Genomic DNA, 72,089 nt, shown 5'->3' with positions numbered 1-72,089 from the left:
CTACAAGCGACTGCTGTAGTGCCATTGTGCTGGTAGGTAAGTTAAATTGGTCGGCCGGCTTCTGTGTAGTCTACCGAAAGGTGAACGGGGTATCGAAGTTAGATGCGTATCCCATGCCCCGGGTCAACGAACTCCTTGAGCGGTTAGGCACAGCTCTTTTTTTTTTACGATACTGGATGGGGAAGGGCTACCGGCAGATTCCCTTGTCACCGGAGTCCAAAGAGAAGTCGATTTTCTCCACTTCGCAGGGGTTGTACCAATTTGTGATGCTTCCGTTTGGGTTGTTCCGGGCCCCAGCCACCTTTCAGAGACTCATAGACCAGGTTCAAATGGAAATAGTGTTTTTTTTAGATCATTCTTTTTTAGGGCTCTACCCGGCTAAATTTTGTTGATCAAATGGGATGCGCGAGCAAGTGATGGGGTGCCCGCGATCGACGCCAAAACAGTATGCTTTGTTTAAAGTCTCCGTATGGAACGAAACAAGTGCGTATGGAATGAAACTGTGCGTAATGGGGACCCTCTCGTTGACTCTCTCCCCAATCCCCCCCTCTCAATGCATTAATCGCAGAAAATAATGTTAACCGGTCTACGAGTCGTGCCCCGTTCCTCGGTGCCCCCTCACCACACTGATTTTAGTTGTTTTATTCAGGGGATCCGGGCTCGGCTCTCTGTGTTGCTCTCCGCCATTGAGGGTGCACGGAGAGCCGTGTTCGATTCACACATATGAAAATATAATTATGATTCCCCTTACTTATGATTCCTTGTTGAAATGTTATCACAAACAAACGACTGCTCGATTAGAAGAATCTCAGTCGACTGACAGGTTTCCGACTGATGATTCGACCCTTGACCTTCAGACGGCAGCCTGATTGGTGCCGCTTAAGGCCCCCGCCCGTGCGTTCCGTCAATGTTTCTAATCATAATACTACCATAATGTGCTACTGCCCCCCCTATGGTTCCATGGAATGCTGCACAAAGGCAGTTAAGAGAGTTAAGATTCCAAAAGCCACATAACCTCATTATGGACCTCATCATTCCCCTGGCATTGTGAGACAAATTACAAAACCAATATTTAAAACAATTTCAAGTCTAAACTCATACCCAGGAAGTAGACGGACTGATCCACCACAGGACAGAGGAGGCCAGAATCTGAGACCAGTGGTATAATGAAAAAATACAAATTAAAAAATTGTCTAAATCAGTCAATGTCTGCTTATTTATTAATGAGTTTTTTAGTTAACAGCAAGACAGTGTCATTGCCAGGGTCCTGAGAAAACGAACAACCAAACAAAGTGGGCCTGAAGACTGAGCATCCAGCGGTGACCACGCTGTTGAAACAATGGTTGAAAATCTTCATGGACAAAGATGGAATATTATGGTGAAAGACCTCCAAGCGAGAACAGCTGCTCCCTGTGGAGCAGAGCTGCACCAGGACATTGACCATCTGGGGGTTGAAAGAACACTAAATCTTATTAAGGAGAGCTTGCACTGGCCACAAATCCAGAAGGACATTGAACACTTTGTTACCGACGTATGCGAGTGCTGAAGAAAAAGAAACCCAACAAACAGACTCGAGCGCTGATGATGCCGATCCGCACCACCTACCCCTTTGAAATGGTATCCATAGACTTACTACACTTTGACATACAAGGATGGATACAAGTACATACTAAGCCACACGCTGCCTTGGATGTCTTTGGGCATTCCGGAGAAAGGCAAAACCATCTGCTATTTTAAATAAAATAGTAGATTGTCCTACCTTAGTCCAGGATCCCACTTCTGACTGACTGCAAGTTGTTGTTGACGGGCTTTAACTTAGGCTTGAGAGTCGGACCCAACAGAATCTCTGAAGCGCTCGGCTAGCCGGAGAACAAAGTTGAGACCAAGCAATGGTTCCATCAGAGTCCAATAAATGTATCAGTTTGTCAGCACACGGTATTTATGGTGTAGTCAGGGTGGAAAGAAATGGCCGTGGTTTAATGCACGGTACACGTCTCTATTTGTGGTTTAGCAGTCTTTGGGAAAAGAGAAGTATTTGAGACGGTACGTCAGTTGACCTACTGACCAAGAAGAGGTTTCCCACGTGACTATGTAGATAACACTAACCCAAGCATGTTTGGTAGACAGTGTGAGTCATCCGTCATCTGAGGGTACATTAATAAGGTGATAACAGTATGTAAATATTTTCCTGGTGGCCTGGCCAATATCAATATCAATATCACCGACAATATCATCCAAAAGGCCCGACGCCACAAGGGGGCAAGAGGGGCTTTGCCACTCAGTTGTATTTTCCGCCCCCCCTTGAGTTTAAATTTTATGTACCCCCTATCACAGAGGTTCCCAACCACCGTGCTGTGGACCCGTGCGCAGTGGTTGGGAATCTATGGTTGCATTTCCCACTGGACCTTGGGAAGGAGGGCGAGAATCTTTTTAGAAGCGATCTTATCACGGCATATCACTGTCAAAATCCACATGCGCATGAAAGCATTAGTGCGTGGAATATCTCTTAATTGACAGGTGAAGAAAGGTACATTTGCCTCAGAGTATATTAATTTAGTTATAATTATTATTATTATTATTATTATAATGAAATAATAATTATAGCCCTGTAGTCTATAAAAAGACCCCCCCCCCCCATCATTTTTAACTGCCCCCTCAGTCACTTCCTCCTACCAGGCCTGTCATCTAATTGCAGAGCCGGAGACCAGCAGTTCTGGACGCAGACGTTCCAGACGCACCGTTGTAGTTGTATGCATGCTTGCTGTGAGGCTGCCAACATTATTAAAATAAAAGTCCACTTTTCTAGTCTTTTATTAAATACAAAGTGTGTATATTTTATTAAATGAATGAGTTTTTATCAATATAAACATTTATTAATGTAAAACAGCACACGCACGCACGTACGCAGGCGGGCAGACAGACAGACAGACAGACAGACATCATATGGGGCTTGATGTCTGTCTGACATAATAATAGATGGATAGATAGATAGATAGATAGATAGATAGATAGATAGATAGATAGATAGATAGATAGATAGATAGATAGATAGATAGATAGATAGATAGATGGACTCACTTTTTTTTGTTTGTTTTTTTAAATTTGACTGGGCAGTTGCCTTGCTTTTTGCGTCCCTGTTGGATCTTGAATTCATGAAGCAGCGCTTGTTTGACCTGCATTTTGGCACAGTCGTGTAAATCTGAGTGGAGAAACAGAGCGCTGCTTAAACCTGTTCACAATTATGCCACTGGTGTGTTTACTTGTCTATAATTCACAAGTGTGGGAAATAATGTTCGGCCTAGATGAAGTTTGCTCTCCCTCAATTAGTGGTGGGGGGTTGCATGACTCAGGACTGATATGATATATGTACCTTTGGTTTCATTTGAGGTTTATAACAGTACTTTGTACTAAGTGGTTGTTGGCTCATTAGTTTGTGATTCACAAGCACTTAAATTCCCCAGAATGCAGGAAATTAAGTATTTGTAACCAAAACTGTCCTGGTGGGGGACGCCCAAGAACCCTGCTCAAAAGGTGGCCAGACTGGGGCTATATTTCGCACTATATTTCCTGGCTTGAATGATTTGCCCAGTCCGGCCCTGCCACTGGGTGTTAAATAATCCTTTCATATCCAATTTATTTTGCCTCCATAAAACACATCTGTGATATACTATTCTGGCTATCTATATTAGTGGAAAATAATGACAATAATAATGACAATAATGACATGTCATGGGTGGATACATTTTCCTGCTCTTCAAACATATATATTAAAAAACAGCAAAGGTGCATGTTTAATATGGAATCATTAATTTCATCGGGTGTTTATTTTACAATTACAAAAAAACAACAAATGACAAATGACAAATGTTTTTCCCTCATAATTGTATCCATCTGGTTAACAGTCAACTAAGAAAAAAAATTCTAATAAAGGAAAATGATGCATAATGAATAAAAAATATGTATGTGTATATACAGTATATATATATTTTTTTTTTGTTTTTATCTCAACCACATTTCATAATTTAAAATGAAAATTAAGTTTCCAGTCTTTTTTCAAAACCCTCAAATAAAAATAAATAAATAAATAAATATATATATATATATATATATATATATATATATATATATAATTTTTTTATCATACTGTATTTTAGACAGATTTAATGTGAAATAAACATTTTTTTCCCCAGTACAAACCTCTCAAATAGCCTATTATTTCCCAGGATAAAAACCAAAGCTGATAATTGCTGACATGACTTACATTCTGTAATAGAGTATACTATGACATAATCAACACTGAATAACGTACTGCTTTTGTAACGATTAAAAAAAAAAAAAAAGTTGTTTTTTTTCATCCTCACCTGAGTTATGGAACGTTTTGCTGAGGCCAATGCTGGGAAAGTTGTTATTGGTCAGATTGAAGTCGCTGGGAATGAAAAGTCTTCCGTTCACAGCGATGGCTTCAAGAACGCAGAAACACACGAGCGCAAACCTCATGGTGGCTCTTTGCTGTCAGTAAATGGTCGAAAATAATTGTATCCTCTCCACTCCTCTCTCTCTCTCTCTCTCTCTCTCTCTCTCTCTCTCTCTCTCTCTCTCTCTCTCTCTCTCTCTCTCTCTCTCTCTCTCCCTCCCTCCCTCCCTCAGACGAGGGAGAGGTGTTCAGGAGTGGGGTCAGGTTTAAAGGGGTAAAATACAGGTTTAGCCAGGCAGAAGCTGAGAATCTACAGCAGCGGTTCTCAGCCAATGACGCTGCTTCTGTCTGGAAGGGGCTCGGACAATGGGACAGGCCTGACACCGTCCCCCCATGACATCTTCCACCAGCTCCAACCCACCAGCTCCACCTCCCCCACCGCAAGGACGACTCTTACCATTATGGAGAGGGACGTTAACAGACTCCTCAAAAGACGGAACCCCTCTCCATCCGCCCTGAAGAACTGTGCACATCAGCTTTCTCCGAAGTTCACAAACACCTCACTGACGACATGCCATGTGCCAGCCTACTCCAAGACCTTCACCATCATCCCCGACCCCAAAAAGCCAAGGACCACAGGACTTAATAGCCCTTTAGGCACCGCAGGAACATTTTGATCGTTCCAAGAACGTCGCTTTTTTTTTTTGTCCGAACCGCAGGAACTAAGAACGTTTGTAGATCTTAGTTTAAGATCTTCTTACTTTTTTAAGCTCCTACTCCAGTGCAGGGATTAAGCGGCACAAGAGGAACCTTCAGTGATGTAAGTGCACGGTGTTTGGCCCAGACGTAAGCCCAAGTTCCCTCGGCCCTGGCACACTGAGGACAGTATGCAGACCAGCCCACATACACTCAGCAGTAATAAAAAAAAAACAATAAAAATCGTAATTTTGAATGTTTTTATTTCATTTATCTTATTTTCCGATGTTGATGGAATGAAACAAAAAAATCTGTGTGCGGTGTCCCGATGCAAGCCCGTGCCTTACGAAAGTCAGAGCCAACTTTTTGAAGAGGCCTTGTAGATCTAATATGAGTGAAGATTCAGAGATTGTTTATTTCTCGCCTCAAATTTGTTCAGGGACAGATTTAGGTGGACTGACAAGGTAAAGTTCTCGGGGGACCTCCCCAGTTCCTGGTTCCCCTCAAGGGGTCCCCAGATCTGTTCGGTGCGAAAACGCCTAATTGGCTTCAGACCTGTCACCCTGACCTGTGTACTAATGAAGTCATTAGAGCGCCTTGTGACGCCCCAGCTCAAAGCCGTCACTGACCCATCCTGGACCCCCTGCAGTTCAACTACAGAGCCAACAGGTACATAGACAATGCAGTAAACTTGGCCCTCCACTTCATCCTGAAACACCTGGACTCCTTTAATACCATCATCCCGGCTCTGCTGCAGGACCAGGTCCCCCAGCAGTGTGTCTGACTCCGCCTGCAGGTGGATCGCAGACTCCCCGTCTGGCAGGAGGCAGCAGGTGAATTTGGGAAAACACGTCTCTGACGCTCAGACCATCAGCGCCGGTTCCCCTCACAGCTGTGTTCTTTCCGCTCTACTCATCCCCCTGCACTTCTACACCATCATCGTTGAGTCCATCCTCACTTCCTCCATCACCAATTGGTCCGCTGCTGCCACTGCCAAGGACAAGGGCCGACTGCAGCGGATCATTCGTTCTGCTGAGAAGCTGATCGGCTGCAACCTTCTTTCCCTCCTGGACTTATACACCTCCAGGGCCCTGAGGCGAGCAGGAAAGATTGTGGCCGTCCACTCCCACCCTGGACTTTTTGAGCCACTCCCCTCTGGCAGGAGGCTGCGGTCCATCAGGACCAAAACCTCCCACCATAAGAACAGTGGGCCTTATTCACAAGGCCCGAGACCCCCCTGACACAGACTCTTACCCCGCCCCCATAGACACGACATGTCAAATTAACGTAAAGTCCCCACATCTGTCAATGCGTTACATTAATGCATATTCCATATAATGCACATTCCTGCACAAACTGTACGGCTATTTATATTACAAACAGACATATTTTATTTGAACAGCCAAGCTTTATTTTAAAAACAGCCATATTTTACATATTCTTATATAAATAGATATTATATATATTATATAATATATATATAGTATTATATATATATTATATATAATGTATTGAGATATTTGATATTTACTTTGATCTTGTTTTCTCATTGTTCTATTTTACATCTTTTTTGCTATTGTATGCACCAAACACAAAGATAAATTCCTTGTACATGGAAACTTACTTGGCAAAAAATATGATTCTGGTTCTGACTAAACTAATTTAAGGTGAGATTCGAACCCCCCCCCCCCCGATCTATGATAGATCTTAAAAAGAAGGAATGCAATATATTATATTTTATGTGAATAGAGGTAATGATACTGGTGGTGCAGCAATCATGCTATAGGAAGACATAATGCTTTAAAGCAAACCCGCATGTGCGCTCAGGCAAGGTGGAGTTGCCCCATGCACGGAAGATGGGGGAAAAGGAACTGGCAGAGGCTGCACAGCTGTATGGAAAGCTTTGGGTTAAGGAAACAAGCGAGGGCCTGGACAAACATGAGAGGAAATCAGCCTCGGAGCAATTCAAGTTTGTATTTTACAACATTGAAGACATGTGGAAGTTTTGCGAGGAAATGACAGATAGCCAAGGGTATTTGGCGTACTGCGAACGCCAAATGGACGACAACTAATGACTCTGAATACAAGTAGTAGGGCATGACTATTGTGAATAAAGGGATGTTTTTTGCTTTGTTTTGTCTAAATATATAATAATTCAGAACACAGAGCTAAGTTATTGTATTTTAAGATAAGCCTTTTATTGACCCAATAGTGTGTGTAAATAAGATACTATTATTAGTAACATTATTGAATTGATATACATATTTGCATATGCATATTTATGATTACACATAAAAAAATATTTAAGCACCTGCTGTTGTGGGTGTGGGTCGGCCTTTGCTCCCGCTTGCGCGGCTTCTCTGCGGTGGGTGCCCCGGGTGCCAGGGGTAGTGAAGGGCCCATATATCTGGTGGCCTGCTGGCGTCGGCAGGCGTGGACGGCCAACATCCGCGTGCCCTACGCTGAGCACACACTGCTACGTGGCTGGGCCGACGTGGATGGGCCTCACGTCTGGGTGACAACTGCGTCTTGGGCCTGCACTCGGGGGTGGGTTGTATGTGTGTCCCCCCGGGGGTGCGAGGTCTCCTCGTGCTGCCTGGGACTGGGTAATGCTCCTCGGGGCCAGAGGTGGGGGTTGCTCCGCGGGCTTCCGGCTTCTCTGGGGGCACCGGGGGTCTTCTGTGGCTGCAGGGCGGGGTGCTCGGGGCTTTCCTGCGCCCGTTTGGTGTCTATGCGGCTGCGGAACTCGGGGGGGGGGGCTTCGGGCTTCCATTGCTTAGAGGTGCCACGACATAATACAAACCTTATACACCAGAACCAATTGGGCCAAAGTCAAAGTCCTGTACACTCACCAGTGGACACCTCACACACACACACAGACATACAGGCGGTCCCATCACACACACACACGCACGCACCACCAACACCTGTTTGGAACGCAGCCCAGCAACCTCATGGTTGCATTCCTCTCCTTTCCTTCCTTATTTACTGCCATAACTATGACAGGAAGAGGCCACGTGACCAATTGCTGTTCCAGTTTTCCTGGACTTAATTAACTCTGTTTTTCAATACATGTTGTCGTCCGATGTTTATGTTTTCTGTGTTTTTCTGTGTTTAATTGTCTCACCCGTGGTGATTCTCCCCCGCTTGGAGTAGTGATTAGTTGTTTGTAGACCCAAACATGGAAAATAGTTCTACAAAAGAGGGGGATTGGTGGCGGCTCTGTATAACAAAAAAAACTGTGCTCTTGTCATCCTACAGGTCGTCCACAGGACAGTTATTGCAGCAGTTCTTGGTGATTAAAGAATGAATAAAGAGTGGTTCTGCAGGTTGAGAAGTTGAACCCCACTTGAACTCTGCCCTAGATGCAATGGCATACAAATACTCTGTGTTGTATGCAAAGCATGCTGACAGCACAGGTTAAAAAATAATAACAATATATATATTTTTTTATAAACGAAGTGAAATTTATTTCAAACATATCATTATTTCCTAAATCTATTCAAAAAGGGAGGTAATTCATCATCTGCGGCCTACAAACTGTCACCGAGATAGTATTCCCCCTCGCCTACTGAAAGAAGCTTTTATCCATATCTGTATAAACAAATGGTCTGTTCCATATACATAACTCTATTCCCTTCTATTTTGTACCCCCCACTTTGTATTATTTTTTAGGCTTATTTTATTTTTATTTTTATTTATATTATTCTATTCACACTGCATTAGATTTTAGGAATAAGCTGGTTTTAGTTAGTTGCTAGGTAGAAATGAAGTTAGCTGTTATGTTCGGTTTAGTAACTATTGTGCATAATCCCCGGATGCGTTGCAAAGACATTTCACTGTATACATGTACAGTATGAACGTACATATATATGTATGTGACAAAAAAACCTCTTGAATCTTGAATCTCAAATCTTTTAACCCTGTTGGGTGAACCATTCTTGTTTTGATAAATATCTCCTGCTTCCAGGTGTGTTCCAGCTGCCTTTAAACGTGCTGTAGTGCCGCCTCTTATCAAAAAGAAAAATCTGAACCCATCTGTTCTCCCTCACTCCAGGCCAATTTTTAGGCTACCTTCTCCGTCCAAAGCTCTTGGACAAAGTATTTTTAGACAACCATGGCATTCATGAAACGTTTCCGTCTTTAAACCGCGCGATAGCAAGGAAACAGATCTCTAAGAATGTAATGATCTAATCCTAACTGCTGATTCGGGGGGCTCCGCTTGTTCTGGTGCTCTTACACCTGTCAGCTGCCTTTGACACTGTGGATCATACCATCCTTTCACTTCTCGAGCGCTCCGTAGACATCAAAGGTACTGTCCTCAAGCGCTCCCAGTCGTACCGGACAGATAGGGGTTTCTTGGTTCCCCTCGGCGGACATTCTTTCACCGCGGCCCCACCTACCTTTGGGGTACCGCAAGGCTCCATTTTGGGCCCTGCCCTCTTTTCGTTGCATATTCTGCCCTTGGGGTCCATTTTTACGAAACGCAATTTTCCCTTTTCATTGCTTTGCTGATGATGTAGAAATCGATCTGCAGAAAAAAAAACAAAAACAGAAAGCAATGATTTAGTGCAGCCTCTACTGACTTTATAAACCGACTTGATTAGTCCAGTCGTCAAATCGAGCTTTTTTCAGTCAAGACATTTTGACGAGGTTAAGGCCTATCTCTTTCTCAAAGATTTTGAGAAAGTTATTCATGCTTTCATTAGCGCGCGGCAAGACTACTGCAATTCTCTGTATTTGGGACTCTTCACCGTCTGCAATTAGTACAAAACGCAGCCGCTCGTCTTCTGACAGGAAAAATAAAGCGTGATCACATCTCTCCCCTGTCTTCCTGTCTGTTTCAGGATTGATTTCTAAGATCTTAATGCTTGTTTTTTTTAAGGCAGTGAATGGGCTGGCGCCACATTATCCAGCACAACTCCTGCATCGTTAGGTTATTGAGGTCGACAAACCAGATGCTGTTGGATATTCCAAGATCTATGAAAAAGAAAAGAGGCGACCGAGCCTTCTACGGTGGCTGCCCCTAAACTGTGGAACAGCTTCATCAATTAAAATCAGATCTGCACAGACCCGAGATGCTTTTACATCCCTATTGAAAACCCATCGCTTTTTTGTTGGCTTTTAATTCAAGTTTAATTTTACACCCTGACTTCATCCCCCGGTGTGCTGCAATTCTTTTACTATTCTTTTACCATTTAATTTTATGTCCATTGTTTTCCCTTTTTGGTCTTCTATTTGCATTTTATTTGTTTCTACATTATCTGCTTTCACCTGTGCAGCGCTTTGGCCAACCGCTGTTGTTTTAGAGGTGCTGTATAAATACACTTTGACTTGACTTGACTTGGGGTGTCACGGTCGATGTCACAAACGCGTTGTTTAAGGCCAGTGTCATGTTTCCAGGGATTGGGGGGAAAAAAAAAAAACGAAACAGTAAGCACCATGGAGTATCCATGCCCGCGGCAGCGCCCGACACCCCTCTGGTTCGGAGACCGGCTTGGGGCCCGGTGAGGAGCCTGCAGTCCCACACTCCCCCGGAACATTTTGTGATTTCATGGATTCAAAGTCGGATATGAAATGATCGAATGATACACGGATATCCCTGTCTGTCTACACACCAACATCCAGGTACGGGGCGGAAATGAGCGAGTCTCGCCCTGTGTTATGTTTACATCAGAGCCGATCGGCGCTGAAGCCGATAAAAACCTGTTGCTATTGCGGGGTCATCTGTCCCGGGAATGAATGCCAGGTGTAACCTTTCCCACTAAAGTGAAAAGCCAGATGTTAATTGGTGTTGCCGGGTTTTTGGTGCAGTGGGAGAAAGGTACAAGATACTGTACACTGTACAAGATACTGCCTTAGGAGAATGGATGGTTCACTTTTATCAGTAGACCTTTTTACCTTTTCTGCTTCCACTTGACTCCCGTTTCACTTCAGTTCTAGATGGCAGCTTGCGAGTGAAATCCGATTGGCCGTACTCGTTGCTCGCTCATTTGATTTATATTGATATTGTTGACACGGCTTGGAAAAAAAACACGAGTTCACACTGATTATCGAAGCTCTTTGAAAGACCCTTTAAAAACACAATATAACTTTTCTACACGTACATGGAATTCAACTCAGTATTCAACAGGGATTTGTTTTCTTTACTTCTTGGACGTTTCTGTTCATTTCACTGACTGAAATGATCCGATGATTGTTTTTAGAGGAACACCAATATCTTAGAACTTGCATAAAATATTACACAGGATGTGTCTGATTTGAAATCACCCCCTTGTATCGATAATTAGAGTTCGGTCTAGTCAAACAACCTCACCTGTGTGTGCCTGACTCCACCTGCAGGTGGATTACAGACTGTCTGGCAGGAGGCAGGAGGTGAATCTGGGAAAACACGTCTCTAACGCTCAGACCAACAGCGCTTGTCCCCTCAAGGCTGCGTTCTCTCCCCTCTACCCAACCCCCCTGTACACCAACAGCTGCACCTCCAGTCATCAGTCTGTCAAGCTCCTGATGTTTGCGGACGACACCACCCTCATTGGGCTCAACTCCGGCGGGGATGAGTCCGCGTCCAAGTGGGAGATTGACCATCTGCTGTCCTGGTGCAGTCAGCACAACTTGATGTTCTTGTGTTTGACGTACATGGGCCAGACGTGACCGTCAAACAGACCGGGCGGGTCTGGCACAGTGTAGTTCCTTGAGCACATCGCTGTGGAGACAGCGGAGACAATTGTAGATATCCTTCCGCTTCCTTGAGAACCACCATCACCCAGGACCTCAAGTGGGAGCTGAATATCAGCTCCCTCGCCAAAAAAACAAACAGTATTATAGAGGTATTGATACTGTTGGTGCAGCAATCATGCTATAGGAAGACATAATGCTTTAAAGCAAACCCGCATGTGCGCTCAGCCACGGTGGAGTTGCCCCATGCACGGAAGATGGGGGAAAAGGAACTTTTAGAGGCTGCACGGCTGTATGGAAAGCTTTGGGTTAAGGAAACAAGTGAGGGCCTGGACGAACATGAGAGGAACTCAGCCTTGAGGCAATTCAAGTTGGTATTTTACAACATTGAAGATGTGGAAGTTTTGCAAGGAATTGACAGAGAGCCAAGGGTATTTGGTGTACTGTGAACGCCAAATGGACGACAACAAATGACTGAATACAAATAGTAGGGCATGACTATTGTTGTGATTGCTGTGTGATTGTTTGCTAAATAAAGGGAAACAGAACGCTCGATCATTTTGTCAGTTTCCTCAAGGGCACATTTGCGGTTCCAGCAGCACAAGGACAGAAATTGCACAGACAATTAGAATCAAATGTGAAATTAATGGTGGTTAAAAATAAGAATAGAAAACAAAAATACACAAGGGAAGCAAAAAAAATATTTTTCTTTTTTTTTTTTAAAGACAAGCAATATACATAAACCTAATCCAAAAGTGCTGTAGAGCCTCAAAGTTAAATAATGGTGATGATGAATGGAAAAGTAGCAGCAAAGTATAAAATATATAGGAGCTAAATGGAACCATGTACTGTAATAGAATAACGTATACAACATAATAAATGATGAATGATGATGATGATAAATATTATACATAATAAGATGTTGAGGCTCATGACATAAATAAGAGGCTGATTATTTTAAGAAAATAAATATGGTTTCAACTAACTATTCCTGCCCTCCATGTGTGCCGACATGCTTGCATAGTTAAAATATTTATTTTCCGATGTGTCATCCAAAGATCTTTGGGGGGCGGTGGGTACGACAGTGACTGACAAAGTATCAGTCGGCGTCGCCAACCTTTTTTTCTTATTTTTTTCTATAAATGTTAAAAAGATGGGGTATTTACGGGAAAATAAACAGCCAGGAGGACAGCGGGAAAGTAAGGTAAAATATGGTAGAATCAAACAGTGAAAGCACCCCGGAGCATCCATGCCCGCAGCACATCCCGCTGCACGGTGAACGGAAGAGCCGCGGTGTGCAGGCTCTGAGTGCGGGACCGCGTGTAGTAGAGCGGTCCCGCACTCCCCCAAAACATTTCACGGTCCCCCATGTAGGGGAAAAAAAGTCAATCACTTCTGATTATTGTTTTGGACTCAAAATCTGATATGAAATGATCGCGGATAATCCTGTCTATTTATGTGCCAACGCCCGGGAGCGGGGCGAAAATTTGCATGTCCACCCAGGTGTTTCCATCACTGCCGATCGGTGCTGGAGCCGATAAAAATCTGTGACTATTGCAGGGTCATTTGTCCCAGGACTGAATGCCAGGTGTAACCTTTCCCACTAAAGTCAAAAGCCAGACGTTAGCAGGTGTTACCGGGTTTTTGGTGCAGTGGAAAAAGGGTATAAGATATAATGGCTTAGGAAAATGGATGGTTCACTTTTCTCAGTAGACCTATGTAGACAACTCTGTCCACAGACACGGCTTTAGGGAGGGAGACGGAGACTTCCTGGCAGCGAGATGCCGAACCGGCGGGGTTTTTATCCTCATCACATAATCACACCAAAAGGCTCGCTGGCGGGAACATAAATGATACATCTTGAAAAGTCCTTAGCGTGCGTTAGGGTCCGACCCGCGATCTGGTCCGCAGGCTCTGAGATCCTGCATCACGGTGACCCTCACTGTAAGACAAACAACACATAAGAAAACTCTCCCGGTCGACCCCGGCCAATCAGTGGCAGCGGGCTGATCGGCCGAATCCGAACAGCTGCAGGAGGAAGTCTGCGTTGTAGCCCGCTGACCATTGCTTAACCACACCCCATTTGTCTGCTGCGAGCTATTTACCTTTTCTGCTCGTCACCAATCAGGAAAATCTACTTGACTCCCGTTTCATTTCAGTTCTAATCCTCTGTTGAAAAGGGACTGAAAAAACAATTCCCTGTTCCTCTTGCGATTATGTTGCAGAGGGCCAATAATTTGAAGGCAGACAAGTCAAAATGAAACAAAATAGTGGGAGAACTTTAACCTTAGAATTTCCAAACAATATATCACAGGATCTTAAATCACCCCGTCATGCTGATAACTAGGGGGCCACGCTTGTCGCTACGTTTAAGGAGAGGTCCTCGGGAAGTCATCATAAATCTCCATAAACTCACCAATGTTTTATTGAATTAGGCCCACCACAGCTCCAGAAGGCTCAACCGGGAGTTCTGGCGTTCCAGAACCAGCCCCCTCCCTACTCACGTCTGGCACTGTCAACCTAACACTATCCTAAACACGCACAGCAGTGAGGATCCTTAACTACTACCACTGTCACTGCACAGACATGCCCAGGGGCTACCCTCAATCCCTAATTATCACCACCTATACCGTACAGTTCTGTCCAGTGAATAACCCGCTTAGCACTGGAAATGCATACTCAGTACCATGGTTCTGTACGGGCCTTCTTAATGGCTACCATCCATCCTCAACTACCACCGCCGAAACCATTATGGGCATCCTCAGTGGCTACCATCCATCCTCATCTACAACCACCGATACCTACAAGTCTGCCCCTGAACGCGTGGTTTTCACTGCTTTTTTCTCCTCTCAGCACCAGCTGACGTCAGCTTGTGACGGATTTCTTTCTATGGTCATCAGCTCCATCGGATCCGTTGTGCGTCTCTCCAAACAAAACCAATACAAACTGTGCGTTTTGTTGTAGATTTATTTATTTAACTTCATTTTATTTTCCAACATTTACATGAAACAAAAAAATCATTGTGTCCGAGAATCCTGCTGGCGTCGCAGTGCGACGACCTCTGAAGGTGCCCTGTGGTACCTGGCACCAAGACGTTAGCGGCAGATCACTTTTGGCGGTGGACAGGGGTCAGCACGGACACTCTCACCGGTCTGTGGCTACACAGCCCCATACGCAGCAAGCTGTGATGCACTGTGTGTTCTGACACCTTTCTATCACAGCAGCATGAACTTTTTCAGCAATATGTGCTACAGTAGCTCTTCCGTGGGATCGGACTAATCAAGCCAGACTTCCCACATGACCCTGTCATCGGTTCGCCAGTTGTCCTTCCTTGGACCACTTTTGGTAGGTAGTAACCACTGCACACCAGGAACACCCCACAAAACCTGCTGTTTTGGAGATGCTCTGTCCCAGTCGTCTAGCCATCACAATTTGGCCCTTGTAAAAGTCGCTCAGATCCTTACTCTTTCTCATTTTTCCTGCTTCCAACACATCAACTTCAAGAACTGACTGTTCACTTGCTGCCTAATATATCCCACCCCTTGACAGATGTCATTGGAACAAGATTTGCAATGTTATTCACTTAACCTGTCAGTGGTTTTAATGTTGTGGCTGATTGGTGTATGTTAACATGTAAAAAGGAGCATTAAGGTCCAATTTAAGAATTCAGTTCACAACCTACAACAGGACAACATCCCTGCGGTTGCACAGAACTGACATCTTCATCTACCCACTTATTGAGGTTTGGAGGAATTGGAAGCACATTGAGGGTTGCTCCGATGAGAAAATGAATAGGACTGGCCTTCATGCTTCATCATCCTCCTCTCTGCACCTTCCCAATTCATCAAATGCTGAAACTCCCCATGCACACCAGCACCCGCCAGCACATGTAAAATGATGTTGAGGTTTCTCTGGAGATTTCTTGCGCAAGATAAATCACTGAGGCCATCTTTATTTAACTCCAAGAGCTCGGCTGAATTAACTAGGATGAAATTTCCATCTTTGAAGTGTATGACCTTTTTCAAACAGAATGCATGTGGCGTGCCGATGTTGGAGACACAGTTCGAATGGTAATGAGAGAGAAGGCAATTTGTTGCCAACTGGTTTCACTTTTCTGAAATGTATAGAAAAAAAAAAAGTAAACTCCATCTATTGTATTTTCATTGCTGAGCAGATAAAAATACCAGTAAGAAAATCAAAAACATGGAAATAGGCATATGCTCGTTGACCCCTGTCCGACTGGAGGGGTCCAAGGTTTCAGTGATAATGAACGCATTTGGCAGGTCCTTTGTTATGCTTTATAATGCCCGAGATGTCCACACGCACGCACGCACGCACGCACGCACACACACACACACAAAATCTCAGTCAGTAGTGGCACAGCGCCACCTCCACGCCCTCTCGCGCCGTGCGTACGCAGTCAGGTTTATAACCATGGAGGACGTCCGATATTAGGACCATTTTTTCCCAAAAAGTCTTACAAACAAAGCACTTTCAAACAGTACTTTGCGATTTCAGACGGTTCACATAGAGTATTGATCTACTTTCAGAAGCACAAGAATAAAAGTTTTTTCTCAATATGGGACCTGTTAAGAGTAATCCTTCACGTTAAAGATGTTATTTCTTGTGATTTTGACTGTCATGGCGTGTGTAGATTTAAACTTTGGAGGTTTTTGTTTTCCAGAATTACTCAGAGGCTTTAACAAGGTCTGATTCTATAATATATTTGACAACGTTTTAATGGGTTATGGCCAAAATGTGTTTTCAGCCAGCTTTAATAACATAGTTGAGATGTACATTATTCCCTAAAATTATCCCAAAACACAGATGTGTGATGTGTTTCGAATGTACAGAAAGTTTTAAATATGAGCAGAAATCTTGCCGAAATACATATGAGCTATTAAAGTCCAGGGGTTTATAAATGAATTACAATTGATTAATTTATCATTGACGTGAATATGTGCACATTTAAATAGGTTACATGCACATTTACATGCATATTTAAAGAGGTTACTTCCCCAACCAAAAGAAGACAGAAGAGTAAATCATGCATGTGTGTGGAAAATATTGAATGAGAAAAGCAGATCTACAGGACAAGAAATATCTGAAAGCAACGCAGAATGCCTGAGAGCCTGACAGCATTTTATTCCGTGATATTTTGAATTGTCTCCCGTTGCCCGAATTTTGTGTTCTCCTTTACATAAATGAAAGACATTTCCAGCGTAAATTGATTCAGGAAAGGCACAAATTGGTGCATAAAAATTGAGCGGAATGCAGGAAATTAAGTGTTTGAGGACCCTCAGAACCCCCGCTTAATATGTCCCCCCCCAATGTTCAAACGAAGCGCGGGCACGCCCACGCACACCCACGCACGCCCACACGCACACACACACACACACACACACACACACACACAGAGTAAGCACATTTTATGACCTTGGCCCGACTCACACCAGAATTAAGAGGCTTTATTGCTCCTTTAGAGAATCAAGGGGTCAAAAGTGGACGAAGGCAAGAAAGACTAATAGTGCAGTGCAGACCTTTCCTTTTCCCATCCTGGCCCCCAATTAAGAACGTCAACATGCTCCTGTGGGGTGTGAATGACACCCTAAACCTCTTGACCTCTGCTCCAAATAACTTTGAGGGAAAAAAAAAAAAAAAAAAAAGTAAATAGTAAAAATAGTTAAAGGTGAGATCAGCTTTGAACCCGAAGAAATTATCTTTCTCAATTGGATATTCTTTAGATCGGAAATAAAAGTTACACTTTTTACTCTTTGCTCCTAATTTGACCACAGGGAATGTCACAGACACCGAATCCCCACTGTGGGTCGGTGCAGACACTCAGTTCTTTCGGAACTGCGGACGAACATGCGAAGGGAAATCCTTCAGGCTCTGCAGTCGTGTTTAATAAAAAACAGCACTTGTCTGTCTTTGATGTCACACGCTGATATTCAAACGGGGCCCCGTAGGCGCAGGACGAATTGGCGGGGTGGCCACAAAGCACCTTGTAAGCAAAGTGGCACGTCGCTCTGGGAATTAGCACAGCAGGGAAGATAAAGACCAGGCCACCTTCCTCCATTGCTTCATGCTCCAGTCCAAAGCTTTCATTGAACTGTTTAACTGGGAAGAAACAAAAGAAAAAAAAAACAACAGACAGTTCTCTAAAAAAATACATTTTTCATTGAATATTCCAAGCGCAAGAGAGTTCGGAATTGACGAATCGGGAAGCGTCCTGCAGCTGTAAAGCGAAGTAGACTGGATGGCGACCTTTTACAGCGTTTGCACCCTCATAAGTGTGTTGCCGCGTGTAAAAGGTGATACTAACTTTAATGGCACAGAATGTGTCCTTAAGCAACAGAGTCTGTTGTCTGTGTTTACGTGTTTTGTGTAACCTGAACGTGTTCTTTTAGAACCCTGGGAAAACATGTGTTTTCGGGGCCGCATGCAGGACGCAAGTCGAGACACGACATCGCACTTAAAATATGATCCATGAGTCTGCCACTGCGCTGTGCACACGGAGGACAAACAGATCCGAGGTGACTGGCTGTGACTCCCATAACCACGCTGGACTGGTCCCACTGCCGGCCCACGTCTCTACAGGAGGGAGAAAAGACTTGCTGTATAATCATAAAAATGTCGCCCACTCTGCACCCTTTGCCCACCTGGGCGTCCTGGGTGGGGGTCCATCACTTTGGGACCCCTTCTCAACGCTCGGGGATGCCGTCGATTCTGATGCGAATGCGAAGCCCTTGAAGACCGCCCTGCGTGTAAGGGCTGTAATCATTTTCCTTCCTCCACGTTCCTTATCTCCGACGCTTATTTACGTGCCTGTACTCCTTACATGTTTTGCAGATGCTCCTCAGTCAGCTCATCCCTTATGGTTGCGGGGGGTTTGTGACCTTTGCCCTGCCAAAGTGCACCAACCCTCCTCACCGTGACGCCAACGATGTCTGACAGCTCTTAGGACAAGACAAAGGATTCCCTTACCACCCGTCAAGTCAGTGACAGGCGGTATCTGGCGGCAGGAGCCTTCACATTCCGCCCCGAAGATGAATTGGACAGGTGAAAAATAAGCAGTCCGCCTCAACACCTGGCCGTGACCGGCGCTCCCTTTAGCGGCATAAGCCACATTGTGTTGAGATAAAAAAAAAAATAATAATAAACACTCATAGTTGGAAAAAAAGGAATAACAAATTCAATAAAATATTTCTATCTAATCACATAAGAATGGTAGCAAGTTACAGTGAAACGGTTTATTTTTATTTTGGGATATTATCCAATGGCGATTACCTATTATAGCGTGACTGCTGAGTAAACAGTGCCACTATATAGGTATTAGTTCATCCCTGATTTGAAAGACAAACATCATGGATTGACTTCAGGATTGGAGCAGATCTGTGTTTGGGTATTTGATGTGGTTATCCGAGACAGGGAATCCTCCAATAAAGCTGTAAATCTATGGAAGAGATGGCCCTAAAACAGGCATGGAAAAACCAAGCAGCTGGAGGAGAACTTCCAATTTATAAATGGACCTTTACTGCTGTATAAAAGAAAGTTGCACGAGGTATTCCCAGAAACGTTAACCCGGTATGAGAAATGCTTCCGAGGCAGATTTTCTGCCAAATATTTTCAAAATAATAACCGCCACAAAACATGTCCGAAATGAATTGATACATATCCCCGGAGAACACAGCTAAATAAATCACTTAAATATTAAAGTACACAATGCCTGCTGTGCAAACTATTTAGCTCACATAGTTGTTTTTAACTATTATATTATTTTGGTCTTTTTTTCTGTGCTTTTCCTATCAAAAAATGATATAACATTTAATACAATTATATAAAAAAATGTATACCCCATCACTGCAATCATGGATGATCATGACCACGAGCCCTGGAAACAAAATTCGCCAGGGGCTGGTCGCAGAACAGCACAGGGCAACCCACAACCACACAGCATGTATTACTTTGAAATGATATTTGTTATATTGATGTTACGTTAAATTACTGCCATTTTAGGTCTATTTCGTTCTATACATGGCATGTAGCACAGCATACACATCCTCAGGAGTCAAAACACACACCTTCATTTTAATAAAACTGCAGTGAAAAATATCCTACCCAAACCACCGCATTTCTTCTAGCCTTCTTTGTAGGGATGTTGTTGATCAGGTCGTCTAAAGTTCAACCCCCGGACGAGTTACGATCCAATGGCCGTGAGTGAGAGCATGTTCAGGCGTCTCCGCGTCATCCTCGTCCTCGGTTCAATTTTTTTTTTTTTTTTTTAAGCCCTGGGCATCTGTGCAGGGGCCCGCGCTCTCCCGCGCATTTTCCGGCAGGAAGCGCCAGATACAGCCTTAATGCGACGCATCCTGCACCGTTGGGAGACGTTGCCTTGTCATCCACAATCGAGCGTCGTTTCCGGAGGTTGCGATGGGAGGCGCGTTCGGTCCCCGTCGGGTCTAAAGGGAGGTTTCTCGGGTGAATTGGCTCATCGGCAAGAGCTCGGTGCAAATCAAGAGGGAAAGGCAGAGGGAAGCGCGTTCCCCTTGTCAGTGACGTTGCAGTCCGATGCGGTGTCTGGCATGAGCCCCGAAACCGATCACGTAGGTGCTTGTCTGCATCACGTCTTGAGGGCCAAGACAGCTGACTAACTTCTCAATAACCATTACTGGAATTTTGCTTCATCCCATCAAACAAAGCGTAATTTTTAAAGCGTCATCTCCCATTGTTTTTGGGGGTTTGAGATCGTTTCTGTACATCTGGCACACACCTGGCACGGCTAAGGCTTCCCCCCCGCAGAGTCTGCAAAAGCATCTCTTCGTGCTGACACAGAATGACGCGGAGACCTGCGAAGCTGCACTGGTGTCATGGGGTCCACGTTCACGCGTTCAAACTCTAAGAACAGCGTCCCGGAAATCAGCCATAACCGCAGTTTTAACAGTTTATCTCATTTTACGCTGAGCGTGCTGGCTTCACGTCAGATATGCTCTCTCAGGCCTCCCTTGTTTTACGGTGGTTTGTGCCCCAAAAAAAAAAAGGAAAAAAAAAAAAAAGCTTTGGTGGAGTTGGCTCGGCAGCTCCACCGAGCGTTTGATACGGACTTTAACGTTAAGTCTGTATGGATGCCTGCGTGTAGATGCAGAGCTGAATGTGTACAAGGATTGCAGTAAATCAAGTGACTTCCCCGCTTCTGCACCGCTGGCCTCTGTGCTGCTTACACCTACTCACGGAGTGGGCAGCGAGGCACACAATGCTTGTTGGGTTTCTTTCTGCTTCAAATGCGCCTGCAATCCATTGTACCGCCCGGCATGTTGCTTGCATTATCAGATGATTGGCCTCTTCAATTAGATAAGTCCAGCCCGAGGCAGTCCGCCGCAGCAACCGCACAAGTCTTCCAAACTTTGTCCTGTACGGCTTTCACTCGGCTCAAAAGCCAGGAAGCGTTCCACTGTCTTACCTTGCTCGCTAATAATTCTGAAGGGATGGATTTGGATCTACAAGGACAGAGAAATATTTCCCCTCACAAAGTTTTTCTGCAATCGCTTGCCGGTTTTTTTCTCCCATTGACTCTTCACTCTCTCTCTGCCGTTCTGACAGAAATGCGTGAAATCGCGATATCAACTCTAAAGTAACCACAATCCCCAAATAGTTGACGTTGTGCGGCAATTCCAGGAGCTCGTCATTTCCTCTGAACGGCGGTGTTTCCACGAAAAACTCGATCGCCGCTGCGACACGTCCTCGAACGTCCCTCCGACACCGCCTCGCAGCCAAAGTTTGCTTCATTAGGGCTCGATCAGCATGGCTGTGAGAATGTTGGACATCAGTGCCGTAAGGGAACGTTGATGACCCGTGATCTGGCTCGCGTGTGAAGCGCGGATTAATTGGAAAACGAAACCATCGTGCGTGAAATCCAGTTTTACTGCAGCTGTTACCGTTTTGTGTTAAAGTGATAATTCCCTAAATCTCGGCGCAGCGCTGCAGTAAAAGGAAGACACAGGACGGATGCGTGCGGTCTTCCTTCTCTGAAGCGCAATGATTGGTTCACGGCACGTTGCGTTATGTTGCTGCCGCTTGACGACGTTTGGTGAATGAGCTGAGGACACAGCGGCACCAAGGGGAGGGAGTATGTCGCTGCTCTGCGTCTGCTCGTCCTCCATGTTGGAGCCTTCAAGAGCCGCTAGTAAACAAGTACCATGTGTATGGAGAGATGCAGACTTCTCGACCAAATCGCGCTTAATTCTGAACCGAAATTTGGTTTGTTATAAACGTGAGGAACTGAACATGACACTGGTTATAATTGGAATTAAATTCAGTTACAGGTGGCGGATCTAATCATATTTTTTCATTCACTACTATGTTTTAAAGAGGTATCATGCATAGCTCATATTGCTTTAAGCTTTAATTTAACAACTGAGTATTGAATATTTTATATATTTTAAGATTTTATTTAAGCATTGGACATCTTGTATGTTGTTTTGGGCAAAAGGGTTTTACAGAATAAATGGAAAGCACAGTCATATCCGTCTCCCTTGTTTTTTCTTTTTTTGCTGATCCGAAAAATGATCCGATCCATGAATCAAAAGCGTGATTCGATCAAACGGTGAGTTTTGTGATCCGTTGCACCCCTTTCGGACACTGTGGTCTGGGCGCCTCTCCTGTTCAGAAATGCGGCGTAGATGTTTTCAGTCACAAAAACCATCCACAAATGCATTATTATTTTGTCCCAACAAGTATACAGGCCAGTTGATGGTGAATAGAACAGCCGTTCATGTGGTGCTAGTCGTCCATCGCTGCTCTTTTGATTGTCATGTTTACAATTAATCATCAACAGTTGGAGCTCCCTGTGCACATGCCTAGAACCGCCCCTGGATACCCCATTGTTACAGTGATATAGGGGGGTCTATTACTGTTTTTGCCCGGACACGTTACGGTAATACATTTTCTGATAAGCAAGGCACAGAAAAGACACCAACACATCATAGTTAAAAACCACTAAGTGGGCCAGATACAGTAGCAGGCGTGTACTTTAATATTTTAATTAATTAAACATTCTCTGTGAATACAGTGTGTGTATCAATTCATTCCGGAACATGTTTCATGGTGGTTTCATGAGAACGACCCTTAAGGTGGAATTGGAACTTGTATTATTGCTATTCTGATGTTGTTTGCTGTTGGTGCTCAATCATCGAAAATAATTCACATTTCACCAGGGTATGTTTCCTTCAAATGTTTTCTGTTAAACTTAATTTGAGATTCAAGATGTGATTTCCTTCGTCCTGACAATTTCTACCCCAATAGTTCTCAGAAAGAGGGGCACAAGGCCATACAACCCCAGAGAACAGACTAGATTCTGGAATCTGACCCATATCTGGAGCACAAGGGCCAACGTAATCCTATAAAAAAATAATAATAAAAAAATTAAAAAAATTGAAAAAAGGAAATAAATATAGAGTTAGGGTATACACAACCCCAAATGACATTTTTGTCAATGCAGGAATAAAGGTTGTCATTCGCCGACTGACACAGTGATTGTTCCTCAGTCCCATTTCAAATTTCTTAATTAAAATACAAACAACAAAAAAAAACCATAGATTTTGGAAGATTTTAGTTGTTGGTAAGAACTTTATACATTTTCTACACACACACATACACATATACATATATATATATATATATATATATATATATATATATATATATAAAAAACAACAACAAATTTTGCACCTCCTAACACACCCTTCACCCACCGCCTGCTGGAGCGGAAAACGGCCTTTAACCCCATTTCATAAGATTTGGACCAAACCATCACAATTCCCGGAAGGGTGGTGATAAGTACAGTTGAATTGAATAGGTGTACACACAGTATCTACAGAATTTCCCTTTAATATTACACAATGAAACCATTCTAGAAACATTAAACCGAGGGATTTAAACCAGTAAACACAAATAGTGCTTGGGAAGAAAAAGAAACCACACCAACTTAAAATCCATTGAACTCAAGTATAAGCACTTTTCAAATTAACTCAACTAAATGTAAGATCTTATCCTTATCGAATTTTTGAAAGTATGAGTCTTAGTAAATGGAAGCCTATTTTTTTGTTCCCCATGGCTTGACGTTTTTAAATAGTTCAATGAAATGAATTATGGCTTTTCACTGGCGGATCTGATTTTGGATGGTGAGGACTTTTTAATTATAGACATCCCACAAGTTACAAACTCGAAGGCCCTTCCAAAGACTCCGACGCAACCCGAACATGTGGAGTTGCGGTCGAAAATATCAAACACGACCGCTCAAGTACGCAAGCGCACTGCACACCAAGGGCAAAATAACCCAGAGGAACTCAAGCCCAAAACTGTGAAGGAAATTCAAAACAGAAATGAAACGTCCCAGAGTTTCTTGACTTATGTGTTTAAATTAAAAATATATATTTACAAGTACTCTCAGGTGTCTGCTTATATATTATCCAAGATGTGATCGCTGCTATAATATGTGGCAACATCTATAAATACTAGATGACATTTTTGGATCAATCCCTTTAAAGCCTGAGCGATGACAGTAACAGTATGCCATTACACAGAAGTGATGTGTTCATTTCAAGCCATATACAGCACACGTCCAATAACCTTAAACTTACAAATAAAAGCCTATCGTCTAAAAAGAGTGACTATATATATATATATATATATATATATATATATCTCTCTCTCTCTCTATCTTCCATAGACACAAACTCCCAGATCAATTGAAGAAATATCAAAAGGAAAGGTGAAAGGAGAAAGCCAAAATTCAAGGCACTCTGAATCATACTTGCAGGGACTTTATTAGATACAAAACCCGACGGATTCTGTCAATCCCAAAGTGACTCCGGTGGAGGGGGGATTAAGACTGAAAGTTGGTAAAGGCACTCAAATTTAACGAAAACACTACCCGAGTTAAAAACTAGGCTCCCCCCCCCGCTTTGTGATAAAGTGCATTTTCGCGGCCCCTATTATTAATGCCACGTTTGAAACCACTCAGTACAACTGGGAAAACCCACACCTTCAAATGAACAAATAACCACTAAACATTTACAAGATACACCTTTAAACGATTGTAGGACCTAAAATATGGCTTTTGTGTGCGGGGGGGGGGGGGGGTCGCGTATTGGTAGCCCCGCACGGCTAGTTTGGGTTTGTGGATTAACTCTGGCACAATTCTCTCTCGATGAAAATGAGAAAAGCGAAAGAAAATCTGAACAAGCCAAAAGTACATTGTGTTTAAACTCATTTAAACGCTAATCTACAGCTTTACGAAGTGGCGCCACACCACAATTCGAGGCCCGAAACCGACGCTAGTCGAATAGAAACGGTCGAAAATGAACGGCCCATAACAAATTACAAAACGTAAATATTAAGGTTCTTTAAAGATCCTTAATCCGAGCCACATTCAGCACGCAGATAAACTTTTATGGAGATCCAATTAAGCCCAGGCCTTGGCAGAGGGGTCTCGCGTGGACCGACGAACGAGGCAAAAGGTTCTGGTTATTTATGCATTCTCATCGCACTGGCACACACGATGTTTAGAGAATCAAATGTTGGACTTTCGCGAGGAACATTTATTTGGCATAAAAAGATAATAAAAAAACAAAAGGAAAACAAAAAAAACATAAAAACCCCCGGAATGAAAGAGCGGCGTGACATGTGAAAAAATGTGCGTGTGGTGGAAGCGGTGGCGGTGACGGCGGCGAGGGGGCGGCACTTTAAAAGGCTTCCGAGATCAACACCCGATGTCACGTCATCCTCGCAGGCGCGGGTTTTTTTTTTTTTTTTTTTTTCTCCTTCTTTTTTTGGTGGATTTGCAATGTCACGACGTCGCTCGAAAGCGCTTGTAGGTGGGTCGCAAAAAAACAATAAAACAAACAAAAAAAAAAAAACACATTTCAAAGCGCTGTGTGGATCCAGTGTTTACGTTGGTGCTCCCTCCTGGGAGTGTTCTCTCATTGTGGTTGATAGTGCCCCAATAATGTCGCCATGTGTCGAGCGGTCACCCAGTGATATGTGTGCGTGCGTCTGCCTTTAAGGCCGAACCCGGGTTGAGATGCCAAGGGTGCTGCTCTTTGGCTTTGTGGCCTCTGGATTGAGGGAAGTCCATCTCCCAAGCAGCAGGAAAGGGGGCGAGTGCCACGTGTTGGAGGTGAGCGACAAGTGTCCGTTGCATAATCCCGAGGGGCGTCGGCACATTTTTCGTGATCACCTTCGCCGCTCGGACCCCGGGTCTCCACCTCAAAGAACGAAGGAGGCCAGGTCGTGGAATGACGGGCTTCTATCTTTGCGAAATGGGGATTTTTTTTCTTGAAAAGGTGAGCAGAGCGGTCCGTGAGAGGGTAGAAAGGGATGGAGTTCAAGGAGCGGCGGGGGCGAGAGAAGCGACCTGGCGGAGGCGGTCGGCAGCGGATGCAGACGGGGAGCAGCGGGCGGCGCGGCGGAGACGGGGCGGCGGAAAGGGGGCAAAAGTGCACGTCGGCGCCGCCACGCCGCCGACCCGGCCTCAGAGCTCCGACTGCCGGCGGTGGAGCTGCGCCACCTGGAGGACCGGAGGAGAGCTGCTGAGCCACGGCCCGCACCAGCAGGCCGAGGAGCGCATGGGCAGCACCTCACACCTCCCGCTGGAAAGACCACAGTGGGGAGGGTGTCAGGATGGCAAAAGAGCGATTTCTCCTTTTCCCCCTCTTTTCTAAGAAACGCCCCCCTGAAAAGTTATTTGCGCAAGGGAAAAGTGAGGTGAGCTACGAAGCAGGATGGAGTCAGCCATGTTCGTTTTGATTGGCAAAGTTCTTTGAATTTGAGACGGAACCTTGACGCCTAAGTGACCCACATCGTGCTTCGTAGGACGCCCACCGGCGGCTAGGGATCTTTACGCTCATTTCCCAAAACTCTCTCCCTTTTGGGTGGAGGAAGAAGGGGGGGGATTCGACGGTCATATTTGGGGAAGCCGCACATTCGGCTTGTTTATCAATGAACGCCCGCTCAATGCGAGTCGGATTCCCCGTCGGGTCTGCTCAAAATGACAGTTTGGAACCCCGAGGGGCTTTCTCTCGCTCGGTGGAATTAAGCTGTTGATACAGGGGGGTGGAGAGGAGAGATGTGGCGGGAAATCCAGCACGGACCCTGGAGCCCTGACCTACTTTACAGGTATCACCTAATAAAGGCGAGTAACTAACAGCATCTGTGCGGAGGGTTTGCGTCACATAGGATGCAGGAAAAACACCACGGCGCAGCCAGGAACAGGAAGGGGCGTGGGGGGTGCAGGGGCGGGTGCAGTGCAGTCAACACACACTTTATAAGCTTCAAAACGTGGAGCAGACATTGTCTCTGCTTGCTCCCGGTGGACTGCCAGATCTTCATGGACGTGAATACGACGTTCAAAGAAAGACGTTGGATTCTGATTAAACGTTCATCGTGTCTCCCCCCCCCCTTATGTGGTTGAGTAGAAAAACAAATAAATCCCAACAGCTCAGACACACAGTTAATTTAGACGTACACTTTATGTGCAAGAGGGTAGAAAACAGTGGGGGGTGCACATTACTGGAGGAGCGAGGGGGGTGGGGGGAGGACATAGAACCGGCAGGGCACAAAGAGGAGCCCCGTGGCACCGATATATATTCTGTACCTCAACGTTACTGGGCTCTGATTTCAGATTGGGGCAGCGCTGCTGTGGAACAGAAGAGAGGTGAAACAAAAAAAAAAAAAAAAGGGTGGAAGAAAAATGTCAACTTAAGACGGAAGGAGGCGGCGGTACAGTGCTTCCCCTGGGACGGAATGGGCATGGCGAGGCCGCTGGGAAACCACCAGAAAAATTTTAACAAAATAGAATGACCAAATGGAGACGGAAAGTGGAACAGTTGAAGATTAAGTTATGACTATTAAAAGAAAATAATAATAATTAAAAAAAAAAAAAAAAAATATATATATATATATATATATATATATTTTATTTTTTTGTGTGTCCAGCTGACTACAACTGTCCTCCAGCACGCTTATCAGGTTACCAAAGTTACTCTCCAGTGACCACGCTGCACCAATTAAAGGTCATGTGGACCAAAGGTAATCGGCCTCATTATAATTCGGCCAAAATACGAAGGCAGACAAGTGTCATGAGCCTAAAGCGATGCTAAAAATACTATACAGCTGGTACATTTTATGAACAAGGAATAAGAATAAATGAGCTGACGTTCCACCATATGGCTTTTACCAGTTTTTTTATTTCCTTAGCTGTTGCAAAATCGCAAAAGTTATGGCAGTTTGTTTCAATAAAAATATTTGTGTGTCAATAAAAATATTCATCATCATGCCAATCAATGAAAATTATGGTATTTATATATATATATAAAAATCTCTATAAACTCTAGAAAAAATATAGATTTTTTTAATGCAAAATAAAACAATAGAAATAGCTAAAGAAAACTATCTTACCATCTTACATGGATGTTTTTGTTTTTTTTGGCCTTAAACACATTCTAGGGGAAACACTGTAATAAGTAATTCACATAAAATAATTTGTAAAAATAAATAGTGCTAATAATCATAGTAATGCATTAAATTATTAAAAATGTGAACTAAAAAGCAAGAAAAAAAAAAAAAAGACAACACAAAAACAACACAATACAACAAATTTTAAAAGCAAATTAACAAAAGGACAGAAAGAGATGACATTTATGTGTGGCATATTGCAGACAAAATTTGAAATGTGAGCTCAAGTATATTGTATTTGTGACTTGACGCTCAAACTGCCCCCGTCTTTCATTTTCCGTGATTGGATCCTTCAGACCAAATTAGATGGACATCGATGCTCGGCCATAAAGTGCAACAGACGTACGGACGTTTCTGGTGTTAAATGGCGGATACATTATGATGATTTCAAAATACTACTGTCGGTTTACCAAGCACATAATGGTTTAGGGCCAAACTATGTTTCTGATTTTCGGCCGCGTCATGAACCATCCAGACCTCTCAGGTCGTCTGGGACACATCTGCTTTCTCTCCCCAGAGTCCAAACTAAACATGGCGAGGCAGCGTTCAGTTTTCATGCACCACATAATCTGGAACAAACTCCCAGAAAACTGCAGGTCAGCTGCGACTCTCACCTTTTTGAAATCAAGGCCGAAGACTTTTCTGTTTGCCGCTGCCTTTTACTAAACCAAATATTAATCTCTCGCACTACACTGTCACTTTTACCTGATTCTTTTTCTTAACTTTATAATGTGTTTTTCCTTCCATTCTATGTATTCTACTTTTGAACTTTATGCATTCTATGCCCTTTTATAATGTGTTTCTTTGCACTTGTCTTCATGCTTTTTATCTTTTATGCAAAGCACTTTGAATCGCCTGGTTGTAGAAATGTGCTATAAAAATAAATTTGCCTTGCCTTGATACGGTCGTAATAAACAACTTTTTATTGGACGGGCGGTCTCGGGAATCCATCGATTGTATTTTTAGAAACAGCGACCACTACAAGCAGGTCTCTCAGAAGTATTCAACCGATCGCTAAGCCTTCTGACAATGACAATTTCGAGTTGCACTTAATTTCACACCAAGCCATTGAAATAAATACATTCTGAATTAAATATTTCTTTGCAACATATAGTTGTTTAGTCGAGATATATTCCTCCATGGCAGTGGAGAATAAATAAATTGCTATGCCAATTTGTCATGTGGCCAAGAGTTAGCAAAACAAAACAAAAATGGTCCAAGAACTTGGACCATTGCCTTGGATGAAAAATGTTAACAACAAGTGGGGTCTAATCATTTTCTAATGATTTTAATTCATCCAGAAGTTAGAGCAGTATTCAGTGTCAATGGTGAAAAGCTGTGCTCAGGGAAAGTGCCTGAGTCAGCATTCACTCGGAGATCGGGGGGGGGGGGGGGGGGGTCTGGTTCTGTGCCGCGGTTACAATTTTAGGGCAGTTTAAGGAGGCTTAAGCCAATCATGACTAAATTACAAAGTAATCGGAGAGTTTATTTTGCCACTTTGAGGAAGACATAGAGACACACGTCTCAATTTAGATAAAGCGTGTGAGGTTTTTAGATAAAGCGTGTGAGGTTTTTAGATAAAGCGTGTGAGGTTTTTAGATAAAGCGCGTGAGGTTTTTAGATAAAGCGTGTGAGGTTTTTAGATAAAGCGTGTGAGGTTTTTAGATAAAGCGCGTGAGGTTTTTAGATAAAGTGCGTGAGGTTTTTAGATAAAGCGTGTGAGATTTTTAGATAAAGCGCGTGAGATTTTTAGATAAAGCGTGTGAGGTTTTGAGAGAAAGCCATGAACAGACGAACCTATGTAGTAGCTACAAATTATTTCACAGTTTAATTTAGTTTTTATTTAATTAAATGTATTTTTTAATTCAAATTTTTAATTTCAGTTTTAATACAGTTTAATTTATTATCATTTACTAATTTGCGTTTGTGAAATGTGTTCAATACACTTTTCTCAATTTAGGTTCCAATTGACTCTATTCATAGGGGGCAGTGGCTCAGGAGCTAGAGCGGGTCTAGTATAATCCAGTAATCGGAAGATTGCCAGTTCGATCCCCGGCTCCACTTGGTAGCGTGCTGATGTGTACTTGAGCAAGACACTTAATCCCCTAACTGCTCCTCGGGCGCCGCTATGTGGCAGCCCACTGCTCCTAGATACGTCAGTTACTAGGATGGTAAAATGCAGAGAAATGCATTTAGTTGCCTCAGTACTTGTACTCTGTGCAATGACAATTAGTTGTATTTAATCTAATCTAATCAAATCTAATCGAATCATCTCGTAATAGACATTTGTGGCACTTTTCGCTTGCACCCTCGAAGCGATTTGCTCTACAGAAACGTACTCGATACGAGAGTGTAGGTTCATCAGTTTAATGGAGCCCCTGCAATGCCCGTGAAAATCGGATCCGCACCGGACAGCTAAAAGTAGGCGAGGCACTCACCGCTACCGCTCATGAGCCATTAATCGTTCAAGCCTCATGGAGAACTGCAGTGAAGGACAACTACTCTCCCGGCATTAGACACAACAACTAAGTGTCTGGAGTCACATGCTCATAGGACTACTGTCCAGGTCTCTTATGATGGACACAGGAAACTCTCCGGTGTGTGATTCATCCAGATCAATTATTTTGGTGGCATGCAAAGTATTAATAGTTCCAACTCAATATGAATTTTTCTTTTTTGCCTTGGAGTTAAAGTTAGTCGTCAGTAATTATTTTTGGTTCATGGTAATCGTTCACGAGTCTTGCATCACTACCCAAGTAGCAGGTAAATTATTTAATGGTAGTTTGGGTTAAGATGGGTGGCCTAATTTTAAAGGCTACATGCATAAAAACAGGGGGGCATATGGATTTATATGACTATATCTGAACTGTTATGTCTGTGTGTATATGCATTTACATGTTCCTGCATGCCTTTATAAATACTACATGCATTTATCCCAGTGTTGCAAATGTGCATGTACGAGTGTGAATATAGTACCCGTTCTGCTCTGACTTGTCCTGGTCAGCTTCGGCAGCGGACGACTCCACGTCGGCGTTGATGTCACTGCCCTGCACCGACAGGCCCAACGGGGATTCTGGGCTGGCGCCACTGGCGCTGGAAGAAAAGCGGTGCAGCGCATACGTGAAAACACAACGCGGTGTACAATTCTGTGAGAAAGCAGAAGCAGATAGCCCTGCGGAACGGACAAAACACGACTATGCAGTCTCGCTTAGACTATGCAGTCTCGCTTAGAGTCCCTGTGAAGTGAACTCAGTGATTTGTTTCCGAACACATTATATGTTAGAAAGTAATTGCTGAAAACATGTGGAAAGACTTGAACGATGTAGCGCTGAATTCTGTTGAATTAGACCGATAAACTGTTTCTCACCATTTTTGTGGTCTGGATTTTTGGGCTGGGGCTAAATCACGACTCTGTGACGGCCCCCTGGCTTTTGTTTCTATAACGCTGCAGGTACCTGGAGGGTGGAATGTTGGATCACCTTGGCCCAGTGCTCTCACACTATAAACCCCGCCCACCTGGCCGAGAGGTTCTCATCCTTCCGACGCATTGTTGTTTTGTTTTCAGCTGCCCAACACCTTTTCCTCACACTACATGTTTCACTCATGCGTACACGCACCTTCACGACTGGCTTTACCTAAAAATGTGAAGGCCATTTTGAAATCAGATTTATTGGAAAAGAAGGTCTGACTGAAATCCCATAAACTTCCCCCTGGTACGGTGTTGTCTATGCCCCTAGTGGCAACAGGTTTAACATTTGACGCAAAAACAGCTCCTCATGTCTCCAACTCCAGCAAGATAAATTGAAGTAAAAAAACGGATTTGGAAAAATAATTGGCTGCGCAAAAGATGTAACAGCAGACCGAACAGGATAAATTACAAATGGAACAATCTAGACTGGAACTGATTAAGGAAGGCAAGATTTCAGCTGTTGGTGAGCTAAGTAGGAAGTCGTCTCACTTCTATGAGCAGACAGTGCATAGTTTATGTCTTTGGAAACTTACATCTCTTGCCAAATGTTTCTGAGAGGCCTGCAGCCGTTTTTTTCGTTGTTCGAGCGTGTTGCTGATGCGCGTAACTGGCCAGATTCAGCTCGCACGCTGATGCTACAGTGCGTCATGACGGGCAGAGCACAGTAGGCCTACTCGTCGTTAACCGATGTTGATAGTCAGAAATAATTCCTCTGTGAAGTGCGCTGTGTTGAAGGCCTACGAGTTGGTTCCGGAAGCCTGCCGGCAACAGTTTAGGACCTGGAAAAAAGAGGACAAGCAGCGACATCTTGAGTTCGCACCTAATTTGACCACTCACTTCATCGATGATTTTGCAATTGAGCAATTTAAAAATTATTTTCCTGGGCGTGTTGCTACGCACATCAATGAGCAGAAAGCAACAAAGGCGCCTAGAAAAGGCTCTTGTGTCAGTCAGTGTTAAAGGTAGCTCATGGTGGGTCTGGACACTCCGGTGTGAGTATAATGGATGACCGCATTTCTTTTGGCCTCGTGTGGAGAAAGATGTCTATGCGTTTATTAAAACCTGCCATGCATGCCAGCTGATTGACAAACCTAACCAGGCACTAAAATATGTGCCACTGTGTCCCATTCCTGCAATCAGCCAACAATTTGAGCATTTGGTAACTGAGGGTGTGGTTGTTTTGCCTTGCTCAAGGTCAGGTGCAATAATTTCCTTACGGTCATTTGCCAGAGTGCCCAGTATCCTGCCGCATATCCTCCGAGCACAATAACCATAAGGTCTGTAGTACGAGCGCTTTCCCAGTTCCCACGTGGCATGGTGGCGCAGTGCATTGCACACAGCGAGAAGGTCCTGGGTTCGATTCCCGCCTGGGGCGCTGTTGGCACCGTGCTCCGGCGGGTTATCTCCCAAATAGGAGCCTTTCTGTGTGGAGTTTGCATGTTCTCCCCGTGCTCACATGGGGTTTCCTCCACCTCACGTCAGTAAGGACCCCCACCAAAAACATGCACCCATCATTGTCTGACCAGCAATGGACATTTATCACCTGGTCCCCGGGCGCGTCCACGTATGCTGCCCACTGCTCCTGGCTGTGCCCCCGGAGGAAGGACAAGCCAGGATGGGTCAAAAGCAGAGAATCCATTTCACCGGCCACCATCAGAGCATGTGCATGTGTGTGTGTGTGCAAGCATGTGTTGTGGAGTGGTGTGTTGCGTGACTAATAAAGACTGTTTCTTCTTCTTCATTTCTATATTTTGCAATGCCAAAAGTCATTCAATCCAACCAGGGTTCAAATTTCTCCTCCCACATGTTTTCACAGGTGTTGAAGCAGCTTTGTGTCCAGTACAACCAGAGCTCGGCTTATCATGCTCAGAGTCAGGGGCCGTTGGAGCGCTTCCACCAAACCTTACAGTCATCCTGCTCAGTTGGGTAAAGTCTAGGAAGAGGGTCTGCCCTGGTTGACGCTTGCAGCGAGAAAGGTGGTTCAGGAGAGCACAGGGTTTAGCCTAAATGAACTTGTGTTTGCGCACACAGTAAGCGGTCCCTTTGCTGCATTGCCTGTTGACTGGAAAGGATCACAACCTCCTAAAAATTTGATTGACTACATTAACAGTTTTAGACACAGGCTTTACACAGCTGGGGAGCTGGCTAAAGAGAAACTGGCATCAGCCCAGGACAAAATGGAACACTTGCTGAGCGCCGCATTTTTAGCCCTGGAGACAACCAACAGGTGCACGCCAGAGAAAGGCGATCAAAAACATCACAGAGGCAGCTGAGAAGGCCTCTAGATGGCTGTGGATCAAGAGGGGTGATCCGTGGGTACATGCTACTTCCACACAAGTTGGAACGTAATCAGTCTTGGCTGGGTTGCTTGGGTGAGGGTGTATGATGTTGAAAGACCGAGAAACACCCAATGACCCCAGGTTACATCACTAACAACGTGTCTAGCAAGGGTGTGCAGTTTTACTTGGGTGACGTAGTTGTTTATTCAGACACCTGGGAAACTCACCTAGGACGTATCGGGGAACTAGGAGGTGAGGCGCACAGTAGACCTTGCAGTAAACCAGGTGCCAAAGTTGAGGCCACAGAACAGTACCCAGTCCCAACAAAAACAAAAAGAGCTGATGCATTTTCACTGCCTCGCTGGCCATTATAGGAGTTTTTGCAGACACTTTTCGACAGTCATGGCACCACTCACTGATTAACTTAAGGGAAAGGCAAACGTTTTTTGATCCCTGGTCTGTCAAAGATAATTTGTAACAGGTAAAAACACTCCTCTGCACCACTCTTGTTGTGGCTGCTCTGTGCTTTGACACGCCATTTGAACTCTCTTGCCTCTTGTATTGCTTCCTAGGTGCACCGGTTGCTGGGGTGGGAGCTTGGTGCCAGGATAGGAGCACCGGAGTAGGCCATTGGTTCACCTAAGATTGTTGTGCTTTTCAGACGCAATTAGCAATGTATATGGGTTTTGGAAGTTCAGCAAATTATTGTTTTGGATAGTTATGGTATTTTGGTGCCGGGGTTCCATTCAGGACCCCGTTCTTGTGGAGGGGGCTGTGATGGTCCCCTGGCTTGTTTTTCATATTTGATGTATTTTGGTTCTATAACGGCAGGTACATGGAGGTTCCGAAGCACCTGGGCCCAGTGCTCTCCCACTATAAAATCCTGCCTTTCTGGCCGAGAGGCTCTCTTCCTCCACGCGCATTGTTGTTTTATTTTCAGCCATTTCAGAGATGGCTGTAAGCACCCTAACACTAATACATAAACACCAGGAGCATCAGTGGGGAAATAAGCTAAGCTACCAGCCCAGAGTTTGGGATAAAACTCTGTTTTAGGAATAAACACCTGGAGCAATGGAGTCTACAGGGAGACCGTGAACTCATGCCAAGTCTTGGTGCCGATCCCGTGGGTGGCTCCGAGTCCCCTCCCACCCCCAGCGGAGATTCTTGGCTCCGCTGTTGCCATCCTCCCACCCCCCCGGCAGAAACATGAATCTGCGCCTATGCGCCTGGAACAGTAAAGAACCGTCCTGTTGGTTTGATCGCACGGGGTTTGGTTGCGTTAGCAATATCTGGATGCTAGCAATCCGCGGAGCCCCGACCTGGCCTGCAGAGGAGCCAGCAGGGGGCACCAGACAGCAGGGAGTCACGCAGCCAGACAGCGGCACTTTGAGGTGAGAAACTAGACACACAGGACAGGGTTCAGCAGTACACTGAAACAGTAAGTAACTCCAATGTATACGTTTATACTGTATATTATTACACGGTTAACGATTAACAATTTTATTTTCACTTTACAGGTACTTTAAGGGATTTGAGTTTGGCACATCTCTTTGGATGGAGAAATACAGAAACTGGTATGGGTTGGACCCTCAGCTAATACAGGGTAATCGGAGAATATCCCCTTCAAAAAATAACTAGCATCCATGTCAACCATGACAGATATTTAAAGAAAAAAATTCTGCCTTTTCAGATATGTTAGATGTCTCTAAATCATCAAGTCATTATGTTTTAATGACCTCAAACTAATGGTCTACACAGTCTATACTGTTCAGTAAAAGTCATGGATCTGATCAGCAAATACTCAGAATTGGTGGTAAAAAAAATGGTATCAGTCCGTCGCTAGATTTGTTCTTATAAATGGTGTCCAACGGTATGTATGTACTGTATGTATGCGTTTGCGTGCGGTGCCTGACTTAGCGTGTCTCTCCAGCAGCAGGATGGCTTGCTCTTTCTCCTCCAGCCTTATCCTCAGGGTGGCGATCTCCTTCTGCTTCTCCAGAAGCTCTTTCTGAAGGCGGTAGTTGCTTTCCTCCAGAGTCTCGCAGAAGGCCTAAGAGAGAGAGAGCGAGAGAGAGCGAGAGAGAGAGAGAGAGGGAAGTAGGAATCGAAAGCACTAAAGATGAGGATGACCTTTCTCCCGTATATTTGCGGCTTTTACAACTTTGGTTTGGCTTGATTCACGAGAGAATCTGTGAAGCAAATATTTCAGGTTTTTTTTTTCCCCCTCCCCGTCGTCCAAATAAAGCTTTTTATTAGTTTTTCAGACACTTAGGTTGTTAGAGCTGTAAGTGGAGTGGATTTCACTAAGCCAGCAATTTGCTCGAGAAATACTCACTCGACAAACTAACACACGAGGAGCCACAAAGTATTCACACGCTCATGTGGTCGCGGGCACGTGCGCGCGCGCACACACACACACACACACACACACACACACACACACACACACACACACACACACACACACACACACACACACACACACACACACACACACACACTCACACTCACACTCACACTCACACTCACACTCTTACCCGGCTCTCCTCCAGACTGTCAAATGGACCAGGTGGATCGTCGAGACATAGGAACTCTCGCACTGGCAGGCTGTTAAACAGACAGAAAGAGCCAAGAATTAAGTTATTTCTTATGTTATTTCTTCCCCCCGGGCGGTGATTTATGGTAACTAACCGTAACTTCTAGCTTGATGACTGAGTTGGAGAAATTACAGAGGAAACCCTCTCATCTAAGCAATTGCAGGGTTCTTTCCCGCATTGTAAAACGAAATCCAAGGACTTTCAAGGTACTTTTTCAAGCGCTTTTTTCATGCAATTTTCAATGTGATCTTTATTAATTTTAATTGAATATAATAGACTTGATAATCCGTTATTCTCACACACACACACACACACACACACACACACACACACACACACACACACACACACACACACACACACACACACACACACACACACACACACACACACACACACACACACACCAGTTGGCGATGTCCTTGTGTGCGACCAGATTCTGCAAAAAGGCCTGCAGGCCCAGCTGTCGTTCCTCCAGGAAGTCGGTGTCATAGTTGTCCTTAAACCAACGCTTCGGGGGCAGCGCGAGACGGAAACCAGGGAACATCTCCTTTAACTTCAAGCGACAAAGAAATAAACACACGTCACACACATGCAACCGACAGCCAATGTAGCATTTTATTTTACCTCCATGTATGGGGGAGCGTGATGCATCCTGAACATATTTTACTTTCAGTGTCTTGCCATATTGTGGGATGTGTGTAACACAGGGGATGGAAAGTATTAGGACATTTTGTTTTGGCAATATTGATCAGTGTCGCCGCGAACCTCAAATCATTGGTGAAACGTTGGAATTTCTGTGTTTGTGTTTTGTGGACGGGCTCACATCACGCGCACGGCGTCCAAAAGCCCAGATCCAAACGCAACGAAAAAACAAAATGTTCCCCACAAGCCTCCAAACTTGCAACTGTTCTCAATAACGGCACAGCCGGAGCGGATCGAGGTCCAGCATAGCTGAGTACAAGACGATTCCACATTCTAGGTTCCATCCACGGATTGTTTCAGGGCACGCCTCAAAATGCTCATGGCCTTTGGGCTGAGGCTCCACAGGAAGCAGTTTGCTTTTCTGTGCAGGGTTAACTGGTTGAAGATGGACACCCTTGACCAAGTGGCCAATTTGGATCTCCCTCAGCAGCGCAGGGTTAGCGACACACCATCTGTATGACTGTCAAACAGCCAAGTCGGGACATAAACCTCCGATTTAAACTGCTCACGTCACTTTGCTGCTGGTCCAGCGGGAAGAGCTACTGACGGGCTGGCACTTGAATAAAATAAAATAAAATAAAATAAAATAAAGAACATTTGTTTAAAATTCACACAAAACTAAAGGCTTTTCTTGAAACTAAACCTTAAACTTAACCTATTAAGCTTTTACTTATTTTCCGTCATAAATATAATGTTTCAATGTTGGATGTTCATATTCGTGTCAAATAATGAGGTTAACTAATGACAAAAGTAATCACTGTGAGCAAAACGCTGAGGCTTCCAATCGCAACCCGCTCTGAACGGTCTGTTTCCAATGTCATTTTCTACTCTCAGCATGAGCGGACGTCAGCTCGTCACAGATCTTTATATGGTCATCTGCTCCATTCGATCCGCTGTGCATTTCTCCAAGCAAAACCAATTAAAAAAAAAAAAAAAAAAAAAAAAAAAAAAAAGGTTGTTTTTATTGTGGATGTATTTATTTTTCGATTTTCCGATGTTTACGTGAAACTTTCGAATTAGGCCTTGTAGATCTTATATGAGTGAAGATTCAGGATGCATGTTATAATGGATAGAATGCAGAATCTGAGCAAAAAACTTCAGAAACATGTTTTAGGTACCCCAGAGACCTCATGTATATTAAAGTGTAAAAAGGAGCAGTAAAAAGCAGTTTAAAATTTAAATGAAAAAACTAACTGCAATCTCATTAAAATGGACAAACAAAATGAACGTCATTTTAACTGGATTTAACGCGCTTTCTCCTGGATTCACGGAAAAAATGTCAGTGTCCAAACAGCCACAGCACTAAATTCCAACCTGAGACCGCTGAGCTCTTGCACCCGCAACTGTTTGTCCTTTTCATTCTGAACAGTCTACTGGTTGCTTGGCCGGGATTTAAGAATGTTATATTTCTCTTTTCCTAAATTGGGCTAAACAAAAACACCAAACAAAAATAAGCTTCTGAAGTATTAATGAATTGAAGTCAAAGCAGGGAAAAAACCCAAAACAAAACTAAATGACCAAGCGATCATGAAACCCCAACCCGGACATGGTTGTAGAGGGTAAAACCAGATGAAGTTGGATAAATGCAACTACAACAACCTTGTTTGAATATCTCAAGCCCCTTTCCCATATGGAATCCCAAACATTGCTGGATAAAAAATATCCAAAGGCAGTAGGTAGTCATTCCCACGTTGGCCTCCTTTACGAAAAGGTTCCGTATGGAGTCTGTTCCCACATAGATGATGGTAACTGACACATTACCCCTTTGCTCGCGCGAGGTGTCTCACATCACGCGAGACGGGGCAACAGAATCGGTTTACTTTATCAGACCTGCACTTCCCTCCCCGTCTCCCCCATAAGGCTTAGTTCCCTCCGCTGACAGAGCCCCCGTGCCCGGACGCAATAACCCCCGACCCAAAGTTGTAAAATCAGTGTGATCATTTTCAACCTGTCCTACATTCTCTGCAACCGGAGAATGAACGTTCTCCGCCCGCTCTACCTCTCTCAGTCCGCTCCTGCCCTCTCCGGCTCCGCACTGCAGTGCAGCTGCTGGGCAAGTGCAGCGACCGTGCCCGATGTCCCCGCACCATAAAATGGTGCGGGGACGATGTCCCCTAACTGTAAAAGACACATCTAGGGTCTGAGTGGCATTTTTAGGAAGAAAAATAATACAATTCAAGAGTATAAAAGATTGAGGGTCGAGAGGGGGGAAATTTATAAGGTCGAGAGGGGGGAAATTTATTGAACGACTTTTATGAAACACATCGGTTCCTTTTCCGACATGATGCCAAAACGGATCATTGCCAGCAGATTTACAGCTTTCAGTGCAAGTGGGAAAGGGGCTATATACAGTATAAATAGAACACTTCGCCTGTCGACAGTAAAGCCCATTAGTCACAATTTTGGACATAGAGAATATGTTGACATATTATTTGATATTTTGAAATACCCAAGTCAAGTATTTCTGCAAGTATTTTCTCTTAACTACAGCCCCTTTCACACATGCACAGACCTGGCAACCTTGGGAAAATATTTTGAGCACCAGCTGAGAGTAAGAGGGAGTTCCCTGTGGCGTTTGAGGTCTTGTAGCTAATGACTCCATCAGTTATTCACACCCTAGTCGTCTCGTAACAAGGATAATCACATCGTATGCGAGCTACTAGGGCCAACAATACAGTATACAAATATCTCATTAGGATATACCCTCTGAAATACATCATCTTGTAAAGTTACCCAACATGTTTACCAACTAGAGATGCACCGATTGCAATTTTCTCAGCCGATTCAGATGTTCTGAAGTCTGACCTGCTGATTCCAATTTTCGCCATTTTCCGATTTTCATTCAATTGTTAGTTCATAATAAAACATTGACTATTACATATTTTTTAAATTGTCGTCCGGACATTTTGAGTTGATATCCGTGATCAGAAAAATCAAATTTTCTTATCATTTGGTCTCTTGGGTATATCTGCTGTTTGTCAATGACACATTGCATGATCTGATCACGTTCATGTGATTGGACAGCTGCATATACGGACCACCGCTGCAAGTTTCAGTTACCACAATAGTGAGATTGCTGATTTTTACACTGTTTATTATTATTATTCATTATTCACTATGGAACCGTTATAGAACCTGAAACTGCCCCTGAGTTCCAATAAAATAATAAATACAACATGGAACGGTCCAGTTACAATACAATAGAAAATTAGACTGTCACCAAGTTTCAGTATAATGCAACCTGTAACTCTCAGTGAGTTTTAGTAGGACACAACATATAACTAACATGGAAATGTCCAGTTCAAACTTCAAATGAAAGTCTCTTTCACTTTTAAGTGCAAATATACCATTCTATTATATCTATACGGTACTTACCATTCCAAATTAAATTGCAATAATTGCAAAAGACAAAAAATAATAAATTAAACCAACTGAGTCAAATCAAACGACTCGTTTTACTGACTGACTCGTGAAGAACAGAGCAAAAGAGTCGAGCACTAAAAAAAACGCCCCAAAAAAAAACAGCAACTGGAGCCGACCCTCCGCTGTAGTGACAGTTGTAGATACACACGCAGTCTGCACAATTTCGATATATAGATGAATAATGGATCTAATCTTCTTTGTTTACCTTTAAGTACCTCCAAACAGCAGACATGTACTTTATTTCACTCTTTTTTGAGCACCAACTACGCAACTACTGTACATTACGTTACTTTGGTATCGGGTTTGAGTATCGAAGCATTCTTACGAATACTCGAGCCCAGTATCAGGCATGTAAATTTTACCGGCACATAATCGGATATACAGTATCTCTGACCCTGGTCATGGGCGCCGCTCAAGGTTTATATGTTTACATAACAATCACAATTTTTTGTGCTTGATTGTGCTTGGAATGGGAGTAGGGAACAATATTCCGGGAAATCTGTACCGGCAATTTCCCACCTCAAGACTGAGTAACATTTCCAGGAAAACGCTGGTACGGCTGTATTGTGAATGGAAGCAGTGACATTGCCGGGACAAGCGTGTAACGGGTTAAGTCCGTCGGACGCCAGATGCTTTCACCTGGACTCCCACACAGTCCCTGTGTCTGTCCAGTTCAGCTTTTAATGTTCCTTTGAAAGTATCAAATGCGCGTTTCCAATCTGAGACTATGAAAAAACATAACCTTTTTGGGGGTGTCCCCATCACCCATTGTTTCATTACATAAGAAACGGAGTAAAATAAAATAACAAAAAAAAACAACGAAACAACTTTGATCTTTACTGTACCGCTTTACAGGCTGGGAAATATGTTCTGACACCTGTTTGCTCAGCAGGAGAAAACAAATGTTTGCTTTGTGTGTGTGTGTGTGTGTGTGTGTGTGTGCGCGCGCGCGCCCCCCCTGTTTTGGATATTTGTGCCTGTCCCCGGGATAAAGGCGGCTATTCGATCGCATGCGTATGCTTGCTTTATCAAAATAATTAGAAGGCAGCCGCTGTGCCCAGACACATACCGATAAAAGCCCAAGGCTCCCCGTCATTAAATATATATTAAGTAGAGTTAAATCCCACGACCTCCGTTTTGTATGGAAGCCCATTGCTGCCAGGGACAAAATGTTTTTTTAGAAAAACAAAAAGATCTACGAGCATGTCATGATTATGACTTAAGTACAGATAAGTACTCTTACTTTTTAATACTTTAAGCACATTGAAAAGCAATATACTTTTACTGCAGTAGAAAGATCAGTGTAGTTCCTTGACTAATGAGAGCCACGTTGTGTCAAGGGTATTTGTACTTTTACCATTTAAGTAAAAAGGTCAGAGTACTTCCCCCTCCCACCGCTGCTGGTGGCTCGAACCTTTTCGCTAAAACAGTGGCTCTTTGTCTCGTGCTCATTACTTCAGTAACGCACCAGGTCACAATATAGAGTGTGCCGTAGGCTTGGGCAGAATCGTCAATCTGCGATTGATGGAGTAGATTGCAGAAGACATTGATGACGGATGATTAAAAAAAAAAAAAAAAAAAAAGTTTATCTGGCAGGAATACAAAGTGCAGTTTACCGTGTAGAGTAAGTGGAGCGGAGAGAGGGAGAAGGGAAGAGGGAGCTCTCTTACTTGTGATCGGATCTCACTTCCCCGCTCTATATGCAAATCTTGTGATTATAATAGAGCAAAATAAAATAAAATATAATAGAGAAAGATTTGATTTATTTTGTTTCCTTAGTTTCTTACTGGTATGGAAAATGAAATACGTAAACATAACTCAGAGAATTGGTGAAGAGCGATGCATGGTGCGCGAGCGATGCCTGGGTTTTTTTTAAATTTTATTTTAGATGCATTTATTTTGGTTTGTTTCCTACATGTATGAATCAAAAAATCCTAACACAACTTAATTAAGGGACTGTACCGTTCCTTCCCGTTCCGTTCCAAAAAAGAGCCATTGTGGGAAAAAACACAAACCCACCTTGTCGTTCAGCCTGGAGAAGTCAGTATACCTCCGAAAAACCACCCAGCTTTCGTCATGAGTCTTCCTGACGAGGACCTTGTAGACCTATCAATAATGGACAACACACACACACGCAGTCAAAAAAAATTATTCGTAGAATGTGAAGAAGCACATGTCAGTTTACCCAACGCTGGCCTATTGCAGAGGCGTGAAGAAGTGGGCTAACTGAATAATGACAAGCTGAAAGGCCAAAAGAAATAACGGTCTCCACTCAGAGTTATAATTCACCATTCATGTTGGGGTTACATAAACTGGAATCCAGTTGGCAATTCAGTTTCCAAATTAGGCAAGGGACATGCCTTTGACAGATATTCTCAAAAAATGAGAGGCTGTGTTGTAAAAGCCTCCCCCCAATAAAATTTTATTGAAATTTCCATTTTCATACATAATAAACATTTATACATTCCCAGCACATTTATCCCACAAACACTACCTCACTTCATTCACATCCCACTTTAAAGCATATATTTGTATATAAATAATTGCCTATCCCATATACTTAAGCCTATTCCCCTTATCTATTCCATTTTATTTCATTCTATATATTTTTATTTTATTCTATAAGTATTCGACTGACTGTATTATGTTTTAGGAAGAAATTTTCCTAGGACATATTGTGTGTTATCACCGGGGGTGTTGCATCACATTTCACTGCATATATGTATGAAAGTATGTATATGTATGTGACGAATAAACCTCTTGAATCTCTCTTGAATCACTCTTGAATCTTGACATTTTCTATCCCTCCCTCGCTTCCTCCCCCAAGTACACAGAACAACCCCCCCACAAAAAAAAAAAAAAAATACAATTAAAAAAAAAAAAAAAAAAAAAAAAAAAAAAAAAAAAAGGGTAAATAAATCAGATAACAATTAAAAAACCTCTCCACAAAGACAAGGACAAACTGAATACAAGTAGCTAACAAGGAATAACAAGAGATATGTCCAATAAATGTAAAAATAAAAATAAATAAGTCGATGCACAAACACAGTCTCATTCTAAAGTAGTTTACAGTCGGTCACAACCATTTTGCACTCAAACCTATTCCCGGTCTTTATATGACTTGATAGACGGGCGTAAATAAAATGAAGAATAAAATAAATTAAAATAAAAACAGGGGAAATAAGTCAGTGAATAAGTTGCTCGGGGTAAAACCCAATCCTTGGAACATTAAGAAGCAGAGAAAAAAAGAAAAAAAAAAGAAAAGAAATAAAAGGTAATTACGGCTGATCAGGTGGAAGCCTTTTCAACTCGTCGAAATGGTTGCCACCTGACATTAAATTCCTCGACCGAACCTCTCAGTGTAAAACTGATTTTCTCGAGTTTGAGAAAAAAACATCATGTCCTCCCCCCAACCAGGGAGACGACGATGGAGGGGGCGAAGAGTTCCGTGAGAGTAGAACCCTCCTTCGTGCCAAGAGGGAAGAAAATGCGATTACATCTGCCTGTTTGGCACGCACGCCTGCCATGTCTACAGGGCTACCAAGACGACGCGATGACGGGACATGGTGGCGGATCCATTTCTAGAACATCTGATTTAGAGTTTTGAAAATGATGCCCCAAAATTGTCTTCGTTGTGGGCAAAAAATTAAAACATATGGCGACGGTCGGCAGGGGCGTGGTTTCACCGCTCTCACATCTGTCGTCCACATTTGGGTATATTTCTGAAGGACCCTAAACGAGGCCCCCTGTGCACACGATGCGGTGGCGCTTACCCGTTCACTTCGTCTTCATCCCACAAGTCGTCCGAAAGCTCAGCATTCATTTCTTTCCCCCGAGCAGCCTTAGCTTCAACAACAGATTTATTATTTGATGACATGAGGCGACGATAAAAATCCAAGAGACGAGCGATTTCTGATTGCGACTAAATTTTAGCCGTTCCTCCCGAGGCCACAGAGTCGGTGGGGAAGGGAATAAAGAACACGGGAGTGGAATGTCGTACTTGAAAGTAACGGGAGAGATGAGAGCGCGGCGAGTCGTATTTGCTCGAGAGATGATTGCAGATGATGAGCAGAAGGGGGGGCGGGTAGGGGATTATTAGTGATTGGACCTAAAGTTGAGGCAGAAGTGAATTTGAAGTGGCGGCGCCGGTGGCGGAACTGATTCCAGATTTTCAGAGAGGCCAACAGCACTGGATTATTTGCGTACTGGGATAGAGAAATTGGGTATGAAGAGCAAAGCGGAGCGGTGAGAGACGCCGACGTGCTGGGTAGAAATAGTGGGATGGATTGAAATATGCGGAGACATTTCGGTAACACAGTGGTACTTTGACTTACGAGTTTAATTCGTTCCGTGACAGAGCTCGTAATTCAATCTGCTCGTATAGCAAATCGATTTTCCCCATTGAAAGTTATTGAAATGCCATTAATCCGTTCCAGCCCACCAAAAAACACCCCAATTTTGTTTTGTTACGTGTTTTTTAATAAAAAAAATGTATTTATAAATAAAAAATATTGTATAAAAACATAATAAAACACAATAAAAGAGAATGTGTAGATCTCTCTTTTCTTCTGCCTTCTCGCAGATGATACCCTCCATCACGCTATCTCCTGCGAGCTGCTTCTCCGTCAACCACACCAACAGCAGATTCTCCATCTTTTCATGGACAACGGTCGGCAGCTTAGACATTATTTTAACACCCTTGGCTGGCGTAATACCCTTTATCGTCTCCTTCTGCTTCAGTATGGTACATATCGTAGAAGTACTACGCTCGTACTGCCTCGCAAACCCATCACACGCACAGCTCGCTCATGTTTTTCTATTATTTTGCGCTTTAAGTCAATGGACATCATCCGCTTCTTCTTCTCAGCACTTTTTTTTTTTTTCGGACCCATGGTTTGAAAAAATAAAAATAAAATTGCCAAAACAACTGCACAAAAAGCACAAATCGCGAGCACAAAACACAAAAGAGATGCTTCCACGCTCAGGTAACCACGTGAAGTGAAGGAGTGAGACGCAGGATGCTGGCCGCATTCGCTCGCCCACCAGCGGCAGTGCACCGGAAGCTCGCTCCTCATAACTCAAATTTTTGCTCGCAAATCAATACAAAAGAATCAACGGAGCGACGGCTCGTCACTCGGAAAACTTGTATATAAGTGCGCTTGTAACTCAAGGTACCACTGTAATAGTCATTTTCACAACATAAATTCTGCCAGTTAAAGGGAGGTTGTCCCATCTCTGGAAGTCGGATTTGAGAAAGCAGGGGAGTGAAATTTGTGGCAAGGAGAGCGGCCTGGACGCGAGTAATATCAACCTCAAGGTATTTCAAGCCCGTTTGGCTTATATGGAAAGGCAAATTTGATTGTTGGCACTGTGAAGCAGTTATATTAATGGGAAAACATTCGCTTTTCTGAAAATTCAACTTATAACCAGAAAAAGAGCCTAATTCCTCTAAGATTTAGAGTATTATGGGGATGGCAGCTGTAGGGTTTGTATCATAAAGTAACAGGTTGTCTGCATACTGAATAATGAAACCTGATGTTCTACTGTAAATCCTCCCGGCAAATTCCGTGTAATAGGAGGGGAGAAGAGCAGTGCTACTGAAAGGGGCTCTATCGCCAAAGTGAATAAAAGGGGGCTTAGAGGGCAGCCTTGGCGAGTACCGCGTGACAGTACAAAATAACCAGATCGCATATCATTAGTGATGATACCAGCGTGTGGGTGAGTGCACAGAAGGCAAATCCATGAAATGAAGTGGTCACCAAAGCAGCAAACAGATATTCCTGCTCTAAATCCCGTCTGTTTCTCCCACACAACGTCAGGGAGAATCACCTCCAGACAGCCTGCCAATCATTTTGCAAACGCCTTGACATCGACATTTAGAAAAGACAAGGGTCTATAGGATCCACAAGAAGTGGGGTCCTTTTCTTTTAACAGAGAGATTGATGCTTGGGTAGGTGGTAAAATACCACGTTCTATCGACTCACTGCAACCTCCAGAAGAAGTGGGGCTAGTTTATCACAAAATTTCTTAAAAAAAAACTCAGTCGGGTAGCCATCCGGGCCTGGGGCTTTATTAGTTAGCATTAATTAAATTGCTCTTATAACTTCATCTAGCTTCAATGACGAGTCCAAATCACCTGCAGTGGCAGGGTCGATAGTGGGTGTTTCCAAATTGTCAAGAAATCGGTCCACAGTAGTAGAGTCAGCAGGAAAATCCGATTTGTAAAGAGAAGAGTAGAATGACTAAAATGTTGCACTGACATCAGCGGGGTCACAGAGCAGGTTACCGGAGGTGTCTCTAATTTTAGGGTTCAGAGGCAGCTCGACGCTTCAACTGGCGGGCAAGCAGACGACCAGCCTTATCGCTGTATTCATAATAGCGACTGTAAAAGCATACGCCCAGCTTGTCCAATTGAGAGCAAATCAAATTCAGTTTGCAAAGTGATGCGTTCCATACATAGCTCGGGGCTAGGGTGTGTGGCGTATTGGTGGTCTGAACTAAGAATAGAGTCAGTGAGTCTGATTTTTTTCCAGCTTTATACTGCTTAGTGAGGTTGGCAGAGTGGGAGATAATTTGACCTCTGAGACAGGCTTTTAGTGACTCCCATATCAGAGAATGCCAAATTGAATCTCAGCTCTGTTGACGTCAAGAAGTGTGTCCATCGAGGAGGAAATATAATCACAAAACGCTTTCTCCGAAAGGAGAAGAGAGTTGAACCTCCAAGGGGGCCCGGATTTTACTATGAGGAGTGTAAGGACATATCAAGAGCCAGAGGGGCATTCTCTTATGACTATTACTAGATACTCTGTGGAGGTCACTCTGGGAAGGAGAAAAAAAAAATATTAATAATAATAATAATAATAATAATAATAATAATAATAAATAAATCAAAAATAAAAATCAACACGGGAGTAGGTGTACGTGTGAGAAAAAGGAGAACTCTTTTGCATGTGGCCTAATGTCCTCGGGCCTGCGCAGCCGTTCTGTCACACAAAATCTTGAGAACGATGTCGACCTCGCTGAGGGAGATGCTGTCTTAGGGTTGGAACGGTCTAACTGTGGATCTATGACACAATTGAGGTCGCCTCCGACAATTAAGAGATGAGTATTCGCACAGGGAAGGCTACTCAGTAGTTTGTTTGCAAAACCTCATCAAAATTTAAGGCGTACACATTCACTAGCGAAACTGGTGTCTGAAACAACAAACCGGCAACAATTAAAAAGCTCCCATTACACCGCTGGCCTTGGAATTAAACGTGGAATGGAGGGTTTAGTTAAACCATGGTTTAGGTACACTGGGGTGATGCTTGAGGCGCATATGCGTTTCTTGAATAAAAGCTATGGAAGGAACCAGATTCAAGGGAAGCAGAGTTGAATGCATTATCGGCCATATTATTATTGTTAACAGAATAATTTTGGAAACAAAATGACCCAGTGAAGTAGAAAAGATAAAAAAAATTACATAAAAAATTACATCACATAGATCGAGCACTGAGTTCACACACCACACACACACACACACACACACACACACACACACACACACACACACACACACACACACACACACACACACACACACACACACACACACACACACACACACACACACACACACACACACACACACACACACACTATAAACCCCATACGAACCCCCCAACCAATGTCTTCCTCCCCAAACGATGAAGACTGCAGGTTATTCCGTAGTTGGACTTCCGATGCATACTAACAGGGACGAATCCTCTTCTTTAGCAGAGGGGCTCCCAAGTAGATTCACAACTATTGCCGCACAGCCGCCCCGCGTAACATAGGCCATGCCATAATAAACACGGTCCTGTCCTGGTTAAACTCCAAAGAGGGCGTTCGGCGGGCTTAAGGGGCTCGCTCCGGTCTGACTGACGCCTGCGTCCCGAGTTCAGCACGGTTTTGACGGTCCGAAAAGTGGAGGTTGTAGAACTTCTGGGCCTCGTTCGGGCATTTGAAAAGCCCTCCTCACCCGGTTCTGGCCCGCACGCAGGCGAGCGGGGGAAAGGAGAGAAAACTCTACGCACTTCTCATACACGCTGCGTTTCACGGCGGCAAAGGAAGCTTGTTTCTTCGCGACACTGGTATCATATCAGTGGGAGAAAAAAAAGATATGGTGCCCGCCATATTGGAGCTGCCGTTGGTCCCTCTCTAGTCTCGGATGACGCTCCTTTTTCATGGAAATAGTGGAACCTGACAACGCGCACCCTTGGCCTGGCGTCGGTCTTTCCACTTGTAATATGGGGCGGGCCAATGCGCTGTGCTCTGCCGCGGATCAGGGGAGAGTGGAAAAAGTTAGGGCCTAGGACCTCCGCCAAAAAAAAAAGTCACTCGTGAACGTAACCGTGTCCGCTCCTTCCGTTTTTTCCGGAATGCCAACAACCCGCGGATTGTTGCGCCTTGAACGCGATTCCGAATCCTCTGCGTGGGCCTTAAGTTAGCTGATCCGGACACTGAGATCCGACATCGCTGCATCCACGTCAGCCAGCGTCACGGTGTGGGACTCCGTGGTGCACTTCGTCTCCTCCAAAGCGGCGGTAATAGGTTTCGGAGACTCTTCGATAGTTGTTTTGTGTGTAAAAGTGTAAAAGTTAAGAGTGTTAGTCAGGTCGGCAATCAATATTGAGCGGAGTTTTTCCAGGTACGGCGGTAGATTGGCACAATGACAGACCGGCGGCATGGCTCCTTCTTCGCCGGCCAAACCTTTCCCAGACTTGTGTTTGAAACGGCTTGCCATGGCGGTCAAGAGCAGAAATATAAGCTTGCGTCCAAAGTTGGCGAAGTTCGGAACATTAGGTGAGATTTATAATAAAATGAAGGCCTGATATAGTTAAAAAAAAAAAAAAAAAAAAAAAGTAGAAAAAAGTCTCGGGAGCCTCTCCGGCAACGTCCTCTCCGCTCACATGAAAAACCTTTCTTCCAACTGCAAATAGGCCTGCAGATGTCTTGGGTAAATTTAGAGACATTATATTCATATTTTTAGTGAAATAACACCGCAACCATCGATATTAAAGACCCTGCCCATTTATTACAAAAATCTGATGAAAAGGAAACTCAATGCAACTATGCCAGATTATGTTGGTATGTGGTTTAGGTATGTGATTGTGTTTAAAAGTCTGAGTTAGACTCTACGAGCACAGTGTCCAAACAAATGGCAGACCGACAGACAGACAGACAGACAGACAGACAGACTCTATAATCTATATTTTAACTGAAGAAATCCGGCCCGCTGCACGCGAGGCCGTAGCCTGCGGAGCTCTCCATGGTCCTGCAGGTTCGAGGCACCACTTTATCGCTATTCCCTATAACTTTTAGTTGTTTTTTTCGATATCTTTCGAGTTTAATCTGGGTTATAGAGATGTTTTTGTCAACGTTTGTGACGTCTTTTTGTACAAAAGATTATTCACAGTTTCAATAACTATCTTTTGGAGTACGTTTTGAAAACCACCATGGACTGCTACGCGTTCCGCTACCTACAGTATCATAATAATTATATTATTAATAATAATAATAATAATAATAATGTCAAAATATTATTTACAGATCACTGGAAAGTCTGGGCATGACATCCCTTATAAATGCGCTTCAGTTGCATCAGCTCTCTGAAGACGAAAAGCGCAGCGCTGCCTTTTATTTTGCCCTTTTTTCTGGTCTTGCACAGTCACCACTAGGTCTGTACAAACAGTAATAGCATCACTACTGCGTGTGGCTATTAGCGTCGGTGTTTGTGAATTGGACTGTTTTTGCAACGAGTCTCATTTGCACCAAATGTATGCATAATACCTAATTTAAATACTCGCAAATAGCACCGGCGCACCGGGACACAATTTGTGTGGCAGCACAGTCAGGGGTGCATTTCACCATTTGTAGGTGCTTTGTGGATTAAGACACTCGCTTTTTCTGTAATTTGCATTGGTTTAGCAGGCGCAAAAACCCGCACAATCGCTTTGAGAATACACCCCAATGTAAAACACTTTTCCTATCATAGTACAAACCTACACTGGCTGTTTTTGGACACAAAATTCGAAGCTACGTGCTACTCAGACTGTGAGAACTTCTCAAATAACTGATTCAAGAGGTTTATTCGTCACATACATACACATGAAAGTATGTATATGTATGTGACGAATAAATCTCTTGAATCAGTTATTTGAGAAGTTCTCACAGTCTGAGTAGCACTTAGCTCTGGAGGTGGGATCCAGTATGTTGGGTAGTAAGGATGTGCCAAAGTCTATTTATTTTTTAATTTTTTTTTTTTTTTTTGACTAGTTGGTGGGTAGTCTGAATGACAGAATGTTACACTAAGCGAGAGAAAATACTTCCTTACATGACAAAACGAGGGCTGTCATTACTGGAGCTCATGTTATTTCAAGCTCATGGAGTTGCCGCGAGATTTCGCGGGCTCTTGAGCGGTACATTTCAGTTTTCCCTGCTCACATTATTAGTATTTTTTTTTTATAACAATATGCTTATGCCCCTTGTCAGCTCCAATGAGTTCCAGGAGGTGGGTTGGATTGAAATACTCTTGAAACAAGAGGAGTCAGTTTCGAGAGTTACCCCTCTAAATGAGTTTCATTGCACATTGCCCAGTTATAAAACGCAGGCTCCTTTTGTAATGACACTTTGGCAAAAATCGCTCTATGTGGAATTAATGTAGAACCTTCAAGAGAACATAAATGTCTCTATAAACCCATTTGACCTGACGCCCCAGGTCAAAGATGTTAAGGGCTGTTAAAAACGTTAAAAACTATGTTCACGTGTTAACTCTGATCACGTCATGCGCTGGCTCATTTTTTAGTAGGACCATGACCCTGAAGCTACAGTGGGTGCAGCTACCCCACACTCAAAGGCATAGATAACAAATCCATCCCTGTAAGCAAACACTTCACCTTCACCGCTCACTGGAATAGTGTGATGTTGGCTTAGCTTGAATTTGAAATGCACATAATGCCCATTTTTGTTCCCAGCCTCAGCAGATCCCTAAATCCTTCCCCCAAACGCTGACTCTCTAAGCAGTGGAACTTCAAATAGCCTCAAAACTGGCTTATATTAAACCTCCACTGAGGCAGGTTTAACTTTTGTTCCCCCCCCCCCCCAAGTAAGAAGGTTGTTGTTGTATTGATTAAATCATATCAGAGGTTAGAGACTATATTTTCCAAATGACAATTTTTGTTCTATATCGTTACTTCAATCTATACCGTTTTCATATCTGTTTTGTTGCGTGTCTCTTCTTATAGAGGATGTGGTACAAAAAGCTACTTCGCCTTTCGAGATTTAAGTCCACTCTGGTCTTAGATAGAATACCGTCCTAGAGACTGGGCCATAATGTCTAAACGGCCTGCGTGTCATACCGTGAACTTGGCCCGCTCTTCCATGACTTCGTATCCCAAAACGGTGGGGGTGATGGGCCGCTCGTTGTCCTGCTGCGTCCCTGCGGGGTCCGACGCCGAGCGGGGGCAGCAGGAGTACTCCACCGAGGACTGAAGCGCGCCGTTCACCCTGGCTCGCGTCACCGGACTCTGGAAGGGCGGCGGCGGCGTCCGGCTCCGGCTGCTTCTCTCCAGCCCCTGGGACTGGTGCTGGGAACCCCCCCGGCCCTGCCGGACCTCCCTGGCGGAGGAGGATTCGGAGCTGCTGGAGACGCTTCCGAGGGACGCGGCTCGCTGCGGCCGCCGAGGCTTGCCGCCGCCGGCCCTTTCCAAGGGCAGGGGAACAGGCACGAAGGGGGACGCCATCTTCCTGAGCTGCGCTGTTACTCCTGTAACTGCAAAAGCAAAGCTTCACTGAGTGAACTCAACCTTGACTTTTCTTCCAAGGGCTGCTGTGGGATGGGGCTAACCAACCGCAACGGGGCCCAGCAAGGAATAAAATCCCGATAAGGCAAAATCTTACCAATCTGGATGAAAAAGAACAGAAATGACCAGAAAATACGAGGCGAGGAGTAGATCAATTAATCTGCCGTGGAGACAACAGACAATGAGCCTGGTGCCGAGCACTTAATAAGCTTTACACAATTCGGCTGATAAGGCGCCCACAGAGCGTGTCCCTGGACACAGTCGGAAATGAGGGCAGCAGACGTTAAGGACGAATGAATTATTGACATGATGCATCCACTGCAATTCATTATTCATTGAGTCACTCAACGTGCACAAAACATAAGGTGTGCGAGTGTAGCCTATCACTGTTATGATATATAGTAGTACAGTGTGTTTGTGTCCCTTTCCACCCCAAAACAGTGTTTATGTCCATTGAATACTGCAGACATATATAAACATAAGCATTATTGGTGTAAAAGAAAATAAATGATGACCCTGTGCATCGGGGCAAATGTGCACGCTATTATAACATGTACCAAAAACGGATTAATACGATAAGATGTATGCCCGGTATGTAGTTCAGAGAGGTTTGCCCCCATTCTGACAAACCCCATTAACCATCACAAATATTAATATGCCATTTGAGCAAAGACCCCTTTTCGTACCCTTGTAATATTACCTACAGGGGAAGGTAAATAGAAGAAACGGGGCCTGGGGGACATGTGTAACCTGTTCTGCTCCCTTTTTGCTGCGTGTTTTACTTGGTGATCTTCGCCTTCGACGAGACACAAAAGGCGGTTTGAAGTTGTACGGTTACCGGGGGGAAAAAAAAAAAAAGTACCAGCTACCCGAAACCGCTGCCGGGTTTTCGCGAAAACAAATAACAAGAAATGAGCCTTGAAATGGACTGAAATACGCCACCTCATAGCCGCCTGCAGCGCCAAATAATGGTCAAAAATATAAAAAAAGAAACCCGCACGACGGGATCGTTTATAGCGAAAATCGACGGCATTTAAGGCGGCCCGCATTTTAAGTCAATTAACCTAATAGCACAGACCGGGCTCCGAACAACAGACCACCTTAACTGACCCCTCGGTTACGTCCGCTCGGCTAACCCGACGTTTAACCGACGGTGCGTAAGCGGCAACTGGTACGTGCGCGCACACTGTTATAAGCTACCGGTCGTTTGGATGTGCAGACTTATTTTTTAAATTCTTTTTGGTTTCGTTATTTCGATCACCGAATCTCCGCGTTTCAACGAGTAATGCGACCTGAGGTGGGATAAATTAGCATAGCAAGCTGTTACCCACAGCCAGTTGCCGCTTCTCCTCCGCAGCAGCATCGGCGGCAGCCGCAGCAGCCGGGACGTGTGTGACGTCAAAGTCAACAAAGAGAATCTGGAAAAGCGAGACTTACCGTCGGCTCCCGTTTCCCCCCCACCCACCCACCCCGATTAAAATGTTGATTTTATCCACCGCGAAGCCGCCCGCCTCCCGGTCCCACTCATGGCCGCCTTGCCTCGCGTTACACAACACGGCGGACGGAAGACGCACAGCGTGCGAGTTCTGGTCGGTGCGTCGGTGGACTCGGTGGCTTCGGCGCGTCGGCTGTGTTCATCGTCAGACGGTCGCGATTAAATCGGATTAAATCACGAGCGGGGATTGATATATATCGTGAGCAGTTGTAAACATAAGATAATCTCTTGAGCGTACTCTATTTAATAATAAAAAAAACCCCGTAGTTAATTCAATAAATACATGGATAAAATTCACTACACGGGTATATTTATGTAGGCCACTTAGGCGCTTCCAAGAAGGAAGTATTTATTATTTTTTTGAAACCATAAATTATCACATCTTTTATATCTTATTGGCCCCAAAAAAAAATACATAATGTTCTACGACTAATTTTATATGATTTAAACCCCAATGACAAGTTGATGAAAGGGGCGTGCTCGGTGACGGCAACATGAAAATAAACCTTTGTCGATGATGTGCAGAGATTAAAAAAAAAAAAAAAAAAAACTTTTAACAGTACAGGTCCTTCAATTTTGACTGGGGTCGGGGGTTGATACGTCGTATTTACAGATCTCCCACGGACCTGGCAACCCGGCGGCGGGGCCCGGGCACACGTTTCCGGATCCGGTCAAACGGGCAGCGTCGCGGGGCTTCGGGCGCCGAACTGGAACGCTCCGCCCCGGTGCCTTCGACCGACCGACCGACCGTCGCCATGGAGACGTTCTTATCGGGCATGAAGGAGAAGCGCGTCCTCGCCACCGCGCCCTTTGTCATACGCCTGGCGCTGGTCGCCTGCGGCGCCTACCAGGACAGCACCATGGAGGTGAAATACACCGACGTTGACTATCACGTGTTGACGGACGCTGCGGGGTTCGTCACCAAGGTAACGTGCGTGGCGGTGACCAAACGGGGGGTCCGCGTCTCGCCAGGAGTCCCCGAAGGAATTGCGGAGGGTCCGCAGTATATGTGTCTATTATATAATTGATTTTAACGTTTTGAATATATTTATATGTATTACTAATTATTTTACTTGATTTTTTTTTTTTCATTTAAATGTTAAACCGCTTGACAGTTTAATATAGGGAAAATAAAGTGTGTACACCTTTTCTAGTGGGGTTTGTCGTTCTTCAGAGCTCAGTCTGCCAGGGGGAAGTTACCTGCCGAATCCTGCAAATTGAGCACAAACAGTTAGGCTGCTGGGAACGCCTTCATCTCAGTACGACTGCTCGACGGTGCCTTTTGTGCAGGGCGAGTCACCATACAACAGATCGACGTACCGCTACACTCCTCTGCTGGCCTGGCTCCTCACCCCCAACATCTACCTGCACTTCACGTTCGGCAAGATCCTCTTCGTCGTCTGCGACGTGCTGACGGGGCTGCTCATCTACCGGATCCTCCGCCTCCGGGGGCTGAGCGCCGAGGTCTGTTCAGAAATTCCAGGTTCAGTGAAGTAAATGTCGCGCCATGTTTCAGCTCCATCCCTGCACCGGTCCAGGCCGTCGGTTTGACCTCTGGGTTGATGCTGATGAGCAAATCCGCGCGGTTGGACTCGAAAACCCTGCAGCAGAACTTTACGATGCAAAGTTCTTCCACCTCTGTGTTAAGGTTCTGTCTTTCAGCCCGTTTGGGGAGATTTATTTGTGTAGTTAACAGTGTTGTGTTGTCAACAGTTTCAGTCCCCCGCCTCTGCCTCAAAGAGATTTACAAATACCCCCATTCACAGCACAGTCGGATGACCCCTAGGGCCCAGAACCCTTGGAGGAGCAAATAAAAACTCCCCCAAAAAAGGAAACCTCGTGAAGGGTGTGAATTTAGGAACCCCCTCTGCCCAGTATGTGGGCAGACATATGACTATAAATAAACAATAAGCTTATTCCCTGTCTTGTGCCTCACTTTCTATCACATAGTCATGACTTCCTTTTTATGACCACTGGTTATGTTCATAGGTAGATATAGGTAAATGGGGATATTTAAGTAAAGCAAAAGAGATTTGGAGAAATGGACCGATGGCACAGATGTTTTTTGTTTTTTTTGTGACCAGGCGGCGTGCGGTGCCAGCTCCCTGTGGCTCTTCAACCCTCTGCCCATGGGAGTGTCAAGCAGAGGGAACGCAGAGTCGGTCATGGCTGCCTTGGTGCTGGGGACACTGCTCTCTATAGAAGGTAGGCCGTCCAAAATATGACATATGGTTTACATAAGTAAAAATTGACCTCACAGCCCCCGTGGTTCACAAATATATTCCATCTAGATTTTATTTATTTAAATACTGACGCACAAAAACAGGCTGTCCACTCAGTAGATTGCTCTTGATGATGCCAGACCAAACAATAACAATATTTTAGCATAAATAATAGTGGTGTAATGGATCGCCCTCCACGGTTCGGCATGTGAATCGCGGCTCAATTGCTAAATTTAACCATCCGAGCGAAATACAGTTTCACTGCCGCCGTTACTTTTTAAAGTCATGATTCCATAAACCTCGACTCAGAGTTGCAGTGAAAAGAAGACAGACGAGACAGATGCGTGGTGTGTGTTACTCTGAAGCTCAATGATTGGTTCATCGGGGTGTCACCATTCCGCGATTCGATCGAAACGAGCGTTCGATTTCGAACCTCCAAATCACAATCAGGTTCGCCATTCTCCCCGTTTCATTTGTCCGACGTGAACGTGTTCTCCAATGTACCGTTATCTTAAAAATAACACGTGCACTGCATCACTAAAGCGGAGGTTTTCGGGGGGGGGGGGTGAACCGAAGCCCGAGCCGCAGGAGCCGGAGTTCAGCTGGAGTGCAGTGTGTGCGTTCTCACAATTTAAAGAGAGAGTGTGCCCCGATTCAATACAATATGATATTTAACCATATGTCCAGTTGATTTGTCCACTTGAGAGGGCAGAACAGAGACAGGCAGCTTGAGGTGCGGGTCTGCACCTGTACGCGCGCCATTAGAGTAGTTAACGTTATGGACATGATTTAGATTGTGATGCCACAAAATAAGATAATAATGTTAAACGGAGCATGATGCTGTCATGGGGGGGGGTAGTCTGATTGGAGTAGAGCGTGCAGAGCGGACGCGGGCGTGGAGGGCGGAGGAGAAGCGACACTTGCAGTGTCTTGAAAGGTTTGTCTCTTTTCCGTGAGACGGCTCTGACGGCTCCCAAGCGTTTCTTTTATCTATGAAATTGTATGAAATATTTTGTTCATATTTATTCCGCCACAAAAATATAACATTATTTATAATGATTTAATGTGACTGGACCCAAAGTTACTAATTGAAAAACGAGGGTTGTTTTTTTTTTGTTTGTTTTTTACAAATCAAAAGTCGATAGGGTTAGTGCTGAAATAAATACATACAGTACTGTTTAAATTGAATCGAATCGTGTATTGAGAGATGCAAACTTCTCTACAACGACGACTGTAACTCGCTTAGTTCTGAACCGATTTCTATGAACATGATACTGGTTATTGTTACTGGGATTAAATTCAGTTACTGGGGGCGGATCTAATCAGATTTTTTAATTCTCTACCATGTTTAAAGGAAGAAGGTATCATGCGTGCCTCATACTGCACTTTGATTTAACAATTGAGTATTGAATATTTAATGTATTTTAAGATTTTATTTAAACATTTAGACATCTTGAAAGTTGTTTTCATTTAAGACCATGGCCAAATGTTGCTTGCTTTCAGTGTTTTACAGAATACATGGAAAGGAAGTTATATTGGTCTCCCTTTTTAAATTTTTTTTTTACTGATTTGAGAAATGATCCGATCCGTGACTCAAAACCGTGACACGATCTGAACTGTGAGTTTTGTGATGCGTTGCACCCCTAATGAATAATGAGGTGCATATAGACGTATTGTAACCTTACGACAAGTAGTATCATTTAAAACGTAATAAGATACGTTTTAAATGAGATCAAATGCATGTACACACATTAACAAAACTTAACAGGGAGCAGCACAATGCTATCTATTGAACCTAATATGGGCATGTGGCTGGTATGGTCAAGTAAAGTACTAGTAAATATTCTGGTACAATAAATATATTTCCATATTGTATAAATATATCTCTATTATTATGAGATAGTAATAATTGCATTATAATATTAACAGAAATTAAAATAATAGAATATAACTGCAGGCAGAAATACACAGGGTCCAGCTTATTCGTGTAAGGTCCGATTATTTGTGTTAAGTGAAATGCATCACAATCTACTAACAACTTACTTTACGTTCAAACATCAAAAATTGTTGACTTATGTCGGATATTTACGTTCATAATTTCTTTTAGAATATTGTGACTGACCTTCAGAGTGACCTGGACATATAAACGCAACCTAATTACATTCATGGGATTCCATTTTTGAGCAACTTTCATGGCATATTATGGCAATTATTATCAAATAATTTGTTTATTATAAACACTTTCTGACTTTTTATTAACGTTTTTTAAGTTTAGGCGTAGTAAAATGTTTATACATGATGTGTATTACAAACAAAGTATTTTATTTTTCATTTTCTGCCATATCATATCATTGCTCTTTTACCTTCATTGCATTGAAGTATCCGTAGTGTCAGTGACGGGAGATGACGTGTCTGTTATACGTCACTTATGACGTTTTCACGTAGATTTACGATAACAGTTGAAATTACGTCATGTATTTGTAAAGTTTCGTTGAGTTAAATTTACTTCGTTTACATTTTCAGTAAGTAAAATTTTGTTTAAAATAAGAAAAACATTGTAAATCTCATCTAGTTTATTTTAGAAAGAGACGTGTCTGTTAACCAGACCAAACAAATAATTCAGGTCAAATTTGTTTGATTTTTCATTAATATATCCTCCGTATGTGGATCGATTTGGATGAAATTTAAACCACGAGATCCTCGTTACAGAGCAGTTCAAACAACACCTCAACCGTGTTTCGAGCTCATGCCGAAGTTTGTTTGTTCCAAATACTGCTCCCTTTTGTGGATCGATTTGGATGAAACTTCTACCACGAGGTGTTTGTGACAGCGCGGTTCAAACAACCAACAATAAACCGAGTTTGAGTGTTGTGCAGAAGTTGGTTTTCTAGATAGTGGGGGCTGGACCCCTAATAATGGTAATCATACGACTAATATTGCTAATATTAATGATAATAGTAAATCGTATTATTTATAATGATGATGATGATTATAATAATAATATGGAATTATCGCTATATTATATATACTATATTATAATTTTAAAATAATAATTCCAGGCCGACGTCTCACGCGTGCAGCCGTACTGTATGGCCTCTCGGTGCACATGAAGATCTACCCCGTCACGTACGCTCTGCCCATCGCCCTGACGCTGCGCTCCCCGGGGGCCGGAGCGGAGGAGGGGAGGACTCAGAGGTGGAGGAGGGCGTCGGCGTTTGTCGGCAGCTTCCTGAACCGAGAGCTGCTCCTCTTCGCGGGCGTGGCTGCCGGAGTCTTCCTCGGGCTCACCGCGCTCTTCTACCGCATGTGAGAGCCGTCTTGGGGGGGGGAACCCTGTGAAGACAAGATAATTCAGGACGATGTCGATTTTAAAATGCTGAGGTGGAAAATTCCAGGTTCGGAAAGTAGAAAGTTCCGCCATGTTTTTGCTACGGCGCTGCGCTCATCTAGTTGATTTCACTCAGTAGTCCACACGGTTCACTCAAATTCCCGGTGTGGATGTAACTTTCTCAACCCAAATTTTACACCTCTGTTAAAATTCCACAAAAAGTGTTGGTATCCTGAGTGTGTCATTTTTTTATTCCTTATAAATGCTTAAAAACAGCATTAATTGGACTTTTAGATTATAAGGTCACTAAATGTGTCCTCACGATCCCAATGTCCTATTAATGCAGGTGTGTATCAGATATGTTGTTGTCCTTTTAAACCATACACACCCCAGTCCCCATTGCAGTGTTGGACGAACACAGACACACACACAATGCACACAGGACACACACACTGTACATTCTTGTAGCGGTATCAAAGTGAAGTCCGAGTAAATTTACCTGGTAAGGGCACCTGTAACCAAAAACATTTAGTATAGTAAAACAAACACACGCGTGAATTGGTCCAGGGATTGATTCACTTGAACACTCCTCCACTACAGAGTTGTTTTCTGTATCTTCTCACTGTACATGAACTACGATGTTTCGATGGTCAACATTAAGGGCCGTTTTGAATGTATTGAATACCTGCACGTCATTACGGGTGTGAATAGGTATCTCTGTATGTCTTCCTGATTTAACTGCAAAATGTACAGACAACGGCTCCAGTGAACCTGACGTCCAGTCCCTTCAAATGTGATGAATGACTTTTGTCTGATATCGTGGCAACTTCCACGTCTCCTCTCATCTCTCCGCTCAGGTACGGCTGGGACTTCCTCCACGAGACCTACTTGTACCACCTGACCAGGAGGGACATTAAACACAACTTCTCTCCGTACTTCTATATGCTCTACCTCACTGCGGGTGTGTATCCATCCATCCATCCCTCCCTCCCTCCCTCTGTCCTTCTTCCATCTATTTTTTTTAACCGGTTCAGATTCCGACCACAAGCCACGTAGCCCTCATCACGTACTGTATCTTTTCTGTTTCTGCTCGCGCTTCCTGTGCAGATTAGACAAGTGGTGTAAAGCGGTTTCGTCATCGGTTGACATGCAGATTAAAATACTGTACCCTTTTTTTTTTATTATTATTATTATTTTTTTATAATAACTTTAAACATTTTTAGCAATTCTCCCGGATCGTCTCACCTCCAATACTGCAATATTTGCTTGTTTACTTTCGCTAGTTTTGCATTTTCAGTCCCTTCTATGGTGACTTACAGCGCGACGAATCGGAAAACAAGGACCACTCTGTCGTTTTTTACATCAGGTTTTCTTTCCCCCCCCCTCCTGTGTCCTTCCCTTTGTGTCCGCCACAGTCCCGCCCTGAAGACAGACAGTTTTTCTCACACTCTGTCCTCCTCCAGAGAGCGAGTGGAGCCTGCTGCTTGGCCTCGCCGCCTTCCTGCCCCAGCTCGCCCTGCTGCTGCTCGTCTCCTGCGTGCATCACGGGGACCTGGCGCTCTGCTGTTTCCTGCACACCGCCATCTTCGTCTCCTTCAACAAAGTCTGCACCTCGCAGGTGCGCTGTCAAACCAGTGCTTCTGGGAACAGCGATAAGTCATGGATGTTTGGTTTTTTTTTATCAAAAATTCACATTTGAGGAAGATATGTGGGCGGTTTGGCAGACACAGATTAGGCCTGATTTTAGACTAAATCCCACTTTTAATCTGGACTGAAATGGCCGTTCTGAGTCATGGTTTAAAATAGTGTCAGACTTGCCCTTGTCTTACTTAAAAACAAACAAAAAAAAATCAGATTTCTAGAAGGAATATTAGAGTTAATATGCTGTGGGTCTAAGTGAAGGTTTAAATTAAAGCTGGCCAGATGCAGGTTTATCTTCAGATGAATGGACGTGGCTCTCCAGGTGAACCAGCTTGATCTGGACAAAGACCAGCGCCTAAACCACACAGAAGGAGCTGACTAGTCATGAGTGTAGAACTTCATAGTTTAGAACTAATGGATCTTAAATTAAGCAAAAGTCCCAGTAAGGCATTTTTGATCATGGATATGGATTAATTTAAGTAGCATTATCTTTGATCTGATTTTTAGTAAACCCTGTCTGCAAAACCGCCCCAAAGTGAGTTATTGTGACAAGGCCTTTACGGTCATAAGTTATTCTGTGTATTTGTGTGTTATTTGGAGATAAGAGTTATAGTGTTCCTTTTTAAAAAATAAATAAAATTGTGAAAGCAATGGCACTTCCACAACTAATGGATTTAACAAACAAAAAATACAGAACAGAAAAATGACAAAGAACCTTTGATTACCTTTGAAAAATATGTGTCTTGCCCTAGTTGTCAGCGGCAATTTGAGATATTATAATTTGAGCGTAGGTTCCTCACATACCGTTCACATTGTCCAATAACTGTAAAAAGAAACTATAACCGAAAATTATGAAAGCCATCACCTGGAAAATAGTCCGGTAATGTAAACGTGTACGCTGACTCAATTTGACAGCGCCGTGGTCCTCTTCAAGGTCACCTCCTCACGTCACTTATCCTTTGTGTCCCACACACACACACACACTCATTATCAGCTCGACCCGTAATTGATTCGATTCATTCCCAAGGTGAACGCATTGACTCACCGTGGCCTCGGTGCGTTCTTTCCTCCAGTACTTCCTGTGGTACCTGTGTCTGCTGCCTCTGCTCATCCCGTACCTGAGCCTCTCTCTCAAGCGGGGCGCGGCGCTGCTGCTCCTCTGGTTCGCTGGACAGGTAATTGGCCACAGAAACCATCCTACGACGACCGGACCAGATAGTTCCCAGAACACGGCGACTTTCTCTTATTGGGGGTCTCACGTTGCGTCGGCTTCAAATGGCAAAAGTGCCGTGGTTTTCTTATTTATTTTTTTATTCGCTTGAAAATAAATGAGCTCTCTCTTATACCCCTTTCCCACCGCAGCCAAAACCCGGTAACACACGCTAACATCCGGCAATCATTTCATATCCCATTTAGAATCCAAAGTCAAAAGCGGAAGTTGTTGAATTATTTCCCGCCTGTGCTTTCCCGTTACCGTCTCCTCTACTGTTTTGTTTCCAATCACAAAAACTGCATTTCTCCTGGTAATGGGAAAGGTGTCAGTTGCATATTTTTAACTAAGGTGAAAAAAAACCTTAGTAAACCTGCTAATTCTGGCGCAAAAACGGTATTATGTTTAGGAATATAAAACAGTTCAGAGTTCATCTTTCTCCGTCTCTTGGTACCATCAGGCGTTGTGGTTGGGCCCAGCCTACCTCCTGGAGTTTCAAGGCCGCGACACCTTCCTGATGATCTGGCTCGCCGGGCTGCTCTTCCTGGCCATCAACTGCTTCATCCTGATTCAGATCATCGTCCACTACAAACCAGCGCGGAGCCTCAAGGTCGAGTGACGCTCCGACACCTCGCTGCGGATCGTGTGGAAAAGACATAAATGACCGTCGGCGGGAGATGTCATTCGTCGACATTATATTTTTATATTGTTGTTGTTTTTTTTGTCTGAATGATATATCAAAAATGGAATGTTTTCCTAATGTACATATCAAGAATAAAGTTTTGGGAACATTTGGGCCCTTTTCAAACGTAGTGATCCCTTTAATCCAAAGTGAGATTGGAATATAACCACTTTATGTATTTAGTCAGTGTTGCGGTTGCTGGATGGTGGAAAGGTGTCGAAACGTTCACACACACACACACACACACACACACACACAATTAGTCGATTGGTGTCTAGCATGTAAGAAGTCACTGTCCACGGTCAACATAAAACAAAATAAAAAAAAAAAAATGTACACCTCTTCCCACATGAAACACAATGATAACAGTCGGTATCTCTAGCGTTTTAAAACCGCATGACGCCGTGATTTCCGCAAACGGACGCGTTTCTTTTCGGGCTGCAGTGCGTGGCCGCCACCGGCAGGCGGCGGCACGGGGCCGCGTTTTGGGATCCGTTCGGCCCGCTGTCCTCACGTCACCCCCGCGGATCGACGGGTCAACCGGAGCGTCAACGCGACCCGGAAACGAGGCCGCGCCGCCCGTCGCCGCCCGATCGCGTTGCACGTTCCGCCTGATCTCACAGAGAAGTTATCAGGGCATTCTCTCTTTTATTTTTTGGTGGGTTTTTGCTGGGTTTTTGGTGGGTCCCGTGAGGTCCTGGAACCTCGGCCGCTGGAAAGTGGTGCTGGAGATAATTGTGTCAGTGTGTTTTTGCGCATGCGTGTGCGTAGGGTTTAACAGGACAACGCGCATTTATAGGACATTGGGTCAGGACATGTTTAGTGTCCTCGTAGTATCACCATACATCTATAAATCTTTAAATATTTTGTATGCGGATTTAAAAAAATATGTTATGGCGCTGTTTTAAATACTATACTATATTTAAGTGTTTTTCCAAACTGTGTGTGTGTGTGTGTGTCCGTGCGTGTGCGTGCGTGACTCATGGTCTGCGTGTTCAGGTTGTGATTCACCGGGTCGTCCTCAGGAAACCCTAACCCGACTGGCCGGTGTCCCCTCGGAACATCCCCCCGCCATTTCCTTCGACCGCAGCCGGCTGCGGAATTTCATCAGATGTTCATTAGGTGGCATCTTGCAGGGCTGAGAGGCTGTTTCTCAAGGGCCTTGAAGCAGGCCTTGAAAAGGTTTGGTGACAGTCGGGTATGCGTGCATCAGTGTTGGGACTAAAGGTTGCGTGACCTTTTTCATCTGCCCATGCTGGGTGTGTGTGTGTGTGTGTGTTAGAAGTGCACTAAAACACAAAACGGGTTCTCATTTACCAGGTGTATCTAATCTGGCCTCACTTTGATACCAGTACAAGAGTGTGTGTGTGCGCGTGCGTGCAAGCGTGTGTTCGTCCAACAATGCAATGGGGAATGGGGCGTGTGTGCATCAGTGTGTGTGTCGGTGTGTGTTGTGGATATTGGTGCACATGCCTTTATTTGGGTGTGTTGTGTGTGTGTGTGTGTGTGTGTGGGGGGGTGTGTTTCAGAGTGGGTGTGACCAATTTGGGGAAAATGTGTGGATATAAATTGTCACGCAACATTGCCTGGTGTGGGATTATGGGTCTTGTGTGTGTGTGTGTGTGTGTGTGTGTGTGTGTGTGTGTGTGTGTGCGTGTGTGTATTCAGAGATACAGCTGTCAACAGGCATCAAGCAATGTGCCTACATTACTGTTAGCCTCAGCCTTCAGTCCTCCTCTCTCTCTCTCTCTCTCTCTCTCTCTCTCTCTCTCTCTCTCTCTCTATCCCACCCACAACTTGAATGGATGTGTTTCTGTTATTTTTCCTTTCTGAGGATATCTCTCCCTTCCACATCTTACTGTGATAATAAACCAAAAATGTGTCCATTCTTGCATTGCTAGTATTAACTGCATAGTTCTACCATGACCATTTAGAGTTTGGGATTAAGGAAGAATACCTAAAAAAAAAAAAAAAAAAAAAATATATATATATATATATATATATATATATATATATATATATATATATATATATATATATAATTTTGTGTGTGTGTGTGTGTGTTTGTTTGTTTGTTTGTTTGTTTATTTATTTATCTATTTATGTATGTATTTATTTATCCATCTATTTATTTGTTTGTTTGTTTGTTTATTTATGTATTTATTTGTTGTGTCTTGTCTTTCATAGGAGTGTTCGGATGGTCTGAGACATTTCATCCGGTGTCCTCACAAGTCTACTCCATGATTTTTCAACCTTTGCCACATCGCGTTCCTGCATACGGTTTTGTCTCTGGGATTCCCCAATGGGGGAAGATCTTTAATTGTTCCATATGATTCGGTCCAAACGTCCACACCTGCCTGTGCTATAGTCTCGGTTCTTGGTGATTTGGAGGCCCCCGGGCACGACTGCTGTGAGGCCCCTTCTCCACCTCACTTAAAATGAAAACAAACTATTTAGAGGGAGCTCTTTTCAGCCAGAAAAGCGAAATGAGAATTCTGAACTGAGCCATTCAAATGCTCTTCACTCATTTAGAAGAAGACAACGGCACAAGATGGTGAATAGATCATGGTCTACCCAATTTGTTATATACACCTTATGATATAGACAGGTAATAGGCAAATTCCTTCACTCATTCGCAAAATAAAAATCTGCCGTGGGAGACCTACGTAGGCCTTGTAATGAGGTAATGATGGACCAGTACCCTGACATCAAAACTCCAGGACAACGGTGCGCAGAGCATTTTAGGGGCAGGAGAAAAATTCACCACATCAGAGGCACTGGGGCCCAGCGCGACTCTGTGTGTTGACACAAGCTGCAACACAAGTGTTTAAAAAGCGCCCGGAGACCAGGGCTGAGCGTGGCGGCGGCCCGGTGGCGTGATGGCAAGCCCGGCAGCCTGTGAGAATTCCATTCACGTGAAAAGAGCCGGATCTCCAAGAGAGAGCCGAACGTTTCATCGAAGTCCCGACGCTACAAGTGTGTGTTTCCCCTCCCTCCGCCTGCCGCGTCACCCCCATGTTACCTATGGGATGTGAGCGATGCACTGCGCCGATGGCTGGAGTGACAAGTGCACAAATTCGCGAGGACCTCTAGCGCACGAGGCTCCAGGTAATCCCTGCCTATCACCGCCCGTGACTACAGACTACAGAATTACAATTGTATTGCACGGATCCACAGGGGAAACCGACCTCTGAGTCGTCTGACATTCAAGAGGATGAAGTTCAAAATACCATATAAATAATAGGTTCTTTCTTAAGGTGCCGCTTCTCGCTCTCCTCATCGCTGCCTTGACAATAAAGCCGGTGTCCCACACGGGCGGCATGTGGGGGAATATTAAACATTTAACGTGAGCGCTCCGGTGTCACATCGCCATGGACGGAGCTCAGTACTCCCCTCTGTGCGAGGTGTGACTGGGGGGGAGAGAGAGAGGTAGAGAATGAGGGGGCACATTACGATGCCCGTACCGAGAGGGTCCCGTCTCAACTGCACATGCGGTGAGGTGCGACCGAGAGGGAAAAGCCTGCCAGCGTAACGACTGGAAATGGCCGTTATGGATTTCCCCCCAAAAGTATCCGGGTCGAGGTCTCTGGCTCTGCGTGTGACACTCAACGGAGTGCTGGGAGAATCTTTTTTTTATTATTATTAGTTATTCATTTATTTACCTGTTTATTTCTTTATTATCGTCATCATTTTCTCCCTGCGTGAACATTGTCAATTTGATTCCATAGGGTACACACGTTGGCTTCGCAACACACCCTGGAAATCCTAATCCTCTCCCTTCACCTGGGCCGCGTGCTGACGTTTTGTTTCCATTTACAGATTCATGTGATCTCCTGAAATTACATTTGCAGATTTCTCCGCTAATAAAGACAAAACAATGTGTCTTTTCTCGCAGTGCAGTGCTGATGCCACAGCGTTTGTCTTTGATAAAAAGTCAAAAATGAAACTAATCTGAGCAGGAATTCATTCTACCTTGACCGTTTTGATTTGGAATAAGGAAAGTACTTGTATGTTACCTGGACTGTATACAAGTATGGGTTAGAGGACTAGGGATGTATATATATATATATATATATATATATATATATATATTGTATATAATATTTATATATTATATAGAATCAGAAAGATGTGCTGAAAAAAAATAATTGTAATTTAGGAGCAGCCATGACAGCCACGGGTTAGAGGTTCGGGGTTAGGATTTGGGGTTAGGGTTTAGGGGTTAAGGTTAGGGGTAAGGGTTAGGGTTAGGGGTTAGGATTTAGGGGTTAAGGTTAGGGGTATGGGTTAGGGGTTAGGGGTTAGGGTTAGGGGTTAAGGTTAGGGTTTAAGGGTTAAGGTTAGGGTTAGGGGTTAGGGTTTAGGGGTTAAGGTTAGGGGTTACGGTTAGGGTTAGGGGGTTTAAGGGTTAAGGTTAGGGGTAAGGGTTATGGTTTAGGGCTTAAGGTTAGGGGTAAGGGTTAGGGGTTAGGGTTTAGGGGTTAAGGTTTGGGTTAAGGATTAGGGTTTAAGGGTTAGGGTTTATGGGTTAGGGTTGAGGGGTTAGGGTTAGGGGTTAAGGTTAGGGGTAAGAGTTAGGGTTTAGGGGTTAAGGTTAGGGGTAAGAGTTAGGGGTTAGGATTTAGGGGTTAAGGTTAGGGGTTACGGTTTAGGGGTTAAGGTTAGGGTTAGGGGTTAGGGTTTAAGGGTTAAGGTTAGGGGTAAGGGTTAGGGTTTAGGGGTTAAGGTTAGGGTTAGGGGTAAGGGTTAGGGGTTAGGGTTTATGGGTTAGGATAAGGGGTTAGGGGTTAGGGTTGGGGGGGTTCGGGTCAGTGTTTAGGGGCTAAGGTTAGGGTTAAGGTTAGGCGTTAGGGTTAGAGTTTAGGGGTCAAGGTTAGGGGTTAAGGTTAGGGGGCTAGGGATAGGGTAAGAGAGAGGAAACTGGTCTCCAAAGCCGTTGCTGATGTTTCAGAAGTCGGCTCATAGTGAGGCTCATAGTAAAGCCAGCAACAAAATTTCACCAATAAACAGGAGAAATATGAATGAAACCAAAGCAACATTTAACTGAGTTATTTTGGATTTGTAATAATAACGAATTAACTAACTATTAACCATACTAACTATATAAACTCACATATTTATTGTATTTCCGTCCGTTAAAGGCACGGAAATACAAATGAAGTTATGTGTCGATGAGAGGCAGATGCAGGTGGTCAACGGGGTCATCGCAGCGTGTTGCTGTTGTGTTTTTAATTGAAATCTCATTTATTTAAAAGTAATCGGGTTATGTTAGTTTACTCAGATTGCAGTCATCAAAAAGGTGACATCAATAATGGAGATTTTGAAGACGGTCATTCGTCACGGATTATAACCCCAAAAAACAGGGGCTAGAAAACATTGCAGAGAAAAAAAAAGACAACTGCATCTGAAACAACCACGGGGACGGATTAAAGACCCGAAGGCGCCGGAAAAGGTACGATCTTGAGAATTTCTCTTGACCCGATAACTTGACCATTCACTGTGTGTGGTGCGTTTGGCGCCTTTGGGCTTCGGCAGGATAGGGCTTGTCATTCCACAGTCGGGCCAAACGTGGATGGTCCTCCGACTCTCTCTGCGGACGTCGGCGTTCCCCGTCCACAGAGGGCGGCGGCAGACGGGGGTGTCGGGTGTCGCCGCTCGTGTGAAGGGGCCGTGGCGCCGGCTTCACCACGCATTAATCATACAGGGCCGGGCTCGGGCTATCCAGTTCTGTCAGGTTTACATTATTTACAGGGGACACAAATCTGAAAGGCCTCTGACCATGTCGCGTCCATGTCTTGATAGCGTTCGTTGGTGTACCAGAGGAACCAGGGGATCATTTATCAATACTAATACATCAGGTTTTTAACAAGTTTAACATTTTTGTTTTTGTTTTTGTTTCATAGAACTTTACATGACAATAACGAACAGTTTATGGAATATTCTGTATTGCATAAATTACAAGCCCAATAGTTTCAATAATGCTTGTGTTCAGATGGATTTGTTATAGCAAAATTCAGTATTAACCCTAAAATGACAGTGATGGACGGGCTTTAGAAGCAAGCCAAAGGGGTGTTTAGATGTAGAATTGGGGGGACTCTGGGTCGTTCTAATGACAGTTATAAGTAAGTCCTGACTCTAACTTTAATTGTTTTCTCTGTCCATTATTTTATTTATGTGATTTTGAATTAAAGTGTCTGAGCATTGGGAAAAAGGCTATACAAAAAAATCATTATTATTATTATTAATAACAACAACAACAACAATAATAATAATAATAATAATAATAATAATTATAACAATAATAATAATAATAATAAAAAATTATTACCAGTTTATCATACAAACTTACTGGAGGGTGTGACTCTATTTTATTTTGATTTCCTCAAAGGCCCCATGTATATTCAACAATATAAAACAATCCATACCCACAAACAACCCTGCTCGCTTTTTGCAGCGTGCCCCCTACTTCTACTCCTCAAAGCAAGAGAATAACAAGACTTGAGCCTGGTTTTCCATATAAAGAACAGTCTTTTAATAGATAAGCCCCATTTGCAAAAACACATAGAAACATCGGAAAACACTGCAATATGTACACTGCACTCACTGCCGGGTCTGAGTCTTGTTATCGAAACGCAGTTCTTTTTAAGTGAGTCAGAGAGCCTTCAAAAGAGTTTTTCAAAAGTTCATTTTCCTTTTTTATTTTTTTTTTTCAAATATACACTTCTGCCAACAATAAATAATCAAAATCGAAAATCGAATATCGAATCATTTGACGTTAATCCGAAAAAAAACAACGCACTAAAAATGGATAGGATAATTCTTAAAAAAATAAGTGAAACCATTTACAACTGTGCGTGTCAAGTGGACAACCTGTCTGGGTTCGGCTGAATTCTATCCAAATAATCCCATTTAGTGCAACTAAGAAAATACGACGGCCGCTTAGGACAGAACGGAGACGTCGGACCTGGACGCATAAAATTTTGTGCGCTCGGTTGGTTTGTGCAAAATTTACCGTCGGTGGTGACGACGACGACGACGACGACGACGACGACGACGACGACAACAACAACGACTGGTGTTCTGTGTGACGGAAAAAGACAAAACACAAAAGACTCGTGTAATTGATTTCGATGGAAATGTGGTATTTGTGCGGTGAGAGTCTAAAGCGCGTTGAAATGCGGTCGATGTTGTTATTTAAAGCTTGAATCGCGACATTTCCTTATCTCGCGTGACATACGTGGCCGTGACGTTAAAAATAAATTACATTATCGTGTACATACAAAGTTCAATTTTTACGAGGGAAAACCACAAAAAAGGTTGGCTACCCACTATTCCTTCAGCGCTAATTAAATGCCCCCCCCCCCCCACTTCCACAGTAAACAACAGTCATTTTACCCCACGGAGAATAATATGCAGGAGCTCATCTGTGATTGTTTCATGGCGCTTTTTACATATTTTTTATTGGCAAATGAAATATGGACGTCGTACTGTATGCTGTATTGACCAATTCTAAGTAATGGGCCTGTAAAACAAGCCGCATGGTAACGATGGGATGTGGTTAAAGATCGAGTACTCACAGTGACATTAGCATGGCTTATACATATGACATTAATATACTTTATTTCTCTATATATACCCATTCTTACTTTGGACTTAGTTTTGTGTTCACTTTTGACTCCCAAGCATTTTCTTTCTTTTTTTTTCTTTTTTTTTTCTTCAAACGTTAAGTTAGTGCAGGATTTTGAAGTAGCTTCTGGTGCAAGATGTGAATAAAGAACATCTATTTATTATTATCATTATCATTATTATTATTATTTTTATTTTTACACGAAAAGCTTCTTCCAAACCTACCGCAAAAGTCAGGCGTACACAAGACGAAATAAAAACAAAACGTAGTTTCAGGACTCGAGCAACATTGTCACGGTATTCAAAAGTGCTTGAAAAATGTTGATTACAACATGTGTCTCTGGAAAAAACAAAATCAAACACGAAAATAAATTCTATCCAAATTTTTTTTTTTTTTATAGTTTTTAGTTGGATTGTCACAACGCTAGTCCTTTGAACCTGAGCTTTGTTTTGTGACTTCTTTGTCAAATTGCAGAGGTATACATTAGTATCCTGGAGGTCATTATTAAAGGTAGCTTTTGTGTAATGCTGGTGCATCCGTATGAAACTCAAGGTAACATGGTGTACTTCACTGTACACACGGTTCTGGGAGGGGGGCTACGTACTTATTTGTCAAAAATGTACTACAGTATTGTACGCCATCCCTCGTCTTTTATTGCATATAGACGTAGGGATTGGATTTGTGGTGGCCCAAGCTCATGGCGCACGGGATAATGTTCCTCTGGCCCATGATGGACTGTCCCACGTCGTGACCGTTGTCGGACCACGGGGGCGAGTCCATCGGTTCCCGCTTGATGGAGTGGATCAGCCCGTGACCTTTGTACTCATAGCCCCCGTGCTTGTTGTAGTCGTGCTGCATGTAGGCCTTGTGGGGCTCCATCATGCCTCCGGGGTACACGTGGGAGTCCATGAGGTTGACTGACTGGCTGCTGCACAGAGGGTCAGGGTGCGTGAGTCTGTGGGGACTGAACTGGCTGTTACTGTTATTGTTGTTGCTGTTGCTGTTGCCGGGGTCTTTGTCGCACTTCAACAGACGCCCGGCGGCGTTCACGCCGTTGGGCACGCCGTAGTTCTGATAGTGGCCGTTGAGGTACAGCGGGCTGATGCCGGCTTTGCCCCGCTGACAGGGCGAGTACTGGTCGTCGTAGTAATCGGCCTCCGATTTGAGCTGGGCTCCGGTGTTGGGGTCGTACATCCCGCCCCCGTCGCGGCGGTGCATGGCGTCGGGGTCGCGGCAGGCCCAGGGCCGCCCGTACGCGTCGCAGCCGTTCTCCGAGTCCGAGTCGTGCT

At 43.9% G+C, this 72,089-nt stretch overlaps 3 protein-coding genes across 5 annotated transcripts in view; 1 reads left to right on the top strand and 2 right to left on the bottom strand.

Moving 5' to 3' along the window:
* Window positions 1–25,935: 25,935 nt before the first annotated feature.
* snx16 (sorting nexin 16) lies at window positions 25,936–53,986 on the bottom strand. Of its 3 annotated transcripts, XM_080020706.1 has the most exons (9): window positions 53,927–53,986; window positions 52,152–52,564; window positions 42,793–42,879; window positions 37,053–37,201; window positions 36,586–36,655; window positions 35,962–36,098; window positions 31,277–31,393; window positions 27,441–27,482; window positions 26,334–26,436 (listed from the first exon to the last, which is right to left on the bottom strand). In XM_080020706.1, the coding sequence occupies exons 2-8, from the start codon at window positions 52,533–52,535 to the stop codon at window positions 27,464–27,466; spliced, it is 963 nt and encodes a 320-aa protein (XP_079876832.1). In that variant the 5' UTR covers window positions 52,536–52,564; window positions 53,927–53,986; the 3' UTR covers window positions 26,334–26,436; window positions 27,441–27,463. The 3 variants fall into 3 exon arrangements, with proteins under 3 accessions (XP_079876830.1, XP_079876831.1, XP_079876832.1); XM_080020704.1 differs by lacking the exon at window positions 27,441–27,482 and having other exon boundaries at window positions 25,936–26,436; XM_080020705.1 differs by lacking the exons at window positions 27,441–27,482; window positions 53,927–53,986 and having other exon boundaries at window positions 25,936–26,436; window positions 52,152–52,674.
* Window positions 53,987–54,803: 817 nt separating this feature from the next.
* pigm (phosphatidylinositol glycan anchor biosynthesis, class M) lies at window positions 54,804–63,118 on the top strand. The gene is made up of 8 exons (XM_080019910.1): window positions 54,804–55,016; window positions 55,381–55,554; window positions 56,175–56,295; window positions 59,372–59,618; window positions 60,498–60,601; window positions 61,104–61,258; window positions 62,355–62,456; window positions 62,952–63,118. The coding sequence occupies exons 1-8, from the start codon at window positions 54,846–54,848 to the stop codon at window positions 63,108–63,110; spliced, it is 1,233 nt and encodes a 410-aa protein (XP_079876036.1). The 5' UTR covers window positions 54,804–54,845; the 3' UTR covers window positions 63,111–63,118.
* A 6,563-nt stretch (window positions 63,119–69,681) lies between these two features.
* ahrra (aryl-hydrocarbon receptor repressor a) overlaps window positions 69,682–72,089 on the bottom strand; it is a 62,825-nt gene continuing 60,417 nt past the window's right edge. Inside the window, exon 10 of the mRNA XM_080019958.1 lies at window positions 69,682–72,089. This exon is cut by the window's right edge and continues 530 nt beyond it. Coding sequence (XP_079876084.1) covers window positions 71,452–72,089 — 638 coding nt within the window. The 3' untranslated portion in view covers window positions 69,682–71,451.

Source organism: Zeus faber (genome assembly GCF_960531495.2).
Source record: "Zeus faber genome assembly, chromosome: 19".
In the NCBI taxonomy this organism is placed as follows: Eukaryota; Metazoa; Chordata; class Actinopteri; order Zeiformes; family Zeidae; genus Zeus; species Zeus faber.
The sequence above is the reverse complement of the archived record's forward strand: the minus strand, read 5'-3'. Positions and strand labels throughout refer to the sequence as shown.

Excerpts from the sequence above, each read along its gene's own strand:
- pigm (XM_080019910.1), top strand. The coding sequence starts at position 54,846 with ATGGAGACGTTCTTATCGGGCATGAAGGAGAAGCGCGTCCTCGCCACC. Across the intron at positions 55,017-55,380 it reads CTGCGGGGTTCGTCACCAAG|GGCGAGTCACCATACAACAG; the intron begins GTAACGTGCGTG and ends CCTTTTGTGCAG. Across the intron at positions 56,296-59,371 it reads GACACTGCTCTCTATAGAAG|GCCGACGTCTCACGCGTGCA; the intron begins GTAGGCCGTCCA and ends TAATAATTCCAG.
- snx16 (XM_080020704.1), bottom strand. The coding sequence starts at position 52,535 with ATGGCGTCCCCCTTCGTGCCTGTTCCCCTGCCCTTGGAAAGGGCCGGC. Across the intron at positions 42,880-52,151 it reads AAGAGCGGGCCAAGTTCACG|GTCTACAAGGTCCTCGTCAG; the intron begins GTATGACACGCA and ends CATTATTGATAG. Across the intron at positions 36,656-37,052 it reads CACAAGGACATCGCCAACTG|CCTGCCAGTGCGAGAGTTCC; the intron begins GTGTGTGTGTGT and ends TCTGTTTAACAG.